This window comes from Gavia stellata, chromosome Z (assembly GCF_030936135.1).
Source record: "Gavia stellata isolate bGavSte3 chromosome Z, bGavSte3.hap2, whole genome shotgun sequence".
In the NCBI taxonomy this organism is placed as follows: Eukaryota; Metazoa; Chordata; class Aves; order Gaviiformes; family Gaviidae; genus Gavia; species Gavia stellata.
This window is the reverse complement of record NC_082637.1, coordinates 890423-960145: the sequence shown is the minus strand read 5'-3', so window position 1 is coordinate 960145 and position 69723 is coordinate 890423. Positions and strand designations below refer to the sequence as shown.

General features: G+C 54.3%; 3 protein-coding genes across 4 annotated transcripts in view; 2 read left to right on the top strand and 1 right to left on the bottom strand.

Annotated features, from left to right (window-relative positions):
• The first annotated feature begins 5269 nt into the window (after positions 1–5269).
• Positions 5270–10320, top strand: ST8SIA3 (ST8 alpha-N-acetyl-neuraminide alpha-2,8-sialyltransferase 3). The gene is made up of 4 exons (XM_059834193.1): positions 5270–5448; positions 6425–6547; positions 8736–9293; positions 10038–10320. The coding sequence occupies exons 1-4, from the start codon at positions 5270–5272 to the stop codon at positions 10318–10320; spliced, it is 1143 nt and encodes a 380-aa protein (XP_059690176.1).
• A 16316-nt stretch (positions 10321–26636) lies between these two features.
• ONECUT2 (one cut homeobox 2) lies at positions 26637–46350 on the top strand. Of its 2 annotated transcripts, XM_059834178.1 has the most exons (3): positions 26694–26851; positions 26903–27795; positions 46064–46350. In XM_059834178.1, the coding sequence occupies exons 1-3, from the start codon at positions 26694–26696 to the stop codon at positions 46348–46350; spliced, it is 1338 nt and encodes a 445-aa protein (XP_059690161.1). The 2 variants fall into 2 exon arrangements, with proteins under 2 accessions (XP_059690160.1, XP_059690161.1); XM_059834177.1 differs by having other exon boundaries at positions 26637–27795.
• Positions 46351–67401: 21051 nt separating this feature from the next.
• FECH (ferrochelatase) overlaps positions 67402–69723 on the bottom strand; it is a 22745-nt gene continuing 20423 nt past the window's right edge. The window contains exon 11 of the mRNA XM_059833939.1: positions 67402–69723. This exon is cut by the window's right edge and continues 2343 nt beyond it. The gene's annotated coding sequence lies outside the window, so the exon portion shown is untranslated.

Genomic DNA, 69723 nt, shown 5'->3' with positions numbered 1-69723 from the left:
TGGCGCCGGGGATGGAGAGATGGAGCCCACCACGCTGGTGCAGATGCCTGCAGCCTTTCTGATCCTGTCCCCTGCGTGCATGAGCTTGCCCCCATTGCAGGGCTGGCACTTCTGCCTAACTCTCACCTGCCAGGCTTGTAAAGCCCCGCTTAACTAACTCATCTCTTGCTTTTATAGCAGCAGTGAGTGGAGGAGGTAATTGGACACACACCGCTCCCTCCCCGTTGGCACACCAGGATTATTCCCGGGCTTTCGCGTTGGTTCCCGCTGAGACGTGGGGCTGAATTCCTGCACATTCCCAGTGGGATGCAAGCAGCACGTGGGCCAGCCCGTGCCTGGGGCCTGGGGGGACAGGCAGCAGGCTCCTGGGGCTGCCAGAAAAGTGAGGGCTCAAAGGCTGGAAGAAAATCCTGTACATCGTAAAGTTAGAAAGAGATGCGTGCCCTTTATGTCCAGCAAGCGTTTTTGCAAATATAATTAAAATAAATACATATCTGGGACTGGTCTGACCACAGGTATAAGGATGCAGTGCCAGATTTTTAAAACAAGATAACTTAAGCACTTAGGAAAGGACTCGAGCAGACTTTGGGTACTTATGTTCAAAATAATTGTCCCAGGAAACCCAATTCAGCAGCCACCCAGGCTGAAAGCACTTAGGCACACTCGGGCAGGCATTCAACAAAGCATTTAGCTACCCCGGCGCTGCATCAGCAGAAACCTCCGGGCCTTCGTTCAGGAGAGTGACTCAGGGAAACCGCAGGGGCTTGGTGCTGAGACGGCCGGGGTCCCGCCTGGGTCTGTCCTGGGTCCCGCCTGGGTCCCCCCTGGGTCCCGCCAGGGTCCCACATGAGTCTGGCCTTGGACAAGCCTGGGTCCCACCTGGGACCAGCCTGGGTCCCACCCGGGTCCCACCTGGGCCCCACGCACCCGCTGCGGTGCCATCCCCTGTGCCACTCTGTTTGCAGCTGGCTCCTGCCGTCTGCCGGCTGCTGCAACTGCTTTAAGACTTGGGGAGAGGGTGGTTCGTTAGCATGGCAGCGTGACGGGAGCCGCAGGTGGCTCGCTGCTCACTGCCTTCCCCGGGGAACGCATTTTCAGTACAAGCGGAGACGTTGGAAACCGGCAGCCTTGGCTGCTAAACACGGCTGAGGAGGGAAAATGCTTCTGGTAATAAATTCATAGAACTTCACACACCAGCAGGCTGACAGGCTCCTGGTTTTAAAGAGACTTTAAAACTATTTTGGGTGCAGTCCGTCAGAGCGAGACCCCCTTATGCTTGGATACCCTAAACACCAGCCTCAAAGAAGGGAGGGAAACCACAAAGATAGCCCAGAAAAGGTTGATTTCAGTGGGAGCAAATCTTCAAAGCACAACTTTCCTGTAGAGTTAGAAAGACCATGTCCCATTTCCATGAATAAGTCCAAAAGTGGGAACCTTTCCTATGCGCACAGCCAGCCCAGTGGGTGTTTCCCCAGTCGGGCTTGAAAACAAATCGATGCTCCTGGTTTCTTTTACGCGGTGTAGCTGCGCTTCTCCTTGCTGAAACGCCATCCCTCCTCTGCTCCGGCTGGTTGAATCCTTGTCCCTGTTTCAAACACATTCCTTTCCTAGGATCGGTAAAAATCCCATCAGATGCGTCTGCTGCCGGTTGTTTTCTTATTGGCAACCAGGCAAAACGCTGCTCGTGGCTGATGGCTGGTGAGGATCTGCAGGCTGGTCCTCCTGCCCTGCCCTGCCCTGCCTAGCACCCACCACTCCCTGGCAGCTGCCCTGGACACGATGCTAACGCTGCTCACAGTCACAGCCAGAGCCTCTCCCAAACCCCTGCTCTCCGCAGCGCAGGGTGGAAGCTGCAGCAAGGCACTGACTGCGGGCTCCATCTCTCATTGCAACAAGCAGCCCCGGCAGCCCCGGGGCTGTGCCAGCGGTGCCAGCCCTGCCTTCCCCGGATGGCCGCAGGAGGTCTGTGCACTGCCAGCCCCGCGGGCCGCTCTTCTCCTTCGGGAGCCAGGAGGGAAGTCATGGCTGGGTTGTGTTTTGCTGCAGCAGATTTTATTTTTTCATGGCTTGAAATAGGTCTGGAGGAATACTCCACCCAGTGCTTGCCAGGCACACACCTGCTGCAGGGAAATCCAGCACCTCCTCGTCGGGGCCAAGCACGCAGAGCGCATCAGAGCCACTGGAAAGAGCGCTCACCCCTTACTGCAAGTCGCTCTAGGCTGGCAGTGACATCTCCTTTCAGAAATCCTCTGCCCGAGTGCCGGCCGGCAAGGCAGGGTGTCCATTGAGCACCCAGGGAGCAGGGTCTGTCATCTACGCTGGGACACTGCAGCGGCAGGCAGAGAGGTTTCATACGGAAGGCACATTCCTCTTTGGAGAGCCTCAAATCTAATCTAAACAGTAATTCCTACAGATTTCCTACTGCGTGCCACTGTTGTATTTTCTAGCAAACACGCTCACTTGAGGACAGGTATTTATCACCAGCCAAGGACTTGGCGTACCCTGCACGCTGGGGCTCTCGCTGCTACTGCAGGGGTGGTGGGAAGCCGCTGGCAGCATGAAAGCACGGGACACGTCTTTCTCTGCCCCTTGTCTTCAATGCAGCTTGCAAAACACCCTGTGAATAGTGAAAACGCTGGCTTACCAACCCACCGCCTCTTTCACAGCTTCACACAAAAAATAAGCCACCTAATTGAGGAGAAATGTTCCCAGGATCCGGGGCAGGGAGCTCTGTACCTGGGCCTCCCCACTCCTCTCGCCCGCAGCCTCCGGCGAGCCGAGCTTCTGTGTCAATTACAGGAAAATCAATGAAGATACTGTTCAGGACTCCTTTTCACCATTCAGCACGGATGATATCCTTCACTTTCTAGCACTGATTCATTTACTTTCAGCCTCTCCAGGGGCTCCTGACATATTGCTATCTCTGAAGAATCTGAAGCAAGAACTGCCTTTGTTTCCACTGCAACTTGTTGGCGTGCGCAGGCTCCGGGGACAGCACTGCCGGGGCTGGGGCTCACAACGGGGTCAAAAGGAGAGCGGCTGCGGCACACAGCAGGCTTTTTAAACATTTCTTGCCAAAGCACCTTTCCAATGTCCTCTCGGATCTCATTTGCACAGAGAGATTGGGCAGGATCAGCTGGCAAAATGGGTCCAAACCCAGGGTTGGCGTGCCGTCGATCTTCCTCCAGCTCCACGCTGTTCTGGCTGAGCTGTCCCCAACAGCAGTGACACAGGAGCGCTGCTGCTCCTCCGGCTGTCCTGCCATTGCCAACACATCCGTCTCCGAGCACCAAAGCTCTGCCTAGGCAGTGTGTCCTGACAGGGTTCATCTGCCTCTGCTGCCAGGGGCTTTGCCTGGGCCACCAGGACTGTGCGTAGCCTTCCCATGCTGCTCACCCACTCGTGATAAAAAGCCTTTGATCCACTCACAGCTTCTGCCCGACTGCCGGGTGACACAGTTAGTGTGCCCCAGGACATTGCAGGGCCAGCTGCAGAAGGGGGAAAGCCCCACTTGCCCAGCAGCCTGTTGGCAATAAATACTCTGCTCTCCCTCATTGACTTCCATGGAGGCAGTTGTACAAAACCCGACAGCTGGGAGTTCTTCTGCCTGAGGAGTTCCAGAAAAGAGGAAAGGTGTTATGACACAAGGGCTGTACAGTCTTACTCTGGGGTTCATACCCAGCCCCAGGACGCACGGTCAGAAACCACGCAAGACAATGTTAAGTATTACAGAATTGATTTCCAAAGTATCTAAAGGCAAAAAGTTGTGGATGGTATATCCTGGGACGCCTGGGTGGACGTGTTGAAGCTAGGGACACCATGCACTGGGTGGACGACAACAGAAACCATGTAAAGAGTCATGTAAAAAAACTGTCTCCTATATCAAAACAGTGTTATTTCCTACATTTCCATCCTTTTCTCTCTCCACCAAAGCCACAAGTATCCCACAGGAATGGGATATAGACCTCCGGGCTGTACTCAGGCCAAACTCCCACCAAAGGCTGAAGAACCACGCTGTGACGTAAAACCCAACCCTGCAAGCTCCTCATGTTCCTCCTCTTCAAAGAGAGCTTCATGCATGGAGAGCTTGTAGGATATAGCCCAGAGCAAGGATGGTGCTACAAAGACAGTATTTATTATTTATAAGGCACTTCTATGAACTCAGGGCTCAGAGGCAGAGCTGTCTATGGGGGCGAGTTTTATAAGGAAAAAAACTGTAGCTTGAAGAAACACTGAAAGTATTGCAGCGTGCAGAAGTCATGTTCATAAGAGACAGTCCTCAGATTACAGAAGTCAGGGTCTCCTGGAGTTCACGTGAAATTTGCTGTGTGATTTATGGGGCAGTTTAATTACCGGTAGGGTTCTTTTAGGTGGTAGCGTGCCCTAACACCAGGCTTTTAAAGAACAAGGGGTCTTCTGAGCCAGCATCAGGTTTTGCATTGCCCAGGTGCAGGCTGTGGTGTATGTGCCATACGGTGATCTACAGGGTCATAGGGAAATGCCGCAGCCCCGCGGCCCTGCGCTGGGGAGCAGGGGGACGTTGTGCACCCACCCAGACACTGGTCCCCCAGCAAAGGCACAGGGCCCTGAGCAGCAAGGGATCCCCGCGGCTCAGCCAGCGCCACGGCTTGCAGCCATGCTCAGCCCCTGCATGCACCCACAGGGCTGGGGGGGGGCACTGCAGCGCTGGGGCTCTTGGGGGGGTCACCGTGGCTGCCAGGCTGGGCCACCCCCGGGCTTTTGGGGGGTTACTGGAGTAACCCACCCCAAGTCTGGCAGGAAGGGCACTCCGGGCACCCCAGGGTTGTCAGGGGGACCCCAGGGGATGTCGGGGTGGGCACACTCGGGGTGCCAGGCTGCGTACCTGGCGCTGCTGGGGACGACACCCCAGGGCTGTCGGGGGGGCACGCCGCGGCTGTCGGGGGGGTACCGGGGCAGCTGGGGTGGCACCGGGGCTGTCCGGGGTGCGCCGGGGCTGCCGGGGGGCACCGGGGCTGCCGGTGCCTGCGCCGCGGCGGGCAGGCCGGGGCGGGCGGGGGGGCACGGCGGCGCTGCCGGGGTTGCCGGGGCCGGGGCGGCGGGGCGGCCGCTCCCGGCTGCCATTTCATCGCGCCGCCGCTCGGTCCCTCCATTTTCTCTCCGGCTGCCGGCGGTGCCGGCCCCGTCCCCGCCGCCGTCCCGCGCCCGCCGCCCCCGCGCCCGCCGCCCCCCCCATGTAGCCCCGCGGCAGCCCCCCCGCACACGCCCAGCCGCGGGGCCGCCTCCCGGCATGAGGAGCTGCAAGATGGTGCGGGTGGCCAGCGTGCTGGGGCTGGTGATGCTGAGCATCGCGCTGCTCATCCTCTCCCTCATCAGCTACGTCTCGCTCAAGAAGGACAACATCTTCGGCGCGCCCCGCGCCGCCGGCCCGGGGGGGCCCCGCATGTACATGTTCCACGCGGGATTCAGGTGAGGGCCCGGCGCGGCGCGGCGCGGCTCGGAACGGCCGGCCCGGCTGGGCACGGCAGGGCGCTGCTCGGGGACGGGGGTCCGCCCTTCCCATCCCTTCCCTTCCCTTCCCTTCCCACCCACGCCGGGCCCGCTGCCTCCCGTGCTGTGCCCGGGGAGAGCCCCGGCTCGGCGGGCGGGCCCGGGAAGGCCCCGCGGCCGCGGCCCGACCGCCCGGCGCGGCCCCTCGCCCGCGGCGGGGATGCGGCTCCCCCCCCGCGCCCCGCACCCTGCGCCCGCGCCCAGCCCCGGCCGTGCTCCGCGCCCTGCGGAGATGCCCCGGGGCCTGCGGGGAGCGGGAGAGGCCCCCCGGGGACGGCGGTACCGGCGGGGGAGCCGGGCCGGGCGTGGGGGCCGCAGTGCCCTGGGGGTGCTGAAAGGTGGGGAGCAGCCCGACACCACCCTGCCCGGCACGGCATGGCCCGGCGCAGCCCGGGCTGGCACGGCATAGCCCGGTGCAGCCCAACGCCACCCTGCCCGGTACGGCATGGCCCGGTGCAGCCCTGGCTGGCACGGCATGGTCCGGTGCAGCCCGACAGCACCCTGCCCGGCACGGCATGGCCCGGCGCGGCACAGCCCGACAGCACCCTGCCCTGCACGGCATGGCCCGGTGCAGCCCGACAGCACCCTGCCCGGCCCGGCCCGGCCCGGCCCGGTGCAGACCGACAGCACCCTGCCCGGCACGGCATGGCCCGGCGCGGCACAGCCCGACAGCACCCTGCCCGGCACGGCATGGCCCGGTGCAGCCCGACAGCACCCTGCCCGGCCCGGCCCGGCCCGGCGTGGAGCCGCGCGGCGCGGCCGGCGCTGTCCGCGGTGCTGATGCCGGCCGACACGGGGGGCGGGTCGGGCACGGCCAGTAACGGGCTGCGGGTCTGTGTGTGTCTGCCTGGGTCTGTGCGTGTGTGTCTGCGTGGGTCTGTGCGCTCATTTCCAGGTCCCAGTTCGCGCTGAAGTTCCTGGACCCCTCGTTCGTCCCCATTACGAACTCCCTGACCCACGAGCTGCAGGAGAAGCCCTCCAAGTGGGCCTTCAACCGGACGGCGTTCGCACATCAGAGGTGAGCGTGTGGCCAGGCGCTGCGCCCGCGCCCACCCTTCCCACCCGCCCTGAGGTTGTCCCCTTCCCCCCAGGATTTAAGAAAATACAATCAGGGACTGCTAAATACTCTGAGCTCTGAGTAATTTGCCAGTGGTGAGAGAAAAAGGCTGAATCAGAGCATTTCCCCAGATGGTTACAGCTATCTTGGAAGAATTGATTATTTCAGAGCAGGGCACCAGGCTGCAACACGCATTATTTTACCAAACAGAACGTGACCCAGTTTCCCAGAGTGCAAGTGAAATTGTCGTTACTTCAAGATAAATGGCTGGGTTTTTAAAACTTGAAACAAATCGGACTGTAACAGCCATGAAATGCCGTGTTTATGGAGGCAAACGCGCACCCAGCTAAACTTCCCAGCTAATGGCAGTTCTGAGCAAGTGCAGTGCTGTTCTGCCTTCCAGCAGTGCTCCAGCTGAGGGGGCAGGCAGAGCGAGAGGTTCGGGTGGAGGCCATCGAGCCCTCATCCACTGGAGACACCCTCTTTGTGCATTGCCTTCTGCCTCCTGTCCACCGGTTGCACTGACTTCCCTGCTCTGTGGCAATGGAAAGGGTTCCTTCAGCTTCCTCAGAGCTGCTCCCTACTTATCGGGAAGTGAAATGTGCTTTCATTTTACTCGCTGTGATGTGAACTTGGTGATGTCTGGCCAGCCTCTTCTATTTATTGGCTTTACTGAGATAGATATAGATATATATCGGTAAATATATACTTTATACACTTTATATATATATATTTTTTTTTTACTGATATGTATATATAAAGTTTCTATAAAAGAAAAGCAAAACATTCAGCCATTTAAGATAGCTACCAGCATCTTGGATTGACAATGCCTGCTGGTTTTAGGACCACCTTGTAACTCTGCTCACATATCCCACCTGGGAAGCAGGAACCCAGGCCCCTCGGCTCCGTGGTCAGGCAGCTGGCAGTCAGGACGGGGCTGCTGCACCCCCCAGTGCTGGCAGGCAGGGCTTGGGCTTCCGTCCTCCCTTCTGGTCACTCTCCAGTCACAGGTCAGCGCTGCTGCCAGCACAGCAGGTCGAGTAGTGGTCTTCTAGTGCCAACAAACGCTGCCCACTGACCCAGGAAACCATGGGCCACAGAGAGGAGATGGCAGTTTGCCTGCCCCGTCCTTTCCGCAGGACCTCCCAGGCTGGTGTGACAGTGGCCACCCCTCAGTATTTCTTCACCCCTGGCACCACCAGCTCATCCTCCATAAGTCTATCTCTGTGCCACCCCTCTGGTGATTTTAGCTAATGCCTCAGGATCTGCCTTTGCACTTGTCCGTTAGCCATAACCCATAATTAGGGCACCCAGTGGGACTCCATTAATGCTTAGACATTGGAGGATGCGAGCTGGAAGAAAGGCTGTTTGTTTTCCATAAACATAAGCAAATAAAGTGGTATCGGTTTTTTAATTTTATGCCCTGCAAGGGAAATTCCTGAGCAGGGTTGGTTTTGTTTGGTTTTTAAGTATCCCTAATAATTCTTGTAAAATGGCCAGCATGCTTGCCCAAGTAAGATATTAAGGAATTATATTTATATAAAGGAGACAGCGACTGTCACTTGTTTTTGTGATTCAAAGCTTCTTAATGAGAACACAAAATATTTATGTATTTAAAAATCAGCTACTGTTAATTCAACTGAATATCCTGGACTGCTTGGTTTTGCTTCACATACCTCATGGCAAAACCCATCATTGCCAAAGATCCGCGGTCCCGTACCAAGAGCGAAGTGCATGCGGAGAGCACCAGCAGCAGACTTGCCCACCAGGCCTGTATCACAGCACAAGCAGAACCGTGTTGCAAGGTGACTGTGGGAGGGGTGTACGGTTAGCTGCACGCCTCGGGCTTACACAGTGAATCCAATATTTTAATCCTGACATTGTTCCAAGAGACACAGACACATCCTTAGCTGGCATCAGTCAGGACCACCCAGTAAAACCAAGCGCAGCTCTAGGTGAGGAGCCAGCTCCATAATTCCTATCTATTTATACTAATTTAAAAGCCGTTGCACCACATTGCTCAGGAAACTACGTTACTACATTTTAAAAAAAAGAAAAACGTAAGTCTAGCTGGAAAGAAACTCTCTCCACCACAGAAAGAGGGGAAATATAACTCCATCTTTTCTTTCCTTTTTCTGTTTTATTTTAGGCAAGAAATCCTTCAGCATGTCGATGTAATAAAAAATTTTTCTTTGACCAAGAATAGTGTTCGGATTGGACAGCTGATGCATTACGATTATTCCAGCCATAAGTATGTTTTTTCTATCAGCAATAACTTCAGATCGCTGCTTCCCGACGTGTCGCCGATCCTGAACAAGCATTACAACATTTGCGCTGTGGTTGGAAATAGTGGGATCCTGACCGGGAGTCAGTGCGGGCAAGAAATAGATAAATCTGATTTTGTTTTTCGTTGCAATTTTGCTCCAACTGAGGCTTTCCAAAAAGATGTTGGAAGGAAAACCAATCTCACAACCTTCAACCCCAGCATTCTGGAAAAGTATTACAACAATCTTTTGACCATTCAGGATCGCAACAACTTCTTTTTGAGTTTGAAAAAGCTTGATGGGGCCATTCTTTGGATCCCAGCTTTTTTCTTCCACACGTCAGCAACAGTCACGAGAACACTGGTTGACTTCTTTGTTGAGCATAGAGGGCAACTAAAGGTCCAGTTGGCTTGGCCAGGAAATATAATGCAGCATGTTAACAGGTGGGTATTTTTTCCTTGCATTTAACTTGTCAAAACACATCTCTCTCTCTGTACAAATACATCTCTCTCTGTTTTTCTATTCATGCCTTACCTGGTAGGCACTGTCTAGCAAGTCAGGACTCGATGCTGCTTGCTTTTAGAGCAGATGCAGGTTTGTTATTGCTTCAGTAGGTACTTCGGTTATTTCCGTACAGATGTAGACCCAGTGCAGCAGAGGTGGGCTGGTTGTTCGCACCGGGGCACGGTCCATCTCTGGGCTCTGCTCCTGCCGCTGCTTCCACAGACGGGAGGAGTACGGGGGAGCTGAGTGAGATGCTGCATAAGCAAAGGACCACTGATGGAAGAGCTTGCTCTTTCAGCTAGCAAACAGGGATGTCGACAGGCAGCTGCAGGGTGGTCCAAGGAAAACTGTAATAAATCAAAGGAGGATAACGGTGCCACCTCTTTAGCAAATGCATGTGTGAGCAGGAGCCAGTGAATCGTACTTTTCTGGATAAGGCACTACCTCTCCTGGTTAAAAACCAAAAACATTCAGAAGGGGACCACAAGAGACTGTCGATCGGAGTGCTGCTAAGGTTGTTTTGCACTCCCGGTCGTTACAGACTGACCTGAAGAGCAGTCTTTGCCTTGTTCCGGCTATCAGCTGTCAGCACTGATGGTCTCCAGGCAGTAACTTTTTTTTCTTAAAGCAAACCTGTGGCATTACTCGCACCCCAGACTAACATGCCTTTATTTTTTTCACAGATACTGGAAGAACAAACACTTGTCACCCAAGCGGCTGAGCACAGGTATTCTCATGTATACCCTTGCTTCTGCCATATGTGAAGAGATCCACTTGTACGGATTCTGGCCCTTTGGGTTCGACCCCAACACGAGGGAGGACCTCCCGTACCACTACTATGATAAGAAGGGAACAAAGTTCACGACCAAGTGGCAGGAGTCCCACCAGCTGCCTGCAGAGTTCCAGCTGCTCTACAGGATGCACGGTGAAGGACTGGCCAAACTCACCTTGTCGCATTGTGCCTAAGAACCTAAATCTTGAAGTGCCAAATGATTGTCTAAAAAGTGCCCAAAACCGAATTAAACATTCTTCAGATATAATTCTAAAAAAAAAACCACCCCACCCTAAAATATTTTCCATAATATAAAGATGCTTTTTAGTCACCCTTGCCACTGCTCATCAAAGGGTTTAAGCATATTTAGCAGTGCAGAAGCATTTGTGAAATTCTGTGGATGCTATTCATGCAGCAGCAAAGTTGAAATATTTTGCGTTTATAGATATGCTACTAAGTATGTTTTAAGATATTTTCATATTTTAGCATTCCACTAAATGCCCTAAATCTCTTAATTTTATTGTCCCTTCCCAATTAGAATTAGAAATGCTAATTTTAAGAGGTTTTGCTTCTCTTATATGTGTTGCTATGAATAGCTGAGCATACATATATTGCCGTGGCTGGTTGAGAAAGCCACTTGGAATTCCACTTCATTGTCACTTGCAAGTTCTTCAGTGTGGATCCCGATTTCCACCGCTGGCATATTTTGGTATTTACTGAATTTTACATTTTTTTAAGAATAACATGAAGGAGAAGGTCACAATATGGCTCATACCTTAGCTAGGTGTTTATATTGCTCTCAGAATACTTCAGCATTTTAATTCAGTTTGGGCCAGATCCTAGTCCAGATTAGCCAGGCTGAAGCACGGACATTCCCATCCGTGTGGTACTATTTGGTTGTTTGATTTTAAAGGTAAACCACCGTGATAAACGGTATTGGGTTTCTCTGGAGACGTGTTGGGGGAGAAGAGCCCCAAACCCCGGCACAGGTGCACCTCCCTCTGTGCCTGCTCTCCGCACCCTCCGACAAGGAGGGGTCCTTTGGGAGGACGATCCCTCTGAGAGGGGAGCACGGGGGCTCCCGCCCGTCCCTTTGCACCCTCAGAGCCCATTAGTGCTCCCTGTTCCCCCCTCCCTGTGCATGCCGCCCCACCGCGGGCAGCACCCCACAGCGCCGCAGGGCAAGGAGCTGGCGGTAGCCGATGTTTCCCCTTGCGGAGCTGCAAGCATCAGCACTCTGTGTTTCGGTATGTCCCAAAGTGCTGTCCGTCCCGTGGTGGTGATGGGTTGCATTGCCCAGCGATGCAGGGTCTGTAGGGAGCGGTCATAGCCTTCATTAGCCCAATTAACGGCGATGGGGCAGATGGGACGGCCAGCCCCCCGGCCAGTGAGGCTCCGGTGGTCCCCCCGCCGTGGCCCGGGGTGGTCCCGCTGAGGGGCAGGGGTGCCCAGCCTGCCCTGCGCCCGGCCCCTGGCTCCGCAAGCGGGGCTGCCTGGGCAGGGACCGACCGGCCGGGCAGCAACCGCAGCCAGGCACCGGGATTTTTAAAAATGGTTTTTAAAGGAAAGTGAGCGCAGCGGGAGTGCAGGGAAGAGGAAATACAGTTACCAGATTTCCCCATTTACATCTCTAAACCCACAGTCAGACAACTAAATTAGTGGCAAGGCAGTCAAAGGAAGACACGGCTTCCTAAGTACTGCTGAAAACCAGGCTGTTTGTAGAGAGGACAAACCTTAGGGTCACTTATGGTTTGAAAACGTTGGCCATTACGTCTCAGGATAAAGGAGCCTGTAAAATAACCGGGTTTCTTATTACAACAAGTATACTTACAAGTATTTTAACATTTTTCTACTATTCTGTATGATGCTGAGAACTGACTATACACTGAAAGAAGATGCAAAATCCAATTTAAAATCATACTTTAAAATGGCACATTTTAATTTTTCTCAGCCTCTTTACCTCCAAGCAGACGTAGGAGGTGAGGAAGGAGATCTCAAGTACTACGCCAAACCTGAGCAGCCTGGAGCATCTCCCGGTGCTTGCCACCACCCCGCCACAGCACCGCAGCTCTGCCGGCCCCCGAAGCCGTGCCCCCTCTCTCCCCCACGCCCCGGGTGGAGAAGAGCTGGCGGTTTTCTTCCCCGTTTTAATTATCCCACATTTTCTGGCTTTTGCTTTTTCAAAGGCTGTTTAGGGCTGGGGTGCACTGTGGAGGGGCTTGGGTCCCCCCGTGCCACGGCATGCACATGCGCTCCTGCAGGGAACCGCCGCGCTCCCCTCCCCAGCTGCCAAGCCCGGCTCAGCGTTCCCGGGGGCTCCGGCTTTCCATGCTGTCGTGTCGGTCCTGCGCTCATCGCCACTCCTACAGCAGAGTACGACCTTCAGCAACTGTTATTATGAAGACATAGTCGTGCAGTGATGGTGGTGTCTTATGCCATGTGGTGCCATATGAGTTGTTCTTAATATTATCACGTACTATTTGTGTTGTAGTCACATGCGAGGGCCTGGGCCAAGGAGCAGAGTTCGGCTGTGCTGGGCGCGGACACCCGCAGAGCGCAAGGACAGGCTGTCCCCAGCACTCGCAGCTGCCCGCGTCCCCGGGGGAAGGACTGAGTCCCCCCGACCCCTGCGGGCCCTGTCGCCGAGGGTTGCGGGATTGCACCCGCTGGACACCTGGACCACGTGTCCGAGCGGGCAGCGGGGAGCTGTGGGGCTGGGAGCAGCCGAGCAGCCGACCGAGCCCTGTGGGAAACCTTCTCTAAGTGCTGGAGCACATGGATTGGTTTTGCCCAAAAGCAGAAAAAGAGAAATTGCACAGGGAAGGAAGACTTCTGCACTAGTTGTTAATGAAGTACAGTAATTAATCATTTCCGATATCTTTTCCTATTGAGCTGTACAGCAGATGCATGTTCGCTAAGGCCGGCGGATCGCTTTGCACACCACCGAGGTGCATGGTGAAGGTGTGCCCAGCGGCCAGGAGCCAGCTCGGCAAAGAGCCCAGCGGGGTTGGGGTTCGGGGGAGAAGGGCCACCCCGAACCCCAAGTGACACCCATTGGCTCGTGCTTAATGCCAAATATTGTAATTAAGAGGCATTTTATCAATTTCATGTAGGGAGCGATCATTTTTAATCAGCAAATTAAAGAAATGTGAATTATTACCATTATATTGGCATGAAAGTGGAGGCCAACGTGCTCTATACAATTTTTGGCAGCTGGCTCCCAATGGGAAATTGCACTGGCAGCTCCTGCTTGGCTGCTGCACGGCATTTACATGACATAACTACTTTAAATTAGATGCAGTCGCAAGTAAACACTCATTAGCCTAAACAAATGTATTTCCGTCATGCACCTCGTGTGTCTCCAGGAAGCCTTTCTTGCAATGGGGATGCTCAACCTGGGGCGAGATGGTTCACTGCACATCTCCCCCGGCAGCTCCACGCGCCTCCTCCCCTCACAGCAGTGGGACCGCTGGCGGGGCACGGACACTGGCAAGGGCACTGGATGGTAGCACATCCAACATGGAAACAGATCAACCTGCCACGTACCTGCATAGCGAAACTCAGACGTGAAGGTCTCTGGAGTCAATCCGGCTGCAGGTGCGCTGTGAGACGCTGGGAAGCCGTATGGGACAGGCTGCCCACCGCAACCCAACCCCGTCCCCAGCGTCACCCAGCGTCCCCAGGGAGGGCTGGCAGCAGAAGCAGGTTTCCCCACACTGAAGGTGCTGCAAGGGTTTGCGTGGCTGCTGCACCTGAGTGGCAAAGCTTGTGTGGAGCTGGTTCGGACAGAGCGGCAGCATCCTGCCTCTCCCCGAGAGCCCATGCGGGAGAAGGCGTCAGTTCTGGCATGCCCGAGGGCCTCGGTCGGTCTTTCCTCAGCAGCATCTTCTCTTCTCTCAAACTACTGCTTCAGAGCACCTGGGAGAGAAGAGAAAACGTAAAAATTAGAAGTTGAAACCAAAAACCTAAATTGCCCCAGGGTAGCTTTTTAATTTTTTCTTTTTTTTTTTTTTTTTAATTTGATTTCCCTTCCTAATCACAATAAACTTGGGAACATTGCCCACAGTTGAAATTTCTGTTCTCCCCACAACTCGCACCCCCAGCCTGTTTCCCACGGCTGTGCTCGGGAGGTCGGCGAGCCCCACTCACCCCAGCCCGGAGAGCAGCAGGGGCGCAGCGCCAGGCGTGCCCCCAGGTTGTGGCGAGGGTGGCGACGGAAAGGTGTTTTAACATGTGGTACCTTCATTTGGTCTTGCTTAATTTAAGCACATGGAGTGTCTCTCTCACGTTCATCCCGCTTGTGGCAAGGTCCCGTTATGATGGAAGGCAACAGACCCCGCTGGGGGGTCTCTGGGGGGAGCCCCGGTGCTCTGCAGCCCCCTCCCACCCCTGGAGAGGGACGGGACCCCCCGCCGGCCCCGGGGGACGGCCCTGGCAGCACAGCTGGAACTTTCCAGAGGCACAAAGAAGCACCGAGTGCAGAGAAGGAAGCACGAAAATGACTGCAAATATTCGGAAATGGGAATGCAGAAAAATTATTGACAGAGCGCCATATTATATCATTGATTTTTAAGCAAAACTCCCCATCGATTTTTCAGAACCACATTGAACATTTCAGAATCATTGATTTTAATGGGGAGTTCTGCCCCAAAATCAATGGCGCAATACAGCCCAAAGTAAATTGCTTCTTAGTATCAATATTTTTTGTCTGAGCTGTTGCGATGTGGAAAACCATCTTAAAATGTGCATCTTTTGTTTTTGCCTGTTTTCTTAGATGCTCTTTGAATTCTGCTTGTATAGGGAGACCAGAGGGGAAGGGCAGCTTGTGCCAACTGGTGGGACCAGCAGCGGCCCAGGGTGGGTTCTGCTCCCCCCAGGCAGGGAAAGACCCTCCTGATGCCTCGTGGTCAGACTGGGCTCTTTCCCAAACCCCCATTTTTGGGCTGGTTTTCTTGTAGGACCTCTCATGAGGGGCACTGTGCATCCCAGAGCAGCAAAGTGGGGTGACTCCCCCTCCGGCATTTGCTCTGCCAGGTCTGGACTTGGCACCCTTTTCTCGCTGCACTGTAATTCTGGTTTTGTAGAAAATCAGGTCTCCCTTTGAGCTGGGGGAATTCAGTGCTGGGTGGCGGGGAGGAGCCCTGGAAGAGCCCCGGCGCTGGCTGGCGTCCCTCAGCTCAGCTCAGAGGTGCCCTCAGAGAAGGTCCGGGCTTGGCTGCTTGCGGTGGGCTGCTGTGCTTTGGGAGGAAGGTGGTAGGTTGTAGGGGGGTCTGATGGAGAGGTGAGGACCGAAGGGTGCAGCCAAGACAGCAGCCGGGGAGGAGAGGCTCTCTCCAGCAGAAAATGCCTTTCCATTAAATAAGCAAGGTGCTCCCCTCTAGCGAACACGGCTCCCTGGGGCAGGGAGGTGCCGGCTGCCGCCCTCCCTGCTCAGGACAGGAAATGGCACCTGCATTCGGTACCACCTTGGCTAGACTATTCCTTCTCTTCTGTTTGGCCCAAAATCTTCCTGCCTCGGTCTACCTAAATGAATTCCTGATGGTTCAGGGAAAATACTCACCATCATCACTGAATGTCTAGACAAGCGAATATAGCTAAACGAAAGTATGCGTAATGCAAGGTGATCAATATTTATAAGTACAAAACATTTCAGTTTACAAAATCAAGAGAAGTCCTTCTGACTAGCTCCAAGGGAAGGGTCTGGTGGGACGCAGAGCCCACTCAGCCCAGGGCTGCCAGGACAGTATCCTGTGGGCTGCGGGCAGCCGGAGGCGAGCGGTGGCCGCATCCCGCTCCAGCCCCTCTGCCGATGGGATCTGTGCTGAGGACCCGCACCGGCAGCAGGGACCGTCAGTGGGAGCCTGAGGCAGGCGCTGTGTGGGGCTGGGTGCTGGGGGGGGCGGATCAGGCCACCGGGCAGGGGATGTGAAGAGGGGGTGTACATAAGAGTGGAAATACGTGTGTTACTTTCTCTTCTTTTATACATCTTGGGTTTGTATTTTCATTGCTTGCATCTTTTCGGTGAATGGTAGCAAGATACATGAAAACAAAGTCATTTTGGCTACTGGTTTTAATTGTGGAGTATACCAAAAAGCAAGCGTTTGTGAAATACGACTAACTGTGAATGGAGGTTGCAAAAACAGATCGTTTAGAAAAAAGCAGGTTTTCTGTAAATGAATGTGTCTTTATTCTAATGGCTATACAGTTCAATGGCTGATGGAGCTGTTTTCAATAAAAGAAGAGATAAATATTTTAAAAAAAGAAAAAAAAATGCCATAATTGTAATAAAGGATTCATTATTTAACAGCCATACTAATAGCATTATTTATTTTTAAATGGCTAATGTTCATAAAGGGCCAGGGCACAGTCTCCAGTGAAGGGCAAAGCCACGCATGGTGTGAAACACGTTGCAGGCAAAGCTGGTGTTCAGCCTTGCTCCCACGGAGAGCCTCTGTGGTCGGGGGTGGCAGGATCGGGCCCGCAGGCTGACGTGTCTCGTACCAGATGTGGTCCCAGCCCCGAGGCCCGAGCGTGGCCTGCGCAGCGCATCGTGCCTGTACGTACATGGGCACGCTGGCAAGCAAGGCCCTGGCTCTTCTCGTGACGGACTACCGCATCCTCGTCGTGAGCATCGTTTGTGGAGAACAATGCGACGATTCATTTGGGATCTCTCAGCAATGTGATTCTTCGGTGTGAATGTGCCTGCAACATTGACTCATGTGCCAAAACACAATATTGAATGCATTGTTTTTAAATAAAATGTTTTATTGTGCATTGAAAGTCTGTAAAACTCAGCTGTGTCCGCTTCTTCCTTCTTACTATTTCCTGACCTGCTTACTCCCAACAGTAATGACGGGCCTGCACTGGGAGGGTTTCTGCACCGCAGGCACACTCCGCTGAGCACCAGCTCATCACTTGAATCAAAAAGCCTTCCATATTTTAAAGGATACACTGTGGGCTTGGAAATGTGCTCAAACTGTATGAAAGCGTGACACATATACCCCACCCTAGCAAAACATGAGCACGGCCTCATGCAGCCCGAGTTGTATTTCGGGTGCTGGACTACCAGGGGTCAGTCGTGAGAGAAGTCGGGGTTTGGTGCCAGGCCCCCGCTCTGGGTTCTTCTCAGGACACCGGTGACAGATGCTCTGTGGTTGACACGGCACGTGCTTTGCTCAGCCCCGTGCCTGGTGTACGGACCTCCACGGAGGGCCCCGGCGCTGCCCGGCCGGGCTCACTGCCTCACTCCCCGTGGTCCCAGCCCCACATCTCCACAGCTGCCCTGGGGCAGGCAGACCCGCTGCCGTTATCCCGGCCCCCACACCGCCGGCCAAGAGGCAGAGTTCCCCCCGCCTCCTTCGGCACCGCGCTGATGAGCACAAATTACCCTTCATGCTAACGAGCCCAAACAGCTAATGCTCTCTCCCACTGTAACTGATTTTTTTTCCTCCTGAGTGGGTAAGTACAGAGACTACTCGCAGACTCAAGCACACTTACCAGCTTGACAGTAATCAGACTGAAATAATTATCCACAATCCCGCACATGTCAAAAACGAGCAAAGTCCTCTTTTCAGAAAAGTTCCCAAATTCGGGGTCTCTGCGGGTGGGAGTTTCCATAGGGGATGGAGATCCCCGTTGCAGAGAGACTTCACACCCCCAGATGAGAAGGAAACCCCGGCTCATGCAGGGCAACTAAAACTTGCCGGCTGTTAGGGGTCCCGGGGCCGCTGCCTGCGGCTGAACCCCTCCCCTGGGGTCTGCCGGTGCACTGGGAGGGCACAGGCACCCAGGTGCCCTTCGTGCGCCCCGCTCCCGACACCCGTTTTGGGACGAGCTGCCCAGGGAGCCCAGCCCTGTGCGCCTTCGGCCAGGTACTAATATTAATACAGAGTGAAGTTTGGCTTACACATTTTTCACTTCAAGCTGGTATATGGCTTTCCAGTTATCCTGTTTCCGTGGCTCCTGTGCAAGCTCCAGGCCTATTTTATGCCAGTGAAACCAATTTTAAATAACACCAAAAAAACCCCATCAAAAATCCCCACGCAAGCGTAACTGACCCACGGAAATACTTGCATGGGTTAGTGCTGGCTGAGCGACAGCCATCAGCATGAAACAAGCAGCAGTGGTGTGATTGTCTGCAAAGGACGATGGCCCATGATAACGTTTAACGAGTGCCCACGCTGCAGACACATTGGCATAGTTCACAAAGAGTGAAAAACACCATCCCAGCCAAGCAAGCAGGCAAAAACCTGCATGTCCCTGCCAGCCCTATGGCCGGGAAGGAGCCGGTCCAGGGAGCAGCGGCGCTGCCCTGGGGCATCTCCCACTCCCCGCCTGCTCCTGAGCACCTCTCCCAGCTGGCCCATGCTGGGCTTGTGGCCAGCCACCCTCTCTTCTGCAGACCCAGGCAGTGATCCCCATCCCTGGCTGTGACAGTAATTATTCCTGACCGCACACCTTCTTGCTCCTCCGTATCGCATCACAGGATCGTTCCTAACTCTCATCCTGTCCTCCGGCGTGCTCGCAGCTCCTCCCAGCTGAGTGCTGCCTGCCAGTTTAATAAGAATACTCTCTACCCCGCCACGACGGCTGCTAATGAAAGTATCGCATAGTTGCTGGCAAGGGCAGACCCCCACAGAACCCTTCCCAACACCTCCTCCCGTCATGACGGCGCAGCACTGGTAACAGCCTCCGCTCCCCACTGACAGCTTTCCCTCCCCATAGAGCAGCAGAACAACTCTCCTCGGTCGCCTTCTCCCCGTTAACAACTCACAGAAAGTTTTGCTGGTGCTTTTTAACTCCCTCGCTAGCTGGCTTTCACTTGTGCCTCGGGCTTTCTGATAGCATTCCTCCTTTTTTTGGTGCTATTCTTTTATACTCATCCTTAGCCATCGACTACACGCCGCTTGCTTGCGCTGAGGTCTTGTGGAGAGTTTGTGACTACGTTGCTCTCCCAGCACCCTTCCCATCCTCTCCCTGCACCCGGTCAGGGTGAGCTTGTGCCCTTGCCCCCCTGTCTGGAGGTGGCTGCCAGACATGCTGAGCAACTTCTGCTCTTCTGCTTTTCGTGGGCTCCCACCCCACCGGTCTCCGCATGCGGGTGCGTGCGGGTGCTGCGGGCAGCAGTGAGCGTGGGCAGTGGGCACCCTGGGCAGCACGCAGCAGACAGGCAGGGATTTTGAGGGCCAAACTGTGGACTCCAGGGCCTCTGTTCTGCACATCAGCATGTCAGCTTTTCTGTGGATCTGGCCTTAAACAAAAGGTTTTACTGGAAAACTTCATCAGAAGAGTTGCCAAAGGTCTTGTTTATTGCTCCCTCTATTTCATTACACAGTGCAATAAGCTTAGTGTGATGGATCAAATTCTGCACTCCAGTGAAATATGTGGCGTTACAAAGCATGTAAATCAGTACACTGCTTGGCTCAGGGTATTTGTTCATTAAAGTGAATTACACTCCCAAGAACATCTCATAACCCACTTCCATTACCTACAATACACTAGCAAGAAGGACAGATCGCCCCGCGTTAGCCTCTGAGTTTTACCTTCTGTTCCAGTGGTCGCTACAGGGCAGCAGCCCTTGACCTTGAGGACGGCACATCTGTCCTGACGCCTTCTCATCAAACCCCGCAGCAGGCAGCAGCCCCCGGTCAGCTCTCCAGCGGGGGGATGTCCATGGAAGGGGCCGGCCGGCCGGCCGGCGTGCACCGTGGCGGAGAGCAGCCAACAGCCCCAGCGGTGGGACGTGCCGAGGAGCCCTGCCAGGGACGGCGCCTGCACCCGGCCAAGAGCCGGTGCACTGGAGACTGCCCCGAGCCCCGGGGATCAGCTGTCACATAATCTGGTTCCCTCCCAATTAACGCAGTGTCGGTATTCTACAACACATTTTATACTACTTTGTTCAATCTGATTTTAAATATAATGGCTGACTGCTGAGGCAGGAGTAACGTCGGGGTAGAACTCATGTGGACGGGGCTGACTGAGACCTCCTGCCCGCCCTGGCCAAAGACCTGTTTCTCGGAGCACTTCTTCTGCTCTCTGAATGTGGCTGGTATTCAAACCCATCTCAAGACATCTCTGTCTGGGACAGCTTGTTCTTGATCTGTTCTGATGCGCGAATTGCTCTGGAGGGGTTTGCCTGACCTGCACAGCGCAAATGCAAGTCAGCTCCCGAAAAACATTTGTCACTCTTGCACACATCAGGGATTCTCACCACTGAAATACATTTAAACCCCACACTTTTGCATAAACTGGAGGGCTCGCTGTCCCGGTACATCTGTGTGGATGTTTCCAGAGTAGGGCTAATAGTCTGGGCAACCAGTTATTAATCTTTTAAAATGTTTTAGGTATAAATGAAAAAGCATTATCTGTCTATGTTGCTTGCATGCTTCGCATCACTAATATCTAATATAATTATCCTTTAAATGATCACGGGAGAGAGGCAGGTGCCACTGTCTCCATTTGAGAGGCAGGACACTGCAAAGCACGGGAGGGGAGCAGCCACGTCCTAACAACTGTGGGGTGCACCCACTGATGCGGGACCCCCCCTCGGGTTTTCTCCCCATCCTGCCCACGTTGCCAGTGCTGCCGCACCCCCTGCTCACCGTGCAGGGACCGCCGGGACCCCGTGCCCCCGCGGGGGCCGGCCCTGCCGAGTCTCTCCACACCAGCGTCACCGTTTCCCAACACTTCCCGCAAACCAAACAAGCTGGGGCCCTCCTGCTCCCAAGATAAATATTGCAAACTGGATCCAGTTTTAATCTTTAACCATGGCCCTCGCCAGCCAAGTGTGCCATCAGCCGCGCCGGGACAGCCCCGCTGCCCCTCTTGCAGCAGGGGCCAGGGTACACCAAGCCGGGGCTGCCCCATGAGAGGTGCGGAGCAGAAACCCTCGAGCAAGCAACCACCCCCCGCTGCCCTGGCCCCTGCCTCCCCCGGCACACTGTGCCGCGGGGACTGCACTCCCCACCCCTGGAAGAGCTGCTGCTTCTGCCCGGCGAGGACGCCCGGGGACAGGGGGCACTGGGGCTGGTGGCTGCTCGGGGAACCCCTAGCAAGAGCAGCCCTGCAAGTACCACTCCAGCTGGGATTCATTGCCCCATAACCCAATTTCTTGTGTAATGATGGGAGAGGAAAAATCCTTTCCTTCATCTTCCCACTGATGAATGCGAGGAAGGCTCCCCAGAGCCTCTGCCCCTCGGTGCCGGGGCCAGAGGGTGCTGGCGGTGTCTCACTTCCCCCAGGTAGCCCCTGAGCCATTTTTCCTGTTATCAGTTTGCACTAATAAACCTGGATTCAGCTTTCTCAGGCCTGTTTTACCGTCTAAACTGCCCCCTGAAAAACTCGGGCAAAAAAATCCCATATTGTCTGAATTGCCTTTTACTTCTAAATAACGGAAATGCTGCCTGAGAGGAGAAAAATCACAAGGAAGGTTGGTTCTGCTTCTCATGAGCAAAGCTTAGTCCCTGGGCAGCAGATACACCTGGGGCCAATACAGGTTTAAGTTCCCCTGGACCCGTGTCCAGCCGCGCTGCCATCACTGGGAAGACGTCACGGGGGGCTGGAGCTGGCCCCTCTGCGGAGAAGAAAGGAGTTGCAAGAGCAATTTCAAAATACCAAAAGAAAACACTTGCAATATTTGTTTAAAAGCAGGTGAAAATTATGTGTGCTGTCCCTGGTCAGCTCGTGCTAGCTATTTTAAGGGAAAGCTCTCCCGTGCCTGTGCCACGTCTGGCATTAACGTGAGTGGGGCGTGCAGGGCTGTGAGCGCAGGTGATGAATCCCCGCACTCCCCCGTTTATGGGCGGTTTGGGTCAGCCAGCCAGTTTTGCAGTGCTGAAGGGCCAGGCCCTTCTCTTCCCCGCGCACAGAGACGGGTGTGGGTGCAGGAGGAAACTGCAGAGTCGAACCCCTGGTGAACAAAAGAGGAGAGGAATTAAAATTCAAATACCCAGGGGAGCCGCAGCCCAGAAAAGAAGGATGCTGAGCAAGAAAGCCTGGGGCGAATGCGGCCAGGCCAGGTCAGCCCCCAGGTCCATCCCATCCCGCCGGCCCCTCGGGCACCCCACCGCTGCCTGTTTCGGGGGAAGCGAGGGCACCTGGCAGCATCTCGGGGAGTCCTGGCCGCAGGCAGGAAGAAGGAGGAAAGCTAACAAAGAAACCTCCCTCCCCACAAGAGCAGAGGGAAAGCCTCTGGCAAAGGCAGCCATGCAGGCAGGGAATGCCGCTTCCCACTGGGCAGCCGAAGCTCGTTAGGCTGGAAGCAGCGACCAGCCGCCCCGGCTCTCCGACACTGCTCCTGCCAGCCATGCCTGAGCCTGCTGCCAGCGACACAGCTGACGGCAAGGGTTTGTTCCACCTGGGTGCCAAAGGACACCCGAGCATCCTCCACCTCACAGGGGGAAAGGTCTAACAGGCACGGGGTCCTTGGGGAGCCCCACGGCAGATGCCAAAGCAGACAGCACCCACGGGACAGAAGGGCAGAGCTCTCCCCTTGCGCAGTCTCCAGCGGGGCTGACGGCAGCCCTGGGCTTCGCAGCCCCCACCCAGCCGCAGCCCCCGGCAGCACCCGTGCTGCCCTCCAGCTCCGACACGGCAGGCGGAGTACAGGCAACGCGGCACGTGAGCAGAGCCACACCACGATGTACCCACCGTGTAGGTTACAACTGCGCTGTGCGCTGATATTTATACGTTTGTGGGTTGATTACTGGGCAGATTTTGACATCAATTTGGCAAGACGCCAGAATTAGACACAACCATGTGTAATACAACATCATTACGGAACACAATAATCAGGCACAGGTTTAAAAAGAAAAGGTCAAAATCAGGACTTACCTCCTGAATTTTGAAAATATCGTTTTGTCAGGGAAAAAAAAATCCATTTCTCATCTTTCCTCTGTTAACTTAACGAGAGCATAATTGCTTGAAATGACGGGCGCCTCTGAAGGCAAATGCCCCTTCCAGCTGCACAGCCCCGTGCCAGCCTGCAGCCCCGCCGCGGCGGGCACACGGCAGCTCTGCTCCGTGCGGCTGGGACACCGCGCCGCTGTCGCTCCACCGAGGCGGGGAACTTTGTCTCATGCCCACCGGCACAGACCCCACTAAAGCCAAGTACCACCCCAGCTAACAAAAGGGGGGCTAGGTGCCTGCCAAGAGAGCTGAACACAGCTGCCTTTTCTGAAAGAAAAGGGGATCAATAGGCAATCAAGTGGAACAGTGCAGTTCATTTTTTGTTCAACAAAAAGTTGTGTTTCATTTAAGTTATGAAACATGTTAGAAGATACTTGCGATCCTATGGAGCTAAAATTCAAAGTATGATTAATCTTAAATTTTAGGTAACGGTTGCCACTCTGTAAGACAGCACCAGTCGTTCCCAGGAACAGCAGGAGGGGATGGAGCTGAGTGTCTGAAAATGCATGCCCTGCCACCAGCTCGCACTTGTGTGACACGGTTTGAGCTGGGGTTGGAGTGCCTGGTCTCCAGAGGTACCTTCCAACCTCAGCTCTTCTGGGAAAGGGGAAGGGGAAGGGGAAGGGAAAAGGGAAAAGGGAAAGAAGGAAAGGAAAGGAAAAGGATGCCAGCACATCCACGGCACCTGGCTCCCACAGGGGTCTGCCCACCCACTCCCCTCCCCGCCTGCCCGCCGTGGCACCTCCGCCTCCGGAGGGCTGCACTTGCCTCTCTTTTCCCCAAATCAACTGCAACTTTTGCCTTCCTTTGGGAAGGACAAAAAGATTTCACGCATAACTTGCCCTGAACAAAGGCACCTCACGCCAGGGCTCTCTTTTTCTTCTTCCTTTCTTTTTTCTTTTCCACCACAGGCTGACAGCGGCAGGGGTAGCTGGGGTGGGGGGAGCTTCATTTCATACCCACTTGGTTACTGCCGAGGAGCAGCTTGGAAAATACCATGAGCTCCAGAGACACACGGCGACGGCAGTGTGGAGAGAAACGTATCGTTAGCCTTTGGGATCCATAGTGGAAATCTGTAGGGAAACTGGGTGCTATCATACACAACCTGTTTGTAAAGAGACTCCGGGTGCCCTGGAGAGTGGCCTGGTAATGCATGGTGTCTTACCACGGAAGATTATTAAATACGGCCATTTTTGGACTGGACTCAGCCATTCTCACTCACCAGCTGCATTTCTTTACAAGCCTCATGGTATCTCTGCATGTCCCAAAGCAGAGAGATGCGCAGCACCCATCCCTGCCTGCACCCAGGCCCAGGCGGGCTGTCTCAGCACGCTGCCCGCACCACGCCGCCACACCGCACTGCCCAGCCTGCCCACGGCTCCCCGCAGCCCCCCACCATACCGCCCCTGCACACCTCTCCCCCTTGGCCCTTTTCAGAATTTTTCTCCCCAGTGTCCAACCCAGGCTGAACTCTCGCTGATCCTATCAAAAAGGTGACATTTCCCCCCATTTCCCCCCATTTTGTTACCGGAAAGACACAGTGGGGGTGGGACCTTTACAAATGTAGAGATGGTTATCAGGGCCCGAGATAAGGATGACATAAAGCGCAAGGACACGGCTGCTCAGAGCTGCCGTCGCTGCGTTACTGATTAAAGAGGGGGGGTGGAGGCGGCGAAGGGAACCGCACGGCTGGGAGCAGCTGTGTGGCCTGGCACAGCACGGCACGACACAGCCTGGCAGCCAGGCACAGCGTGGCTTAGCATGGCACAGTATGGCAGACTCTAGCACAGCCTGGCATGGTGTCGCACAGTCTGGCACGGTGCGGCACAGTCTGGCACGGCGCGGCACAGTCCGGCACGGCCCAGCCTGGGATGGCATGGCACGGCCCAACACGTCTCGACACGGGTGCCCTGCAGTGGGGTGTGCGGAGGGCACAGGGCCTGGGCGGAACAGGCAGGTCCCTGCTTGCCAGCTCCGTGCCGGGGGCTCCTGTCCCCATGGGCCCTGCTCCAGTCACCGCAGTGCCAACACCGCCCCGTGTGCTGGGGCTACGGCCGTGCTCGAAGCCCCTCTGGGATCCCACAGGCCGTTTCCCACCGCTGCCTCCCCTTCCAGTGCAGCCCCCACTCCCCACCTCCTCCCGGGGTCCGGCTGGATGGCAGCGGTGTCCCTGGGGGACGGGGCCCTCGATGGCCTTCGGCGCAGTGAGGCGGGCGCAGCGAGGCGGGCGCAGCCCAGAGCGAAGCCGGCTGCCCGTAACGCACCGCACCGGCATGGGGGCTGCCAGCTCACGGCTCTGAATCGATGGCCCCGCAGTCGTGCGCCGGATGGCTTTGGCGGGGGCAAACACAAGATAGTTCAAACGCGCCTGCTGTGATTGCCCGGTTTGTGCCCCTCGGCTCGGCCTCGCCCGGGCGGAGGGGAGCTGCTGCGCATTCCCGCTGCGGGGGCTCGGAGAGGGCCTGGGGGGCCGCTGGTCCTCAGCCTGGGGGAAGACGGGTGCGCACGTACGGCGGGGCGTGTGCGAGCATTAGCGAGAGGGGTCACGCAGCTGTGTGAAAGCGGACGGACAGGGGAGAGGGATTTCCTTCGCGGCCCTCCAGTCCACCTCCTGCCCTGTGCTCACGGTGCATTTTCACCCAGCCCTGCCGCCTGCCCTGTGCCACGCCGCCAGTGACACAGATCAGCGCCGCGCCTTGCTGGAGGAGCGCGGAAGAGCTCGGCAGCCGTCCGCCCGGGCCGGCCGTGCCGAGCGGGACCCGCGGGGAGCGGCGCCCCCCGCCTCGCGGCCGGGCTGGAGCGCGGCTCCGCCGGGGAAGCGCCGAGCAGGGGCGCGGGGCGAGGCGTCCCCGCCGCCCGGGGGGCCGGGACCGGGCCCCGAGCTCCGCCGCGCTCCGGTGCAGCCCCCCCGCTCCGGGGGGCGGCCTCCCCGCGGGCGCGGCAGGGCCGTCCGGCCGGGCCCCCCGGCAGCCGAGCGGGGAAAGCGGGTCACGGCTCCCCGGCCCCCATCGCCGCCTCCCCACAACGGCGACATCTGCGCGGCCGGGCCGGGGAGCCGCACCGCGGGCGGCCGGCAGCGCGGGGCTGGCGGGGCGGCGGGCCGAGCGGGACCGCCGCCGGCCGAGCCTCGGCGCGGCCCCCTTGGGAGCGGCTGGGGCACCGGAGGGAACGCGAGGAGCCTGCGGGGCCGGGCCGCCTCCCGGGAGCGGCCGAGCCACCGCCGCGCTGCCCGGAGCCCCGGCGGCGAGACACCCCGCACGGCTACAAAGGGCCGCGGCGGCTTTAAGGGCCCGGCGGGGCCCCGCCCCGCGCCCCGCCCCGCGCCGCCATTGGCGGGCCCGCCCCGCGCCGGGGCCGGCGCGGCCGCGCCGCCTGTCAGTCGCGCAGGCCCGGCCCAGCGGGCGCGGCCAGGCTGTGCGCGCAGCGCGCCCTGGACAGCTCCCGCCGCCCGCAGACGGCGGCGGCGGCGGCGAGGCGAGGACATGGCGCGGGGCCGGCGCGGGCCCGGCTGAGCGGCCGCTGCCCGCTGCCCGCGGGGCCGGCGGAGCGGGCGGCCTCGGGCCGCGGCGCGCTGCCCCGGCGCGGCCGCCGCCCCCATGAGTGAATGAGGAGCGGCCGCAGCGCCCGTCGATGCCTCCCCGGGGAGCCGGGTGCCTGCGCCATGAACCCCGAGATGGCGATGGAGCCGCTGGGCAGCCTGCACGGGGCGGCCGGCCATGAGCCGGAGCTGATGGGCAGCCCCAGCCCGCACCACGGCGGCCGCGGCGCCGGGCCGCTCCGGGTGCCCCCCCCGCCGCCGCCGCCGCCGCCGCCGCCGCCGCCGCACCAGGAGCTGGCCCCCGCCGCCGCCCGGCCGGCCATGGTGTCCAGCATGGCCTCGCTGCTGGACGGCGCCGCCGAGTACCGCCCCGAGCTCTCCATCCCGCTGCACCACGCCATGAGCATGCCCTGCGAGTCCTCGCCGCCCGGCATGGGCATGAGCAGCACCTACACCACCCTGACGCCACTCCAGCCCCTGCCGCCCATCTCCACCGTCTCCGACAAGTTCCACCACCCGCACGCCCACCCGCACGCCCACCACCACCACCACCACCACCACCAGCGCCTCTCGGGCAACGTCAGCGGCAGCTTCGCCCTCATGCGGGACGAGCGCGGGCTGCCCGCCGTCAACAACCTCTACGGGCCCTACAAGGAGATGCCCGGCATGGGGCAGAGCCTCTCGCCGCTGGGCAACGGGCTGGGCCCCCTCCACAACGCCCAGCAGGGCCTCCACGGCTACGGGCCGCCCGGCCCCGAGAAGATGCTCGGCCCCAACTTCGACGCCCACGCGGCCATGCTGGCGCGGGGGGACCAGCACCTCTCCCGGGGGCTGGGGACGCCCCCCGCCATGATGCCCCACCTGAACGGCATGCACCACCCCGCGCACCCGGGCCCCCCGCCGCCCCACGGGCCCGCGCTGCCCGCCGGCCGGGAGCGGCCGCCCTCCTCCTCCTCCGGCTCGCAGGTCAGCAGCTCGGGGCAGCTGGAGGAGATCAACACCAAAGAAGTGGCACAAAGGATCACGGCGGAGCTGAAGCGCTACAGCATCCCGCAGGCCATCTTCGCCCAGCGGGTGCTGTGCCGCTCTCAGGGGACCCTCTCGGACTTGCTGCGGAACCCCAAGCCTTGGAGTAAACTCAAGTCCGGCCGGGAGACCTTCCGCAGGATGTGGAAGTGGCTGCAGGAGCCGGAGTTCCAGAGGATGTCGGCCCTGCGGCTGGCAGGTAGGTGCGGGCCGGCGCCCCGCGGGAGGCCGGCGGGGAGCGGGGAGCGGAGCGCGACCCTGCGGGAGCCGAGCGCCGCCCCGGCCGGCTGCGCGGGGCGCGTCCCGCCGGTACCGGCCCGGCCCGGCTCGGCGGCCTCCCCGCTCCGCCTCGCCCGCTCTCAGCGGCCGGGCGCGGGGACAAGGGCCCGGGGCCGGCCTGGCCCCCGCCTCCCCCAGCGCCGGCACCTGCGCAGCCCGGCCCGCAGCCGGCGGGGCTCGGCGGGGCTCGGGGCCGGCGGCGGGGAGCTCGCCGGCGCCGGCCTGGAGCCCCCCGCGGCCGCGGCCGGGGCAGCTCTCCCCGGCCGGCTGCCGGTGGGCGCCCTCCGCGCCGCTCCGCGCCTCCCGCGCCGCTCCGCGCTCTCGGCGAGCATCCCTCATGCCGCTCCCGGCGCGCCGGGAGAGACTGGCCGCTCCACGGGCGGGGGGACCGCGTCCCCGGGGCCGGGCGGAGCGGCGGGGGGGGGGGGGCCCGGCAGCCCCGCGCAGCCCCGCGCAGCCCCGCGGCCCGGCCGCATTGTCCCGCGGAGGGCGCGCGGGCGCCCCCTGGCGCGGTCGCGGGGCGCCGCAGCCCCCATTGTTCTGCGGGCGCGGGGGCGGGCGGGCCGCGGCGGCGGGGGGGGCGGCGGGGGGGGGCCGGCAGCGACCCCGGGCAGCGCCCGCCCCGCGCCGCGCCGCGGGGCCGGGGGTCGGGGGGGAGGCCCCGGCGAAATCCCCTCCCGTGCGGTGGGGCGCCGCAGCCGCCCGGCCCGGCGGTGGCTGCCCGAGGGCAGCGCGGGGTCGGCAGAAAGGCGGTCGCCACCGCTCGCTTCTCTGTGCAGTCCCGCGGTAAGGCGGGACTCCGGGCAGGGCCACCCGTGGAAGGTGACCTGTCACGCGTCTGCCTTCCCCTCCGTGGAAACCGCTCGTCCGGTGGGTACGGATGTACGGTGAAGGGGCGGGCTGTGACACGGACAGACACGCGTGGACCGCAGGCGCGGTGGTGCGTGCCCGTGTCCGGCTGGGCTCCCTGCTGCGACAGCGAAACCTCCACGAGCGCGGTTCAGAGACCCGGGGACGTCCGCTCCGGCCAGTCCGTCGTTCTTGTATCCGACGGACTCCAGCCCGGGCGGACGGACCCCCGCGCTGCAGGCACAGGCGGGCTTTCCCGACGGCTGCCCGGAGCCCCGGCGCCCCTCCGCCGGCACGCCCGGAGGGGTGGCCGAGGGGAGAGGCGGGGGCCTCTGCCCGAGCCCGACCCTCCCGGCGGCTCTTCCCCGCTCTCCGCGACGGTCCCGTGTCGTTCCTGCCGCGCTGGCGCCGCGGTAGTTCCGCACATCCTGCAGCCCGCAGAGTACCGGGGGCAGCGCTCCGCGTGGCTCTGCGGGCGGGGACGGGGGCCCGGGAGGCCCCGGTGGGCTCTCGCCCCTCCTTTGTCTCCGGCGGAGACAGGGGGGAACAATGCGCTTTGGAGAGAGCCCGGGCCCCCGCGCCCTGCGGCAGCTCGGGGCTCCGGGCCGCCCGGGGGGCTGCCTGCGGCGGGGCCGCCCGGGACCCGCACCCCAACCGCGCCGAGGCCTCGCCTTCTGCCACGGCACGTGCGTGCCGGGCTGCGGGCCGCCCGCTCTCCCTCCCCTCCTTGGAGGCGGTGGGGGGCCCTCCCCCGGCGGGGAGGCGCGCGCCGCGGGTCCCCGCTTGCGGGGCAGCCGCCGAGCGGGGGTGGGATGCGGCAGAGCGGGGGGACGGGGAGCCCTGGCCACCGCTGGCCGCAGTGCCGGCCCGACCCCCAACCCGAGGTGCTGCGGGCCAAACGGCCGCCGGCCCGGGGCCTCCAAAAGCCTCTCGGAGGGTGCTGGGGCTTTCTCAAGGTGAAGGCGGCTTTGCGGGGCCGCCGCGGGCGCGCTGCGGGGCTTGCCCGGCTCTGCAGCCCGCGTCAGAGCCCGGCTTGGCCGGGACGGGGGGAGGAGGGCTCGGGGCGGGGATGCTGATCCCCTCCTCGGCTCTAACGCCCCCCGTCCCTTCCAGCACCCCCCGGGTGTCCGGTTCGTCCGTATTTTCAGCCAGATGAAGGTCCCGAGGTTTGTCTGCAACGGGGGCATCGGAGGAACAGGAAGGCTTTGGGGGCTTTTTGCCGGAGCACGCGGTGATGTCGCCTTCTCAAACAAACGCGTATCTAGAGGGAAATCGATGCAGATAATGTTTAGAAGATTAAAAGAGCATTAATGTTGGCAACAGGAGCATAAACGCGTGGACCCAGTTTTCATTGATCTGGAACCTGAGCCTGCTCATTTCCAGTAATGCTGCTGATGCTTTTCCTTCCCAGCACCGGTCCCGGGTGGGGGGTTCCCCACGGAGCCCTACATACAGGGCAGAAAATCAGAAATCGCATCTGCGCACCCGCGGGGCGACGGCTTTGCTATGTAATTTGCATATAGAATTCTGGATCTCCACTTTCCCAGTTCCCCCTGAATGCCTTTGCGTCCAGGAGTAAAGTTGGGAGAGAGCTCGGTCGCCGAGTGGGTGCGGGTTCCCCGTGGAGTGGGAAAGACCTTTGCAAATTACCGTTCCCTTCGGGAAATCGATTTATTTTTTTTTTTTAATTACCACGTGTGAATATGCAGCCTCATTGCCTCGGAGCTTCCTTCTTCCTCTTTACTCGCCTGCTTAAATCCCTCTGAGCAAGGGGAAGAAGCCGAAAGTATCTCAGATTTCTGAAAACGGGCCAGTTTGCCCCGTGCTCCTGTAAGTTTTTCCCAAACGGGATGAAAATCTGCTGTCTTTTGAGGGAAATGCCTCCTCTCCCCGTGCGAGCTGTAGCAGTGGGGTGTGTTTATTATTTCTTCTTATTATAGAAGATATATAGTAATATTCTGTTCTATTCTATTCTATTCTATTCTATTCTATTCTATTCTATTCTATTCTTGCTGTGCTTATTTTCTCTTCTTAGGAGTCTTTAAAAGACTTTAAAAGGCTCCGAGGCCGGCGGCCGGTGCTCAGCCCTTCCTGTGCTGGAAGCACGGGCGGTGCTGCGCTGCTTGGGGCAGTGCGGGCAGGGAGGGGGGGCTGCGGGCAGGACCGGCAGCCCGGGCAGAGGTGTGGGCAGCTCACGGTGTGAACAGGCATTTTGGTGCGTGCTTTGGAGATCCGAGGGCAAAACATCGTTTTGGCGTGACCGTGCGAGTGTTGCTGCGGTTGCAGCCGGGGGAAGCGGCGAGTCCCCTCCCGGGGGACATCGGGCTCCCCCCGCGGCAGCTGGGGCAGGGACGGGGCTTCTGGGGAGCTGCCCCGGGCTTCGGACAAACGCAAAGCAAAGCGAAACGCGAGAAGCACCCCGCTCCCCGGGTTCTCGGTCTGCCTCGACGGCGGCATCGCCCCCGGGACCTCGTCCCCAAAACGGGCTGGCGTCCCCTCTGCTGCTCCCTCCTGCCGGGGAGCGGGGCGGCCCCAGGAACACGGAGCCACCCCCCGACGCCCGCTGCCCTCGGGGCGGTACCGCCAAACCCTGCTAGCGAAACACGGGGAGAACGCCGTTAAAGTAACTCCGTGCCGCGTTCTGCGGCAAGCCACCGGCCTCGGGCGGGTCCTGAGTGGGTCCGGGGGAGGGGGGGAGGACCCTCGGGTGCAGGGAGCGTGTTGCTGAGCGCGCGGGTGCTGCGCTGGTGTCCCCGACCCGCGGCGCTCCCCGGGCGGCAGCTCCCGCCGGGGCGGAGCGGAGCGGTCCTTCACCCACTCCCCTCGTGTAACCCCACGGAAATCAGCGGCTGTCGCGAGCAGCCGGCGGTGGCAGCTCGCCCGCCTGTTGGTGGCGAGGCCGGGCACGGCCGGGCGAGCCCGCAGACTGCAGGCGCCTCCGCTCTTTTTCCGGGCCGACAGGCAGAACGCTCGCACTCCTTGCTGACATTTCCCCGCTGCTGAATCACGTTACCGGTGATCACACGTTTTTGTACCGAACCGCCATCAGTGATTCATTCCTGCGAAACAGGCGCGCTGACCTCGCCGTGCCCGCACCCCTCGGACCGCAGCTGGTTCCAGGGCGGCGGCAGTGTCAGCCCTGCTTCTTTTTTGCCTGCCCTCGGCCGAGCGGCAGCGGCGGCTGCCGGGGGTCTCCCTCTCCCTCCCCGCGGGTCTCCCTCCGCGGAGCCCCGCGGCTCAGCGCCCTGCGGCATCCCCGTGCCGGCCACCGGGGCAGCCGGCGGCCGGGGACGTGCCCATCCACGGCCTCGGAGGAGCCGGTTTGGCGGGAGCTTTGCTCAAGGTCCCCTCACGGGTCCCCGCGGGAAAGCCCCGGCCGCGGCGGCCCTTGCTCCGCGAGTGCTCGGGGGCCCTCCGGTCCTCGGGCGCCCTCCCCGCGGCGCCTGGTCCCCGGAGTGCGTCCGGAGCGTGCGGCCCCCGCGGGGACAAGCTCTGCTTTTTCCCCCCCGTGACCTCCGCCTGCTGTGGGTGCAGGGCGGGTCTCGCCGTGCGGGGAGGCTGGGCCGGCTCCGACCCCCCCGGGGACGTGCGGCAGCGATCCACGCGGGAAGGGCGGGGGCGGTGCCCGGCGGGGGGGGCCCTCAAACGCCACGTGGCGGAGCCGCGGCCGGAGCCCCGGGTGCCATCCGTCAGCACCACGGACAGCGGCGGGGAGCGGAGCGGAGGGGCGGCGGGGTGGCGGGGAGAGGGAGGGGCGGGGAGAGGGAGGGACGGGGGGTGGAGGGGAACAGGGGAGGGGTGGAGGGGATGCAGGGGAGCGGGGGGGTGGAGGGGAACAGGAGAGGAATGGAGGGGAGCGGGGGGACACGGAAGGGAGCAGGGGGGATGGAGGGGAGCGGGGCGAGCGCTGCTGCAGCTGACCCTACCGCCCCCTTCACCACCCGGGAGAGCCCCTCTACTGTAGCTGATTGCGAGGGGTGGGCTGTGTACAGGCGGACTGTTGTTGTCCATCCGCCCTCTGCCTCTTTGCTTCTTTCTCTGGGTTTTGAGATGATTTTGTCGTCTGTAGGTACAGCTAAAAATTAAGGCATAGTAACATCTGTATCAAGTGCGTTATCTATATATAAAACTATTTCTTAGTGTTGAACTAAGTATACAGGTACATAAAGATTCTTTGAAAGGTGCTTAGTGGCTTGAAATATTAGTACTCTCTTCAGATATAGATTAGCGGTTATGTTTGAACAATCCATGCGGTAAATTGTGGTGCTGGGTGATAAATTATATTTCTCATGTACCAACTTTCTGAAATAATATCCTGCCCTATCTTTTCGTTCCACATTATTTCTGAAGACATTTCTGCCCTGCAGAAGTTTGAATAGCATTTTTGTTAAGCAACCAGACTTTATCAGTTTCTTGATTGGTTGATAAAGATAAGTCTGACCACATTTGTCACTAAATGCATTTCTATCTTTTTTTTTTCCCTCTAATTTTCTAAGGAAACAATTAGTCTATCAATATGTGTTACTCATTCTGAGCTTTTCCAATCTGTTCTTCACTATTTCCTTACCAGATTTTTTCCCAGCATCTCATTTTTTCCTAGTATTTCTTGGCCATCACCATTTGAACTCAAATATCCCAAACTCACCTATTCCTCGGCATTTGAAAACTGACAGGATTTATTTGTGGCGAGGAACACATAAAGGAGAGAACATTTCTGCCAAAAGGGTTATTTTCCAGTAACTGATGCAGTTTCTTCCCTTGCTCTTTATAGGGGCGTTTTGACTCAAACTTTGTGCTTCTTTCCTCTGCACCGTGGCCCCGGGTGCTCATCCTTAGCACTCCTCCCATATTAGGCACAAAATCTTGTCCTAGATGTTCCTGCCATCCATCAGTTGCAAGTGTCTTTTTCATTCCTTCCCATTAGACATTACTCAGAGATGACAAGCTTCTTGCCAGTAACCCAACACGTCTATTCTGAGTCTCCAAGCACTAAAAGTAGCAGGCTCCTCGCGTCAGAGGAGCTCCCTTGTGTCTGTTTTCAGAGTGGAAACAGGGCTCTGCAGGTGTACGGAGAATTAATCTAACAGGGACAGCAGGGCTGAAAAGGACTTGAGACATCACTTGTCCCGACAGCCTACCCCATTCTTCAAGAATCTCCAGTGATGGGGGTTTCTCAGGCTACCTAGGCAATCTCTTCCAGGGCTTACAGGTACAAAAAAAAAATCCTTAATGGCTAGCCTTAATCTCCCTTTTTGTCTTTTAAATCCTTTGCTTCTCATCTTATCCCCGCTAGACACAGCAAAAAAATTACTCCCTTTCTTCTGATAGCAATCTGTTTGTATTTAAGGCTACTGTCTTGTCTCCTGTCTTCTCTAGAAAAAGCCCCATCATACTTTGGAGATGAATATGCAGAGAAAGCATTATGTCCAATGGGACAGATAATACATCTCTTTTTCCAAGGTAAAAGATTTTGTATCCAGCTCTATCAATCTTGCAGACTTTTGCATAAAAGGCTCTCTGATTTACAGAGGATTTTTGTATGCAGAAATCGTACAAAATAGACTAATCTCAAATAGATTCAGTGATAAGATCAACGAGACAACTCACTGATGGCAGATAGAAATGCAATCAAAAAAGAAATTGGAGTGTTTTGGGGTTGTTTGGGGTTTTTAAGCTATAAAATCAAACTACTCCATTGTGAAAAAAAGGGACTCAAACCGCTGGTAAATGCTGCACCAAGGAATTATTAGACAAGCGATAGAGGCTGGCAGTTTCCCAAAACGCAAATTATATCTGAGACCAAAATATCTCTAAGTAAGCAGGGAACATATTTATGAGTAGTGGTGATTTTCCAGCAGATTTCATCTTGTCATAATGGGCATTTAAGAACGGGGGCCTGTGCTGAGGCATTAAGCTTTGGCAAGCAGCACACAGCTGAAGAAGATAAAGGAAGAGCATGAGGAAGTCTTCCTCGGAGAGCTTCCCACACACCTTCATTTTCGTTTTCCTTCTCCTCTGTGCCCGCTCATTCCCGTATCAGGTGAGGACACCGCTGCTTTCCTCGGCAGCCAGTGTCACAGCACAAGCATCTTTCCTCCAGCTATTGCTGGTAAGGACCAGTCGCACCACAGCACTGTGTCAGCCCTGACCACAGGCTCCCGACGTGAAGGGGCTCACACAGATTAGGTACAAGCTCCCAAAGCTCTTCCCCGTCCTTCTGGCATCCTTAGTGCCAAATCTCTGCTCCGTCATGCCCAGATCCTCCTGGGATGGTGTCTTGGTGTCCTCTCAGATCCAGCCCTGACTGTGCACCGCAGAGGAGGTGTCCTGTGGGGGATGGCCACACAGACCCAGCACCGGAGCCATGCTCCGTGTCAGCTGGACTCAGACCACTGGGGAGATAGGAGCACTACTTGATGCAGCTGCTATCACCCCCGTAGCCTGCTGAAGAGCCACCCCGTCTCCCAGCCACCAGCTGTGTGGTGGCACGTTCGCTGCGGAGGTTGGAGACCCACGGCCCCTCTGCCTGGAGGGAGCTCACTCCCTTCCTCACCCCCCCACACTACCTTGTCGGTGCTCAGGGAGGAAGGACACTTACCTCTCCTGCTGAAGCTTACTGTGAAGTAAGGCCCTGGGAAGAAGGAAATGGGAACCTGACTTTCTGGCAAAGAACATCACTCATCCCAGGGCTGCTCTTGCCTTCTCTATTCAGCAGTTGTCTGAAGTGCAAGGAGAGCTCGGAGAGCCAGGAGAGCAACACAGGTCCGGCTTTCCCAGATAAGTCAGCAGAGCTTTGCTCCTCTCCTCTCCTGTTCTTCATAATTGCGCCCTATCAATAACAGCCATTAAAAGGAAATAATCATTTCCTGCTTTCTCCCATGAGTCAGAATTTCTGAGAACAAGCTGGTTCTGGAGGCACACAGCGAGAACTCAGTAGATCCGTACATTCCCTTGCAGCAGGGCCCACAGGACTCAGCTCGCAACTCTGACTTGTAAGTGTAAGGTGCCAGGAGGGAACTGCAGCACAGGAGGGTGTCAAAGCAACACAGCGATGGGAAAGTGCTAGATGTAATCAGCAGAAAACAAGAAGGCAAGATATTTCGAATTCTACTCCACTCTAAGATTTCAGACTCCTAGTCAGTGCTTGCTCACCTACCTCAACTTTAAATTCCCAGTCCTTTCTTGGAAAGGATGCCTGAAGCACTTCCCTTTCTCCACGGGAAGGTCACAGCCGTATTCTGGTACTTGAGGGGATGTGCTGGCGCATCACTTGCAGATGCGGCTACACCAGGCAGAGCACTCGGTGTGGGGAGGGTCTGCTTTCAGCTCTGTGCTCTGACGAAGGGAATATAAATCCTTGTCACAGAAAAGTGTTATAAGTCAGCTGGAAACTATGTTGGGATTCAAAAGGGAGAATCTCCAGAACAAGAGGAAACATAAATCTCCCAGGCGTTAGGAGTGAAGGACTCGCAGAGTGCAGTTTGAAGGATCCAACATTTTGCTGTGGCTCGATGGAGAACCCGAGCAGTCTTGCTGCTGCAAGAGCTGGTGCTGTCGGGGAGTGGGAGCAGACGGGGTGACGCTGCTCATCGCAGTCGGGTGATGACATTTAAATGCTGCCGCTTCTACAGTTTCTGTCATCTTGTGCTTCTGAAAGCAGCTGAGACTCCGAACCAGCACAAGTGTGTTTCCGCACCTCGATGAGGTTGATGCAATTATGCAGGGTGTCTGTCTGTCTGTCCCTGCAGCCCCACCGCTCCTGTCTGCACAACCTCATTGGCACCCTGTGGGGCACCCCAGGGCTGTCATTGCACCCAGGACCAGAGGTCTCACTGGTAACTGAGGGCGGTTGTGCCCCTTGTTGTGAAAACAGGAGACTGTGGAGAGAAGGAGGATCCTGTAAGTGCCTGCCCTGCAACAAGGCTACAGCACGAGCTTGCACCACGCTAGATGGTGATCCTGGCAGGAGGGAGCGCTTGTACATCCCCCAGCTTTTGGAAAGGAGACCTTACGAGCTCATGATCAGCTCTAAAACAAATCTGTCAGAAATTGGCTCTATTCCTTTTTGAAGCTCACAGAAGAGCTTGTTTGTAAAGAGACCTGGATATTGCGTGTCAGGGGACACTCCCTGCCTCGGCCACGGAAGAGAAACTGGGGGGGCTGCCTTGCAGAAGCTGCTTCAGTGCCTGGTTAGAGCTTGCAACCGCTCAGTGACAAGGAGTACACTAAAACTGTACTGCGTGCTCACCAAGCCTCCACTCATTCTCGCCCTAGAGTGCAATAAATTGGCCCTATCCCATCTATTATTTATTATTCTGTATTAATGATGGAAGTATATTACAATAGTACTTAGAGGCCCTTGTCAGAGATCCCGCACCGAGACGGGTGTTGCAGCATTGCACGGGAGGAAGCAGCCCCTGCCCTGCAGAATTTACAGCCCAATTTCAGCCACCCAGCAGATTTACAGGAGGTTTGACACAAATAGCCTGAGACCTGCTACATGCCAGAACGAAATATAAAAGAACCAAGTCCCCAAACCCATTCATCTTCCCTTCTCAAATAGCTGAAGGATGCAAGACCTAGACAGGGGAAGGCGTGACGGAATTAAGAGAGGGAAAAATCAGGTTGAGTACCAAGAAAACCCATTCCTGGCAGGAAAGAGCGAGGCTGTGCGCTTCTTTCTCGGCGTGTTGTAGGAATCCCTATACCTCCAAACAGGAATCGCTGTGTAGGGAACATCTTGCAATTACAGGAGGATTGGTTTGGGTGAGCAAAGAGATCTTCTCCAGGAATGGCAGATCTTCTCTGGAAGAACGGAGTTAACACTTTGTGCTACACTTCTCATTTGTGGGCACATTCTGTTTTTCTAGATAAATGGCATCAGAGGGCATTGATAGGGATTACAAAAATCAGGAAGGGTTCGTGTGTGTGCAGCAGATGGAAGTGCGCAGGTGAAGGCGCACTGGCTGCACACCCCGGCAACGTGATTATTTGCATCTTCATTCAAATTGTTTTGTGTTACATAGTGATTTTGTACACAGTGGAGTACTTAACCTAATTTGTATTGATCTCAATTGCTTTCATTTGTGCATACTTAATTCAGAGAGGTAATCAAATTGATTTTTGAGGCCTAGTTTTTAAGAGATTGTAGTAACACAGATATACCAGAGGTTGCTTTAAGTGAATCATAGTGAAAGAAAAACATTTTAAACCTTTGGAAAACCTTTTGATGGTCATTTCATTGTGTTCAGTATTACTAGCATAATTAAATTTCCTTCACATTGAGTTCTCTCCGAAATCAAATTGAGGAACATTTTTTAGTTCCATCAGACAGATAACTGGGTTTAGTTGACTTTGTACTACACCCGCATGAAACCGCATACGGGAGATCAATATTCACGGCTTATCCTTACGAACGATAGAGGGAAATTACTTACTGCTGGACTAAGGGAATATTGTTCTCTACTTGGTCCCTGCTTAACATTTGCTATTTGTCTCATAGTTCCAAAGTCACTTTTGCCATTAGAGTAAAAACATCATAAAACGGGTGATTCTCTGAGGGTGTTAGTTAACTTGAGAAACTGCAGGGAACCAAATTTAGAGGAGGCGAGGACAAAGGGAGACTTTTGTCAGTGAAAGTAGGCCATGAAGTATGGCCCTGAGAAATTTCAGACTGCTAAATAGTCCTCCAGGATTCCTGGTTAAAAGCCCCTCGCCTGATTGGTCTAAAAGTAGGGATACCTGAGAGGGGAGATGGATTGACATCAGATTTATGTTGAGGTTTTGTTTGTATGAGTGTCAGGCTTGCACCGTGTTCGTGCTTTGCAGGACATGAAATCACACGAGCTCTTTCATTAACGTTTCCAGTATCCAAAGGAAACTGGTGTCAGGCTCTGGGAAGAGAAATGGGATGGGTCCGTAGTGTCTGCAGGTCTCTCTGTGCCTGTCTCTACAGTTTGTGATATTAAAGCCTCGTTGGCAAAGCCCCTCTGCTCCTCAGCATCGCCCCCCAGGGCCCCCTCACGGACAAGCATCTCCGGGACGTGGCTTCCCAGACTCCCTGCAGCTCTGGCCGTGTGGCATTAGCCAGCGGAAGATTTCACGTTAACACTTTCTCCTTTGCTTGAGCGATCATTTCTGTGTTGGCACGCTTGCCACAAGCCTAGCTCCAAGCAGCGCTGACACAGATGAGTGGCGTTCGCCCCATCCGCTGCCAGCGGCATGGACCCCGTTCTCTTTCTCGGGTGTGGGACATGGGCTTTCTCTGGATGTAGCAGCCACCAGCGGTGTTCACGTGAACACGCGCCCGCCCAAGCTCTGCAGATCTTACTTTCCGAAGTACCTGCTGGGGCGATTCACAGGCACACGGGCTCTGCAAGCGGCTCCTCTTCCTCGCTGAGGACTGCTCAGGCACCACCCCAGCCCCAGGACCCCTCCCTGTCCGCTCCTCCTCCTGATGCTGGTGACCCTCATGTCCTCCTTCCCCGGGCTCTCTCCCTCCCAGAGCACCAGTCTCTGGCAGGGAAGCGGAGGAGCGGAGGGAGGAGGGAGACTCCGGCTCACTCCAGGGAGCATCCCGGCCCCCAGCCTGAGGGTTCGGAGGGTGGGATTTGGCTGAACAGTACGGCAGCGCTGCCACTCACAGTGATGAGCTCCGCATCAATCAATTTTGGCCTACATGTGGCAAAAGCAGTTTCTATAAAAAGGACGGGTCTTTCTGTGCATGCATAAAGAGCTGATAGGAACTATTGCTGCCTATATGGACATGCAACGCTGCTTCTGGCTTTCATAAGGCCAGCGTTACGCCCTGCGGATTGATTGCTCTGAGCCGCACGCTGTTTCAGCCATTACCGACGGAGCCCGGTGGGTATCTTTCAGTGAAAAAAACTGTCGTGAGAAAACGCCAAATCGTCTGATCTGAACCATTGCATTTCATCGAGCTTTCACCAGCTCTGTGGAGGACCTGCCCCGGGCTGTGGGTCCCACTCCCGCTGCCGCAGCTCTCCCCAGTGAGCCGGGCCAGGGCTGGGGCACGGGGCCCCACAGCCTGGCGGGGTGGCCAGGGCTGGGCAGGGCTGCGCTGGGCGCTGGGGACCACCACGGCTCCTGGGGGATGAGCGTTCTCCTCGTAGAAGGGCGGAGGGGAGACCCCCCCGCAGCCTTAGTGAGTCCGCCCCTTTTGCTGGGAGTTGCCGTGCATTCGTCTTTAATGACTGAGAAAATTTCCCAGGGCTTCAGCCGGCCTAAACGGAAGTTATAAGGCAATACTTATCCACTGAAATGTTTCTATATATTTTTCAGGATTTGTAGCTATCTGTAGTGCAGGGGCTGGCTAGGTTCCTCCCTTCTGAGGAAGAAAATGGAAAATAAGAGTTCTTGTTGCAGAAAATTAGACAAATGAACTATTAGTAGAAATATTCTATTTTTTAATGATACTCAGTGACAAAAAAAATGGAGCTTAAATTAGAAGCGTGTGAAGTTCACAGGGAAACCAAAACTCAGATGGGCTTGCAGAAATAAAATCCAAAAAATCCCCACTTCCCTGCAGATCCCTTTCAAGCAGATGGGTTTGCAGATTCCAGAATTGCTGCAGTACACATCAGTCGCTACAGCTCCTGGTTACAGTGGGGTCATGATTTCTTCCAAAGCCGTGTGATATGTTTCTTTTTTCCATGTGAATTGTATTGAAAGCTATTAAGTGTGGGCAGTTTAGAGCAAATTTTTTGGAGAGGTGTGTCCCAAGACGCAGTGGAGTCCGTGGCAGACGCAAGCAGACGCCGCGTCCTTCCCCGCGGTCACCCACTTGCAGCGAGGCGTCTGCCTGCGGGAGGGGACGCATCCCGGCTGCATCCCACACTTGTGCCCTGGCTGCAGGGGAAGCCGCGACGTGGGATGCCCTGCTTTTCCCTGGCTAACGTTAGGTGAAGGGAGTGCCAGCCTTACTGATCGGGGGAGCTGGCTTACGGGTGCGGGGGATCTGGGGAGACAGCCCCTTAGCAAGGCTCTGCCGAGACAGAGGCGGACGAGCCCGCAGCGATGGGGTTTTACCCAGTTCCCAGAGCTGCAGCCGCGCAGGGCAGCCTGGACCGATGGCTGGATTTTGCTTCCCTGGCTGACGAACACGGCACGGTCCTTGGGTGGCACATTTCCCAACTGCCGAACACTCGCACAGAAAGGTGGGGTTGGGTGAAACTTTCGGAGAGCTGCTGTATCTGTGGGCTGGGAGGGAGGACTGCCTGACTGCCTGCCTCTGCTCTCCCCGTCTCTGGGATCTAGCGAAATATTTCAGCACATGCTTAACCTCAGGCTTGCAAACACACTAATAAAAAATCAATGGCGTGTCTTGCATATTTACAGTTGAACATCTGAATAGTTGTTGTCTTTGCGGAGAGGAACCTTATCAGCGCTGAGAACTGCAGAGATTCTGGGGCTCATTCCCATCATCTCCTGTGCCTCGCCCGACTCACCTCCCGCCCCTCCACACATACTCTGGGTGGTTTTCTTTATTTTTATTTTTTATTTCTAAGCAATCCCTAATTCTGTTTTAAAGCAACGTGTTTTAAACATTCCCTTAGTTTCAGCTGCAGGACAAAACCAGGCTTGCGGCAGACAGGCTGTCCTTCCCTGGGGACGCAGCCCCGCAGTGCCGCGTCAGGTCTCCGCACCGCTCTGAATGCCCTTTAAATCAGTGCGTTTCCACTTCAGTCAACATTAAGCGAGGCAGTACTGAATCTATTTCTGAGCTCTTTCTATATTGTTTCTATGTAAAGTGTCTTTAGTCCAGTGTGGAAGAAAAGGGAAGTTTTTTGGGTTTGGCTTTCAATTCTTGCCAGTTGTCCATTTTCTTCCATAGAATATGTTCAGTGTTAACTGCAGTCAATAAATCAAATTGTTCTTAGAATCAAGATGGCCGCTTCCCTTCCCTCTACTATTAAAACGTTTCTCTTTCGGTAGGCAGGTTTCCTGGATAATAACTTTATTTTATTAGAGTGCTCACTCCATTTTTCTCTTCTGATAAATGCATGTCAAGGAACAACATTTGCCTTCGCGGTGCCTTTTCAAGAGCAAACTTAACAGTTCAAGGAAAGTATTTACTGAATGCATTGAAAAGCATATACCTTTGCATTATTTATTATAAGATACCGATAACTGTAAAACGCAGAGTATCTCTGGACATAAATTAGTGATGTTAGAAAACAGTAGACTCTTCCCAGTGTCCCGGAACCTATTAGAAACTGCAGCAAAGATGCAGGTGCTCGTCCACATCCCCAGTGCTGGGGGTACCACCGCATGGATTCCAGACAAAAGGCGAAGTAAAGCGTCAAATGCAGAAATCCAGCCTAAAATCTGCTTTTTCATCGCAGGCAGGAAAACATTATCTGTGGAGCGCGTTATCCGGTAGGTTAGAGGTGCAGCCAGGGAACCCAGATTCTTCCCGTGTGATGCCTTCGGGCTAATCACCTCCAGGGAGCCGAGGCCGGCCGGCGGGGTGTGGTAACGGGCTCACCCTGCAGCCTCCGACGTGCCCACGCCGGAGCGTCCTCGCTGCCGCCCCACTCCCTGGGGTCCCAGCAGAAACCCTGTGCTGGGGCCGCTGCCTCCGGGGGGGCCGTGCTGTGAATGGCTCCCGGGGACCCTCACCCATAACCCCTAAGTCTGGGTTTGGACCCGACTCTCCAGAGCATCCTCCTCTTACACTTTGGCCCTCCTTGGACATTTGGTCCGACCTCGACCTTCCTCCCAGAGGCAGCCCTGCTGCAGCCACTGGAATTTGGCAGCTGAGGGGTCAGGATCAGCTGCTCCAACAAAATATTCCGGTTTCCTGCAGAAATCCTGTTAAATACTGTCCCATGCGTAAAACTAAGCCGATCAGCATAGTCCGTTAGGCACCCGGCTGAGCCAGGCTGCCTGTGGTGCCATGCTCAGGCACAGGTAGGTGGGTACGGTCCTGAGTTCAGGTTAATTACAGACATTTTCACGGTCTGAGTTTTACTTTTTCGAGCAGGTTCTCATTTCACATTCTAGACCTGCAGAATTATTTAATAGGGCTGCTTAAAAACCCGTCCACTTATCAATTCACTCTACTTATTTTGTCCCAGCACATTACCTAACCATGTCAACATATGGATTTTTTTTTTATCTTACTGCCCTGTGTAGACAGCCTTATCAGGCTATTTTTAACTCTGGGTATGCTACAGCAGCGGTATTGGTTTCAGCACTTGATGTTCTCTCTGTGCTAATAAATACAGATCAGCTATTAATACTGCTTTTTTTTAGGGTCCATTAGCATCCCTTGGCAGAGCGATGGTCAGGCGCTGCTGCCCCGCCTGACCCGAGCTCTGACGGGCATTCCTGACTGGCTTTGCCTTGCCCTTGGGAGATGCCCCAGGGAGAGGGATGCTGCTGACCCTGCAGAGCACTGCCGGCTCGGGCTCGCCCGAGGGCTCTGCAGCTGCCCTGGGGCTCTCTACCTTCCCACCCAGCCGCTGCCGGCTCCGGGCTGGGGCGAGCGGGGGAGCGGGGAGGCTGCCCTTGCTGAACCTCCGGCCCAGGGAAGCGGAGGGTCAGGTTTTAAGGCAATAAGGACGATCTGGGGAGGAAGGGGAGATTTCTTCTCAGGTGAAAGACATTTGCCGGTTTTAAAAGAGATTTGCAGCCCAGGGCATTTTAGACTACTTTGTCCTCCTGGAAGGAGCTTCAAAATGCGTGCCATAAACCCAACTGCAGACTGACTCAAATATAGAGGGCCCGCGTTTCCAGACAGCTCAGTTGGCTTTATGGTGGAGAGGCATCCCCGGCCGTGATGGGCTGCTGCCGCTGCTGAGCCCCGTCGGTCCCCGCGCGGGGCAGAGGGCGAAGACGCACAGAGCCCTGGGGCGCTGCCACCGCCGGGAGTCACGCCGGGGCACAAACCCCAGGGGAGGAGGGGGAGACGGACCGAGGCAAGGCAGTGCCTGACCCGCTGCTGTGGAAGCCCGAGTGTTGTCACCTCCACCGAGACAGGCTCCGGTAACCGCTGCCAGCAGGCGTGGGGAAAAAAGGCCAGCCAGTGTGTTCCAGCGAAGCTGCACGTTCGTAGATGATTTCCGCTGGGAAGCATTACCTCATCTCTGGACCAGCTTGTGAAGAGCATCCTGCAGGGTGAGCGTATCGTGCCGTGTAGTGCCATGCCTGGTTTCAGCGGTGCTTCCGAGTTCGCTTATGGAAAATGCAGTCACTGCAGTTTAAGAACCCGCTGTGAAGCGGTGATGAAGAGGATGGAGCTGCTGGCAAGCAGGGCTGCGCTGCAGCCGGTGGCTGTGCAGGGGGTGTGAGGTGCCCGGGGGAGGCTGCAGGCAGGGGAAGAAGCTTTGGTTGGCCTTAAACCATGTGCGTCGGGTGGCAGCTGCCGGATGACTTTGGAGCAAAGGCTGCATGGGACTGCTGGGATGTCCGCCTCACCTAGGGACGCGTGGCGAGATAATTGCTGACGAGGGACGTTGCCTAAACAGCAGGTACTGCTGCCGTGGCGTCTCAGAAAGATGTAATTTCACTCCTTTCTTTTTTTTCATGGCTTTTCAAGATTGTAGTCTGTGAGAGACCACATGAACGTGCAAACCTACAGAGGGTTGTAGAATTTGAGACACGCTAGGTGCTCTGGCTGTTTCTACGCGAGGCCGTAAGCAAACGGTCTCACAGCAGAAGTTAGGAGTTCATCTCACAACAGATGTTGGAAGTTTTGGCAGCTTTTTCAGACAGCAGCTGTTGCAGCAGTGGATAGAAACCACAAATACATTGGCAAATGGTTAAAAAGTGGCCACGGAGGTCTCTTTCAGGAGAAAACAAGCGAAGAGATGGTTCAGCTGGACGGTGGCAGTTTGTGCTGTCGAACATGATTTTTCCCCAGTGGTGGTCACACGAAGTTGCTGCCACAGGAGCTGTGAGCGGGGCTTGCTTTGGGGGGTTTAAAGTAGTAAAACTCCCGCACAGATGTTAGACCTGGCTGTTGGGGAGGTAGAACCAGGCCTCCTTTCGGGGATGGAGAAGAAGAATGGAGGGAGCAGCGCAGCCTGTCCTGGGTCAGACAGAGCGAAGCTGGGAGCGGAGTTCGACCATACATCCTCCCCTGCTGTGGGGTTTTACCCATCCCTCTGTGTCCGCGGGCGTATCGCCAGCACCCCTCTGTCCTGGGGGCGTCTTCTGGGAGAGGATCCGTGGGTGCAGGCGCTGCGAGCATCCCTCCTGCCGGCCAGGGCCGCCTGGCCAGCCCGTCCGCCGCTGGCTGGCAGCGAGCGGGAGAAGTGGGTGCCGAAGGATGCGTGGGCACCGTTCCCGGGGGAATGCCTGGCAGGAGTCACGTGCATTTGCTGGCAGGCAGGAAGGCAGCCCAGTGTGCTGCTCATTTCAACCGGTGCCCAGAAAACACACCACAGCCCCAGACGGAGGGTGGGTTTGTGTTGCAAACCGTGTAGGGAGCGCGGGGAGGGGGGGCAGTTTCTGCTTGCTCAGCTGTTCTTTCCCCTGTACTAACAAACTGGGTTTGGGGGGTTCCTGCCTTCACCATTGTGCCCACGGTAATTGTTTTAAGTGTGTGTTCGGAATGGCAGATCAAGGAAAAGGCTATCTGTCCCAAAATAGGGATAGATTTATTCTAAATGCACGAACAGCAATTTCCAGTTGTATTTTCTCTGTGCTGTGCATTACGCCGGGGGTGGGGTTTACATGGTGGAATAGCAGCCTGCACAGTTGTGTTAAAAACTAGTGATCTGCAGTTGTTATACGCTGTGGCACGTGAGAAGTTTCTGCAAAGAATGAATCGTTGTCTTAGCTACTGAGGGGAAAAAAAGGATGTGCTTCGCATTTTCTTCCCTAGACTGACATGAGATAAGCTAAATTGTTAAGTCTAATGCTGCTGTAATGGAAAAGCAACGCATTTCTCAGATGGTGGCTTTATAAAAATGTGGAAAATCTCAAAGTTGTGCACTGTCCAGACGTGGCAAGTGAATTCGAGGGCTCTGTTGGGGGGAGCGCTCCCATTGCCTAGCAGTTCAGTGCCCGAATGCTAACAATCAGGTGCCCGTCCAAAATAATTTCTGGAATTGCGAGTCTTTGGGGTGGGCGCGCAAACACCAGTGTAGCCCCCCTGGGATTCTTCCGTGAGCCCTCGGGGTCCCGCGTGCCGGTGCGGAGCTGGCTCAGCCGGCAGCTGTGCACTTCTGGCTCTGCGGTCCTGCAGGAGGGCGGCAGCCCGTGCCCACCGTGCGCCGGTCTCCGTGCCCGGAGCGGCTGGTGGGGTCTGCGGGCAGCCACGCGCGTCCTGACGCTCGCTTTCTCTCTGTCTCTGCCCACCCCTTCCCCAGCCTGCAAACGCAAAGAGCAAGAGCCGAACAAAGAGCGGAACAACTCCCAGAAGAAATCTCGCCTGGTTTTCACGGACCTCCAGCGCAGAACGCTTTTCGCCATCTTCAAGGAGAACAAGCGCCCCTCCAAAGAAATGCAGATCACTATCTCCCAGCAGCTGGGCCTGGAGCTCACCACCGTCAGCAACTTCTTCATGAACGCCCGGCGGCGCAGCCTGGAGAAGTGGCAGGACGACCTGAGCTCCGGGGGCTCCTCCTCGGCCCCCAGCACCTGCACCAAAGCGTGATGGGGAGCGGTCGGCGCGGCGCGGCACGGCGTGGCACGGCGAAGAGAGCGGCTTCGCAGCAGGGCCCTTCACTGGTGACTTAAAGCACAATCCTCCTGGAAACGAACCCCAGCCCAGCTGTAACAGAGGACACTTCTTACGGCTTTTAGTCAGTCTTAGCAGGCGCAAGTTGAAAATTAACCTCTTTCTATACAATACTATGCTCAGGACAGGCGAAGCAGGTCTGAAACGTAGGGGAGTCGTTCGTGAGGCAAGTTTCTCCTGAGCCCCAAAGAGCCCCGGCCGGCGGGGGTGCCGCTGCGAGCCTGGGCAGCCTGCCCGCGCCCAGCATTTGCCGGCAGGGCGCCGGTGCTGGCCACACCGCCCTGCACCAAAGCTCGCCGCCGTGGCGCAGCCGCGCGAGAATGGAGCACAAAGTCTGACACGTAGACGCTAAAGAATCCGAGAACCTGTTTTTAAAACTCAGGCGTGGTTTTGTTAAGTGTTTTAGGGAAAAGAAAAAGATCAAATTTAAGTTTTTGTTTGTTTTTTTTTTTAGTTCGTTTAATTTAATCAGCGAGTATAGCTTGATCGTGGATCAGAAAAATTCAGTTCACTTGAGCTCGAAGTATCAAGCACAAACCCAGTAGCTCTAGAAATAGGTACGATCCTGGACTCACTGCAGCGATTGTTTGGAGATGCAGTCTAACTTCCAAAGTCGGTAGGGAACACCTCTGTGACCGCACGAGCCTCAAGCACAGTTTGCAGTTTGTCACAAGTTCTGTGTTTGTGCCTAATGCAGATGCACACTCAGGAGGTCAATTTAACTGCTACCATACACGGAGCAAACACAATGTTTTGAAAGATCTAGATTTTTTTAGGTCATTAATACGTCCTTCTTAGTAACCAGGAATCGAGTTTCTCCTCGACAACGTCCTTGTTACTGAAACGTATTTAGCATTCAATGTATTTTTGTTTGTTTTTTCGGTATTTTACGGTACTTTCAAGCAGGAAAAAAACAGAAACAAGCCCTTCAGATGCCACTGACCATTTTAGATGTGCCGCATATGGCGTCAATACGCCATCTAGATCTATTGCATCCCTAAGTTCCTTTTACCCACCAGTTACCCAAGCTGGCGGGAACACAGCACACCAAAGAGACAGGACTACTGCAAGCCAAAGATGTTTAAAACTTGCCATTTTCTTTCCGTCATCGCTGGTGTGGGTGGTTGTTTGGCGATGGGGAAGCCTCACAAACTCCAAGCCCTCTCTCCACCTCCAGCGGCTGCCGTGCAGCGGAGCGGGCAGGCAGCGCTGGCAGCCAGTGTCAGCAGAGCCCTGGCCGCAGCCGCTGCGCTCGCAGCTGCACCAACGTCGCGGCCCCACCTGCGCCTCACAGCCCCGACCCGCGCCGCCGAAACGGCCGCGGCCGCTCGATGTGCGCACTTACCAGTGAACGGCCCTTCCTGGAGCGCCGGCTGAGTCCCCGGCAGCAAGCTAAGCGCGGTCGTGGTTCTTTAGAGACACTTGAGACTTTTTTTATGTACTACTTAATCGAAACCAAAGAAGCGTTTTCTGCACCTACTTCTTCTGCAACAAACTGTTCCATTTAAAAATAAGATAAAAATAAAAAAAAACCAAGGAAGCACGTCAGGAAGCAAACGAGTAACACACTGTGTTTTGACAGACATCTTGGACATTTTAGGAAGCAGATCTCAAAGAAAGGGTTGACAGAACGAGAACAAAGCAAAGCCAGTACGATTGCTGCTTCATTTGACAACTCAGTCATCTTAAAGTTGAAGATTGTCTTTAATTTGTGCCTATGCAGTTTTTTCAAAAGAACAAGGAACAGAGCAACCAAAACCTCAACAGCTACAATACCAAAGATGAGGATTCTCACTACTTTTGTTTCAGTTCATTGTCTCCTCTTGCACGACTAAATGCATATAGCACCATTGATCTGTGTACAGGTAATCATTTCTGTTTCTTTGAGCAACCAAAAGGGTGGGTTTATTTATGTTTTTCCTGTTTCTGCCCCACACGGGATCTCTCCAAGAGCTGCATGGACTCCAAGTGCAAGATGTTGGGATACTACGCTGGTACGTCTCCTCTCTCCAGAGCCACGTAGGAAAAATGTGTCCGTTGGGTATGACTTGTTTTGTCGGGTAGAGTTGCTCTCCTGTATGTCTAGAGCTTTGAACACCCATCCTTCTGTACGTGAAATCGGTTGACTAACCTACACCCTTCTTTCTCTTTCCCAGGGATAAAACTTGCAATATATGTACCAATTTATGTCATTGTAAGTGCTGACCGCTGCCACAGCTTGGCTCACTGAGATCAGATCCCGATCTGAACCATAATTGAGGTTTCAGCAGTTCGTGTGGCAGTTCAGTAGTTCGTTTTGACGTATTAGACACATTACGGTGGTTGATCAAAGTCATGATGATCCAAGTCATGACACACGGACCTAGGTCCAAATTTATCTTCAGAGGTGGAGCACCACGGTACCATTTTGCTCCATCTCTACACTTAAATGAAGGCTTCTTTTTAACTACTTTTCAAAACTGCTGCAGTCATCTTCCAGTTTTTACATTTAAAAAAAAAAGAAAATCAAAAAGCCCTGTCTGCTCAGGACAGGAAAGGTTTCTGAAAAGCAAATTCAGGATCCTCGCAGCAACTAAACTGACAGCACATACCAGCTCTGGGAATCAAAACACCCTTCAGCATAGATTTCCCAGACAGATTGTGCGTGATTCAAAAATGATCCAAAGAAGCCTTGCAATCAGACATGGAATAAAGCTGCCAAAAAATGGTTCAGGTCAGGGCTGATGCGTACCAATGCCTCTGGGTGTTTGAGGGAGAAGATCTGAGTCAGCTTGCTGTAGAGCAGGGCCCAGCTGAGGTGGTTTGGTCGTGTTGAAGTTTGACCCTCGTTCCCATCCAAGAGGGTCCACGCAAACCAGCCTCCCCATGTGCATTTTGAACGTGGCGTTGGCCTCATGGGAAACGTCTCATTCTGAAAGTGTCCTCCCGCAACCTGCAGCAGCGTCGGGTGATGCTGGGTTTCGGTCGCTTTTCTCATGCTCCATTCCATGCCGGCCCTGTAACCACTGCGGGAGGTGACACGCCACCGGTGAAACCTGGTCCGCCGTCCCTTACCCCCCCTTCCGCTACTGCAGCCGCAAGGCAGAGAAGTGCATCTCGGGCGAGGGGAGTCCCAGGCGTCCTCTAAGGCGTGCGCTTGGCAGTCGGTGTCCCCCCGCGGAGATGGGCACGTGGGACACTTCACATTAGGGACATCCACGGACTGACGGTTTTGCCTCCCGCCTACCACCGTCCTTAGAGGCAGCGGGGAGCCTGCCCTGCGCTTCTTGGGAAGTGCATGAGCAAAGACTTTGTGTGCTTTTTGTTTCTGTTCAGGGTTCATACCAATAGCTGTAACGACGTAAGTCCAGATCAACTGCTGAATTATAAAAAAAATGTATCTTCAAGGAAATTACTAATTTTCTCCAAATTGTGGGAGTTCCTCTTATGCAATATTATGGCTTAAATTCTCACCTTGGTCTTTCAAATGTTGATCCACAGTCTCATGCCGGGAACAATGTAATTACACTGAGTAGTGCTGAGGCTGACCTTACTGCCCGCACTGTGGCATTTGTTTAGCAAAATGCGTGAGGCTTCTCTGTGCTGGGGATTGCAAATATACTGACGGCCATGTTCCCTCCATATTTGTCAAAAATCATTTTCATCTGAACATCTAAAAATACTGCTGCATTTTTTATCCCTGCATCTTTCATGGCCCTATGTTATGTCTTCCATTTCACTGTCAACTCTTGTAGGCTTTTATGTAGCAGCTATCTCAGAAGAGGAGTGTCGATAGCATATGCTGTGGGTAGATATATTTGTACGTACACGTATGAGCAGAATGTGTGCTCTATTCTGCCCATACTAAAAAAAACTCAAATAGATATGTTACGTTTATATGCCATGTATTTATGAATCTATAGAGCCGCATAATGTAACTTGTTCCTTTTATTTATTCTGATACGAAAGACTAGTGTGTACAGATAGTAACCCAGCATCTTCCGTACCGTGTACTTGGAGTTACTACCATGGGCACATCCAAGATGAATTCAACTTTCAAGAAACCTTGGATATTGCTTGATCACCCGTGAAGGAACAAAGAATGTGTTTGATGACTTCGGTTGAATAGCTTTACTCTGGATCTCTCTTACCTAAAGCTGAATCCAAAGACCTGAGAAGGACTAAACCAGCAAACTACGCTCAAACCTGCATAAGGGAATAGGGATCTCCTCTTCCAAAGCGAGACACGGTAACGACATGGTATTGCAAAGAGTGTGCTAGCTGCGGACGAAACCCAATGTTTTTCTTGCTTGTCACAATACCTAAGTATTTTTAAGACATGGGGAAACTTTATACTTGGCCTCCTTTATATTTATTAAGGGGAATTTTTATTGTTTAAATTTTTTAAAAAGGCAAAGCTTAAAATGGTTTTATTTTTTTTCCAGACACTTGTGGGTTTTAACCCAATATATTATCTATCAATAATGTAATTTATTTAATTTAGTCTCAGAGTAGGTCCTGAAATCTCTGTTCAGTCTAAATCCCATTGAGTTTCATTTTAGCTTTAAAATTCAATGGGAGTTCTGCCTGAATACAGACTGAAGGATCAGGCTCCAATGTTAGTTATTTGTAACTATTTAATTCAATCATTTATTAATTAATTTGGGGTTAATTTTGCTTATTTATCCATTTTACTGTCGTAGCGCATCAGAGATGCGAAGGCTATCTTAGTGAAGACACTTAAAAGTTAGCATTGCTTCATAGAGCAGCCAGGTTCTGTTACAGACAGGAGAAAAATAATGAGTTACATAAAACAGGAGTCTAGTTTTAATTTCTTCTTTTAATTAATTTTAATTGTTTAAATATCAAAGTTTACATTATTTAAGTTAATCTCTTCCCATCTGATTAGAAAGTGCAACGTACCTTTATTACGGCACATAAAGGCACATATTCATAATATAACTTATTTATTTAACTTATTCGTCATCATCTGAGGATGCCCTTGTATAGTTTTTATATTTTATTTAGAATTACCTTTAAAGCACTACAGCTGATTTTCTGTAAGAACAACAGAGCGAATTTTGAGGACAAGCAATGAATATTCAACCTAAAACTGTGCATTCAGAAACAATAGGAGAAAAAAAAGACACTGGGATACTTTGCCTGAACTTTGTGGCTTCTTAAAACTTAAGCTGGGGGAAAAATAATACATGCCAAGCAAAAAGAGAGAAACCCTTAAACTAGCTGCTTCCAAGAATGAACTTCTGTGTGTGTAAAAAAAAGAAAAAAGAAAAAAAAAAGGAAAAAAGAAAAAAAGAAAAAACCTTTCTATTTCTAGTGAGAACCAAAGAGGCTACCTCACTGACTTTTTCCATTTGTAATTTTAATCGTGTTGATGATACCAAAGATACCAAAGATTTCTTTCTCTGTGCGGTCTGCATTTTGCTTGTGCTCTTTTATAGTTTCAACTCTTCTCTCCTACCTACAGTAATGTACAGCTGCCACCCAGATACCCAAAGAAATACTTCTTGTGGAAGCTGCCAATTCTGGTGATGACATTTTCTGTGTTTCCTTTACGCCTTCCTGCCAGCCAAAAGTGTTTGGAGACGTGAAACCATTTCACGCCCTTCCCCACGCCAAATTCCGGTGGCTGGAGCAGTTGTGTTGACCTGCAGACGAATCCAGGCTTTGCCCGTTGGCCGATTCCTTGGGGAAAGGGGTCTGCGTGCTGCCACCTGCAGAAGCCCTGCTTAAGGATTTATGGTCTGCATTTGCATCAGCAGCAGCAATTAGCATTAGGAATTACTATTTTCAAGCAAGGCCATGCTTGAACACAATCTAACGGGCGGCTCGGTGGGACCCCCGCTAGCAGAGCCCGCTGCTGACAGCTGGGCCGAAGGGAGGGGGATTCTTCTTAGTTTTGGCCATCTCTTCACCAAGCAGCAAGCCCTTTGCTCGGAGGCAGCCCGGTTCCGCCTGGCCCACGTGCGCACGCCGCGTCTCCACCGAAGCCGGCGGGCACAGCAGATGCAGCGGCTGCTCTCTCCTGCTTACGTTTTGTTGTTGTTGTTTGCAATTGCAGTTTTCCTACGAAAATCAATTAATTCTTTTTCTCAAGTTAGCAATGAAACAAAGCTACATTAAGCTCCATTAGTACCATGTTCCTAAGTGACTACTTAAAAGTTGGTTGGTTGTCCTTGGGGAATTAGGGGTGCCCTTTGGCATTTGTTTCTTTTAGCCTGTTTTTTCCTGTTTAGACGACTGAACCAAGTGCTCTGATGAGCTGAACCCGCTCCTGGGCACTGCTTGCTCTTCCCACCGCTCTGTACCTCCGCAGCTCCCCAGGGGCCCCTTCAGACACAAGTTCAGCTTTTCTCTGGGAGCCCCCCTAATCCTGCCATTAGCAGAGCCTGTTCCGCAGGAAAAGCGACGAGAAGGTGAGCGCTGGCGGGGAGGGAAGTTTAAGATAGAAACCCCACTCATTCAGACCGCAGGTACGCACTTTCGGCTGAGCTTGAAAGCTGGTTTATAAATCTCTGGGCCGGCCCCGCACGGGTACAAGCGCCTTGATTTAACGACGGCCAGGGCAGGTGCCGCTCGCCCCAGCCCAGCATCCCCCGCGCTGGCGAGACCCCGCGTCGGTGCTGAGCCCCGGTGAGCCGCATCCCAGGGAGGGACGGGGCCCTGAGCCGGCGCCGCCGTCTGCCGCAGGGCTTGAGCCTTTCCCTAAGAAATCTGCCTGAGCAATGCCCTTGGATTCACGTAGACAGATTACCAACAGCTCAACACAAAAGCTCCACCTTAATTAAGTGTTGCCTTTTATTTTGTATTTCTTTTTGCGTTGAAGTCTGTATTGGAAAAGATAGGGACTTGACAAGTGTGCTTTTTATATCTATATATATATATATATTCCTTCAATAAAAAGCTATAATAATTCTCAGGATGCCTTCTGGGCGTGGAGGAGACGATCTGTCCTTGTGGTAGGTGAAACCGTCCCGCCGTGCCCCTCGCCACCCCCTGCACCGCACAGGCGGGTGCAGGCTGGACACAGAAAATCCCCAGAGCTGGCAGGGTCCTCTGCAGCAATCGCGTCTCTTACCGGACTCACGCTTCACTTGCAAAGTGTAACATTACCACGGGACGAGTGCCTTGCTTGAACCAAAGCAACGATTTTGCCAGTCTAGACCTCTCTGTGCTTTTTTTTATCTTCCTGTGAATACCTCAGCTTCAACTGGGCCGCCGAATCGTACCCGGTGGGCTTTTTGTACTGTGGTGCTTTGCAATGCAGCCCTGCAAAGAACAAAACTCCTAATAATACCAAAGGCTCCTCTCCTTCTCCTTCTCCTTCTCCTTCTCCTTCTCCTTCTCCTTCTCCTTCTCCTTCTCCTTCTCCTTCTCCTTCTCCTTCTCCTTCTCCTTCTCCTTCTCCTTCTCCTTCTCCTTCTCCTTCTCCTTCTCCTTCTCCTTCTCCTTCTCCTTCTCCTTCTCCTTCTCCTTCTCCTTCTCCTTCTCCTTCTCCTTCTCCCTCTCTCTCTTCCTCTCCCTCTCCTTCTCCTTCCCCTTTTCCTTCTCTATTTCTTCATGGTTCCGAAGCTTTAATATAAAACTGGGCATGTTGGCAACGCAGACCGTGCAATCCCTTACCGAATTTTCTCAGATATACCTCATAGAGAATAGTTGTTTAGAGTAATGTTATTATAGCGTATGTAATAAATTATTCACTGTTTCTTTTTGGTAACTGTGATTTAAAAAAGAAAAAGCTTTATACGTTTTAGGTTGTGCTTTTGTAATAGACGGAAAAGGTGCGCTTAAAAATGTACGTCAGTCTTTCTTCCCGTTGGGTTTTTTTGTTTATTACGGATTGGGGAAAAGTTGCAGAATGAGCCCAAAGTTTACAGTTTCATATTTTGCTGAAGAAACAATCTGTGTTAATTTGCTCTGTTGAAAAAAAAAAGAAAAAAAAAGATTATTTTCTACATTTGTGCTACTTGGTCTGAACAGCTAATTGTTCTGTGTGACGGTGTAGTATTATCATTAGCAACTGCCAATCAGCGCTACCATTTTTATGCATGAGGCAAAACCTTAGCAGTGTGATGCATCGTGGTTCTTAATGGCAACTTCTTTTTTTGAATTTGAAAATAGGTCTTTTGGTTTGATGGTATTTATTTATGCATGGAGCCTGTTATCTGTTAGCGGTCGTGGCGCAGTTGTGTATACATTTAAGCTGTGAAAACATGCACAGTTTTGCCTCCTAGGATTAAGTACTGATAAGAACTGATATTTACATCAGTTCTCGTCTATCGATGTTTTAGACACAGACTCAAATTGAATTCCAGTTAAATCAAATTTGTATTAGAGGAAAAGTTTGGCCAACTAGCAGCTTCTTCCCGGCCAAGTCGATTCGTAAGTCAGTCACTTGAAAATACACGTCTGGCTGAAAACGGAGCCAACTGTGCGTTTTTTCCCAGGAACAGGAGTTACTTTGGCTTTATGGCAGACCCGCGGGCATGGCACGGGGGACCGGCCGGGGCGGCGGGCGTGCTAGGGAGCCTCGGCTGCCGCCCTTGCCCCGCCTGCGGCTCCTGCCCAGGACGGTCATCCCGCGTGTTGCGAGGCACTGGGCAGGACACAGGCGAGCTCGGGGTCGGCAGCGCTCTCCCAGCCACGTCGCCTGTCGCGACGGACAAGGCTGTCGCGGGGCGTCGAGCCCGGGCGGCGCAGCCAGACCCCTCGCGTGGCTCCTGCCCGCGCAGCCCAGCCGGTCCCCCCGCTGCCGCACCCCTACCGGGAGGGAGCACAAGCACCGGCTCCGGCAGCCCCATCACCCCGCTCCGCTCTGCGCTCAGATTTCTTCAAACGTTTTATACGCCCTTTGATTTATCCCTCGCGTCCTAAACCGGTTCCACGCTCAAGACCCCCGATTTTACAGTACCGCTAGCGGACCGGCAAATTGTCTTTTATCCCCGGGCCCAGCTTCAGACTCTCGACGCAACCCTGACTCACTGATCGTACTGGACATAAAGCCAAATCAACTACTAAATACACTTTACTCTGCGTAGAAGAGTGCCACTTGGGGAATCGGAAAGTCGCAGTCTTCTAACGAGGTATCTGAAGTAACGTCGGTAGAGTGTTTCTATTGTCTGTCATTAAGGATATATTAGAGATGTGCTTTCATTAGTGCAAAGAAACATATTTTTATTTGGCCTTATACAGTAGATTGTGATAATGAAAGCTTTGTAATATAGTCTGTTTATTTTTTTTTCTTATTTATCTGCCAAAGACAGTAATGAATACGAGAATTTTAAATAGGTTTTTTTTGTAAGACAGTTAATGATTGTAATAGTGTTTAATCTTCCAGAAAGCTTTATATGTTCTTCCGCAATAAGCACTCGATATTTGTTCCGGCAGACTCAACTCATGCTAGCAGATCCCAGACACTACTCAGACGACACGCAGTTGTTGTAATACCTACACGCTGAGCTCACCTGCATTTTTCAGTCCAAAGGCAACAAGGGGTATGTGAGACGATGACAATGTTCACTACTGTGGCCAACAGTAGATGGTCCAGCTTGCTAAAATTTGCCAAGGTACTTGTATTATGAAATTTAAGGTATATTTTATTATGTCATTTTATGTCATTTTTTAACTTTGTGGAAGGTGATATGTTAAACTGAGTGTAAGCTGAGTTTTTCAGACAAATAAAGTAGCTAAAGAGTGAATGTTATTTTATCATTAAAGGGTTTTTACTCAATGATTTGTGCCAATAGATGTCCTTTATCTTAATGACAAGTATTACATTGCTTTCAAATTTTTATTTATAGCTATTGATGTAAAACCCCCCCACACATATTATTTGCCAAAGTTCAATAAAGGAGGAAAACAACGCCTTTGCTTCCTTGTGCGATGAAAAGTTCCTGTATCTTTTTCCAGGTGCCTTCCCAGAGTCCAGCTGCTCACCGCAGCCTGATCCTGCACCACGGGAGAGAGCGGAGCTTTGCTGCTCGGGCCCCCAGCGCGGGCGCGGGCTCTTACCGCTGTCAGGGGTGCAGCAGGGGAAAGCAGAGCCGAGCACAGGCAGACTAACGTAGGACCACATCCCGAGAAGGCTGCGTTGCGTGTAGGATCTGGCCAAGTATGAGCAAAATGTACTTGAAAAAAGATCTGACACATTCTTCTGCGAGCACAGCTCATGCAGCTAGCGCCAGATACGGATTATAATGGAGTAGGGACAAAGCAGAGCATGGAGAGAAGCAACTTCATTATCCCACAGACGATTTCTCAAGTGGAGCGTTTTGCAAACCTTCTCTCCCAGGCCTCCTCTCGCACAGACTTTCCGGTGCATTAACCTTTCCTCCTCCTGCTTATCATGCGTGGTACAATGCATATGCATTGACTGCGGTGCCACTGCTCAGGGTCTTTGCACGACAGGGACTTGGGGCTCTGCCATGGGAGTATTCAAGGTCTTTTGTAAAGAAAAATCCTATAATTATGCAGGCTGACTGAAAATGAAACGGCGCTGCATTCGCGTCTGGTAATGCCATAGCTCCTGAGCAGGGGGTGATGATACGGCTTTGCTCTAGAGGCTGAGAGCGAGAGAAGAAAGTGGGATGAGCGCTGCTGCCTGCTGAGCATCCTTCTTCCCACCGAAAGGGTCTTGGCCCCCCGGGGCAGGGGGTGACAGCGGTGGCAGCACTTGGGAGGGGAAGCGACGGGAACATGGCCCATCCTTCCCCTGCTGCGCCGGTACCTGGGTGGGGGACCCACATGCTCCCACCGTTCTCTCCAGGCGTTTTAATCTCAGCACTAGTTTGGGGGAGGGCGTTGGGTGTGGGTCTCGCAGGTGAGACAGGCAGGAGCAACTGCATTTACAAGCAGAGCTTAATTACTTGGGTGCAAAACCCCGTCTCAGCCTGGCCAGGACATATCAGGTCCCGTTCGGAGAGGGTAACTCATCTGAGGAACCACCCATCCTTCAGCAACAGTCACTGACACGGCTCCCAGAGGGGCCCGCGCTGCTGCCCAGGTCAACCAGCTGAGGGAGGGACCAGCAAAGACAGGTCATCAGCCTCAGCTTCTTTATCCTTTTCCTTTCCCAATGGCCTCTGGTTTTCCCAAGAAAATTCCAAAAATTGGTTCAGTCGGTGGTAACTCGCGGTCTACATTACAGCGGTGAAGATGTTTGTAAAGAAGAAATAGCCTTATATTTATGTAAATCATGGAATTACATGATGCACTGCATCTTAATTTACCATGAAATTAAGTAAATGATCACACTTTCATTCCCTGAAGCAGCACTACTGGAGGAGGCAGGAGGTTCCTCGAGCTGAAATTTCAGGGCAAGGAGAATGTAGCAGGTTTGCTGTCATTCATTCATTTTACTCCAGCTATAGGCAAATCTTTTTGGTTTTTACTCCTTGAGTAATCTCATCAAAAGTAGACCAAATGCAAAACCAAATGAACAAGGAAAACCACTTTCCTGTGTTTATCTCTTAAAAAAAAAAAACCAACCCATAAATGGCCCTTTCCTTCCTTCACCTTTTGGCAGCGTTGGAAGAGTCACCCCAGACGCCGTTCCTCTCTCTGCCCACCCGAAGCCGCTGGCAGGGGCTGCCGGTCGGCCGCCTCGGGGCACCCAGGCACAGCCCTGGGGGGGACCCTGCAGCCCCCCGGGAAGAGCCGAGTCCCGTCCCCGGGTGAGCACCGCAGGCTGCACCCAGGGCAGCTGGGGGGGGCTGCAGCACCGCCGCCAGTAAAAAGGCACTGCGGGTTTTATTATCTTGAATCTAACCTTAGCACCGATTTTTAACCTTGGGGTTAATGAAATCACAGAAGAATTCGTTTTCATGCTCATTCTCTTCACATCCCTCTCTCGACACTGAGCCAGATTCTGCCATTAATTAAATTTACCCTGCTTCATTTAACTTTGCTGAGTGGCTACCGGTGCAAATAAAAGCAGACCTGCCTCTTCAGCATTTTGCGTCAAAGAGCCCAGAACGCCGCCGTTCAAGTCTCCTTTCCACCTTCACCCTCTGGCACGGGGTGCGATGGGGACTCCCGAGGAAGGGGAGGGAACCAAGCCCCCCCCGAGCCCCATGCTTCCGGCAGCTCGCGCACCCACCAGGCATAGGGCTGAGCATCTCCCCCGGCGCCCTGCCCCATGCTCCCCTCACACAGCTACGACCGGCTGCTCCGCATACAGGGGCAATGGAAGTGACAACGCAGCCTCACCCTAAACCCGCTGTCCCCGCGCACCCGGGGGAAGGAGCCCACCCGCTCGGATTTGGCTTTGATCCAAACCAGATCCCAGTGCTCAGGCTCTGCGGTGAGAGCAAGGAACAAGCTGGGTTGGGTGCGTTGTCCCGAGCCCCCTCCCCACGGAGCGCTCCGGGCTCCTGCCGTGGGTAGCAAACCGTCCCGGCAGAGGGGTCTCCTCTGGGAGAAGGTGGCGGTGGGGACCGTGGGAGCGAGTGCCGCTGGGACGGCTGCCGGTCCCAGGGAAGGGCCGGGAGGGTAGCTGACCATTGGAAGGGTAAAAACACTTTAACAGCAAAAGGATAAAAGCGATGACACTGAGACTAATGCAGCCCACAGTAGGTAATTTTCATTTCACTTGCGGGATCATTCCCCCGGGAATGCATTTTCCAGGCACTTAGCAGTGGGCACATCTGGAAGAAGGAAATGGGACCATTTCATTAAGCTGACAAAAAGCTGAAGGATGACCTGAGTGTGTGGCAGGATTTCAGCCGGGCTGTGTCGGTACAGCACGCTGTTCGGCTTCTCCTGCAAATGCTTTCACTGCAGAAAATCCCCTGGGCGAAGGGACGCCTTTGGCTCTGCTGCTGCCCAGCTGCGCTGACACTGAAGCCACTGGCCTTGGTGGGCACCGGGCTGTGCCGCAGCAGCGAGGGGTGCTGGGAACGCTGGGCATTACCCACCGACCCATCAAACGGGGCGGCTGGTCCAACCGGCGCCTGGCAGACCTGCCGGAGCATCCTCAGCACAGCCCATGAGCAGCCACGGCCAGGCCCCCTGCGCACACAGCAACGTGCGCTTCCAGGGGACGGAGAAGCGACCGCGCCCAGCCGAGGAATCTGAGGAGGATTCGATGCTCTGGATCCTCCCGTTGTCCCGGCAGAAGCTCCTGTCCACACTTGGCAGCCACGGCGGGGCACCCACGGTGCTGGCTGTACCCCGCGTGGCACCGGGGGACCCACACCACCTGCGTGAGACCCTTCTGCACCCACCTCAGTTTATTGGCTTGTGTTTGAGTCCCGTCTGGGACTGCAAAACACACCAGTATGAACCCAAAAGGGCGTTAAACAGCCGTGGTGCGTTTCTTTGCACGCCCTCCTCCGACTCTCCCCGACAACCCGAGGGCAGGGAGTGCAGGAGCTGCGGCGGTTGCAGTGGCATCCCGGGAGCAGAGCTGCTTCCATCTCCTGACTGCACCTCTCCCCTTCCCCTCGGCCACCGCTCCCGTTCCCCTCGGCCACCGCTCCCATTCCCCTCCGCCACCGCTCCCACTCCCCTCCACCGGCTGGCAGCAGCTGGAAACCTCCGGAGACAAGAATTGCTGCTCTCTCCTTTTGTGGCTTTCCCCAGTGCGGGGTCGTGACATCTGCACTTGGGTCCACGCCAGACTTCGCATCCGCATCCCGTGGCGAGGGGATCAACTTCCCTGTCCCTGTTGGAGCAGCTCATTCCTGTGACTTCTCCTCGACTTGATGCTTCTTCACCCTGCTGGGGCTCACACCATCATTCTCAGTTAAAACACCTTAAAAATCCTCAGTTCCATCACCAACATTAAAAAAACCACCACCAAAACACTGCACTGACATCACAGGGATGCAGGGGAGCCCTGGGGAGGGCCCGGCCGGCTGCTGCCCCTGCTCCCCGCCCGGGCTCCACGGCACATGGCCAGGAGCCCGGGGTGCTCCCTGAAACCTTCACCCCCCGCTGCCCCCCGCAGCGCAGCCCGGCCCGAAGGAGCGGGTGCCACACTCTCCTCAGGGATGGCGGCGCATCCATCAGGCTGAGCCCGACAGTAACGATCCGCTGTGTCGGACCCGGCGGTGATCGCGGCTCGGGCCCCTCCCGACTGCAGATGAAGCGCTGGCAGCGGGGTTTTTAACTTACTGTATTGCCATCCTTTTTGATCCAAACGCTTGGCCCCGGTTTGAAGCCTCGTAGGGAGCCTCGGGGAAAAACCCGGGAGGCAGCGTGCAGGGGAAGCCGCACCATGTGACAAAGGGTCATTGTAAGGCAACCGCCTTTCTTTTGGGGGAAAACAGCAGAAGCTTTTGCAATGCCACTGACATATTTTCAGCACATGTGGTGCGGAGGTGCTTAAGCAAAACAATCAGGAGGAAAACCCACCTGTGATAGGCAGCGTGGGGGGACGCCGCAGCAGGACTGTCGATGCTCAGGTGGAAACAACCTGTGCCGATGCAGACACACACGTGCACGGAGGAGAAAAAACGAAGATCAGCTCTGCCTGCCACAAGATGTACCCACTGGAAAAATGCCTTTCAGCTTCTGAACGCATAAAACCTCTGCAAGTGACTCCAGGGTCCATCGCAGAGAGGCGTAATGGCAGGAAGCCATCATATATTAAAACAGTAGATTAAAACAAACAAGAACACTTTGGATCATATTACACATCACTTTCCTCACGCCTGACAACAGAAGAAATCAAAGGCAGTAAAAGACAATCGTAGACCATAATGGCCTAATAACTCTGCGATAACAGTGCTTGTGGGAGTTGGCTGCGAGGAGCCCGGCGCAGCCCGCGGGATGCCCAGCCACCCCCGGCACCGCAGCGCTGCACTCCGGAGCATCGCAGCTTAAGTGCTCGTTTCAGACTTCCTTGGAAACGCAGCGAGCTCGCTTGGAAACGTAATTAGGCCTCGATTGCGGGTGATGTTCACACGTTATGGATCATCCTTAGAAGTGACAGGAAAGGAGTGACTGAGGGCTCTGGATTCTGCGTTATAGCTCCCTCCCCATCATCCCGGGAGGAAACCCAACCCTGTGCAGCGCACCCACCCTGTGCCCCACGGGGTGGCCCAGGCTGCTGGCACCGGCAGCGCCGCAGCTCCACGGGCCGCAGGGACGGGCCAGCCCTGCCAGGGCTCCTGGGCGGCCGCGCTGAAGGCAACGGGGCCGGTTCGTATAGCACGGGTCGCTCCGTATGGCTTTGCTTCCTGGCACTTCTAGGAGTAGGAGCTGCGTGGCCAGGCTCTCTGACTCGCGCGCACACGCGCAGCCAAGCGAAGCTTAAGTTTGTCCCCAGACACCTTCACACATACGCAGACATTTTAAAAAGATTTAAAGTGCCAACTGCCACCAAGGTACTTCTTGCACCCTCCAGCACCTCACGCACAAACGTCAACTTACACCAAAGCCAGAGCTCAAACCTCCGAGTCATCCCGTGGTAGCTGGCTGTTTTCTCAGTGCAGAATTCAAGGAGAAACTCCTTTCTCCGGGGTCCTTCCTACTGTTTCTCTCTCTGTAGCACTGGGACTTTTGGGCTCTGTGCCGGGACATTGGGCAGAAGCTGCAGCTCTCCCACAGCTCTGCCAGGCACCCTCTGAAGGAGCACGGCCTTTTTGCACTTACTTGGCTGAGAAGCTGCAATCCCCCTTTCAAGCCATTTTGGGCTACTGGGTCCCCAGTGAGCAGTAAATTATTCCAAGACTCTCTTCTGCTAACCAAAGGACCAACCGTCCTCTCCGTGAGAGCAGACGGTCGTAGCAACTTAACCGTGAATCACAAATCCTGCAGTGCCGACTCGGCTATTCGGTTTTGGACTCGGGGTGGTTTGCAATGGCCCCTAACGCCATTCTGGCGCCCACCCACCACTCCTGTACAGGCTCCCAAAGCCTCCTCAGGGACACCTCTCATTCAGCTCTGCATACAGCGGTCTTCTCCATCCCTCAGCCCCACATGTGTGTTGTCTTCTCACCTCCACAGCATATTGCACGTCCTCGAGCTGAACTGGGCTGCCTGCAGCACTGCTCTCGCGTCAGCTGGCGTCCGGGATATCTGTTACACACCGATGGTCTTCCCAGAGGTTACAATTCACATCACCTTCCTGCCGTCTGCTCCTGGTTCCCACCCTTGGTCCCCATTTGGTCTCAGGGCGGGGACGGTGCTCACACCGCGCTGTCAGCAAAGCATCTATCTCCCGGGCGAGTGGCAGTGGATTAATGCCGACTTCATCCATCAGAGAAGATCGCTGCACCGCGAAGCAGGCTCGCATTGGGATCCCTCTCAATTTCCGATAATCCGCTGACAGACCTCAACGTTCTGCAGGCAAGCTTTTCAGTCTCCACCAGTTCCCAGGCAGGGAGGCGGCAGTGCTGGGAGCACTGGGAAGGAGCTAGCCTGGAGCAGCGCATTTGCACAACACACTGCCTCCGTGCCAAACGTGGGGCATTTTCCTGAAGAAACATGGAATATGGAAGACATGTTCCTATGCACAGCTGCCTCAGGCATCTTTTGAAGGGACCTGGACACAACACAGATTGTGATGAAGTCAACAGAGTTTGCCAGAGAAGACAGACAGCAAAAGCCCGGGGATGCACTGTCAGGCAGCAGCATCCTCCTTTTTTTCCTTTTTTTGAAAGTAGCATTTTCCTTCCACGTGAGCATCCACGTCAGAGGGAGGGCACACAAATACGCCGACTCTAAACAAAGACTGCTTGAAACTACAGAGCTTGTCATTCATTTACTGCAGTCCGGACTCCACCCTGACTGTAATGCCAAGGGAAGGGAAGAGCTCAACACCCGCAACACCCCTTTGCCACTGTCCGAAACCGTGCTCCTTGTCACCTCAGGGTCCGGCCGTACCCGCTGGAAGGGGAAGACCCCATTGATTCAGCAGGCGTCAACCCGGGTCTTGATTAAATTCCTGGTAGCTGCAATTAGCAAACACATTTGCAGGGGACATCAGGACATTATTTACTGCACGTGAAAGTCCCATCTGTCCCCACTGAATATTCTGAGTCCACTTTACATAGTGTCCGAGCATTTCCAGTGGTTTTACAGAAACACGCTTTTTGCCATATTTTCCTGAGTTTGAGCGCTTTACGCCCATCGTTGCAGTTGCAGTTCGGACCAATGCAACGAGGCAGTGCCGCGCTGCTGGGAAATGCTACTTTGGCAGGATAGCATGAGATACTGATAGTCTAAACCATACGCACAGGCTCAATAATCCCAAAATCTCACTTAATATCTTCAGTTTATCTCCAGCTCTGTTACGGAAGCAGAGTGCTGCAGTTCAATTTAACAGGCTGCCTTCTGATCGAAGTTATGCTGACATAATTATTCAAATAGGTATATTGACTTCAAGTTATTTATGCCAGCCAAAATTAATAGCAGCAAACTATCTCAAACACCAACATAAATTCTGAACACCTAGAGCAGAATCCTGCGCTCGCATGAAGCTCCGCCATCACGCCATCTCGGGCAGGCTCCCTTTGCCAGAGATGTGCTTGCCCGCTCGTGGTGCCAGCCCGGCGACGCCTGCACTCTCCAGCCGGCCGCAGCGGCCCCAGCAGCCCGGCCCCAGCCGCTGGTGCTCTCGGAGGACGATGTTTCACCCGCCCCTCTCCCTCCCAGCTGCATCCATCTGCTCTGCGGTTCAGGATCTTTCAGAGCCTTTCTGGCACTGCATTAGGTGTCCCAGCATCTCGGCCTGGGAGCGCTGTTTGGGGAGAGGTTGCTGCCTATAATGGCTTTTTCCAGGCGCTGCGGCATACGTGCAGTGGTTATGCTTTCAGCTCCGCCGCTGTGTCAGGTTTTCCTCGCCACTAGGGAGTGTAAATGTGTCTTCACATGCATTTCTGAGAGACCCCGGAAACCTTGCCATAAATCAGCAGGAGGTAATGTCGCTCTTTAGTACTCTGCGGATAATGTATTTTGACATCAAGGTAATGAGACAGAGGTTTGACTTCCAACGCCGCATCCTTTGCGGTGGGTCTGGTCCTGGGGGGGATGAGCCCTCGCAGCTGTCCTTGGAGCCGGTGAGGAACACCCGCCACCGCCAGGCACCAGCTCCGCCCTGCATTACGAAATGCAGTGGGGCGTCCCCGTCCCCCTCCCCGTCATACTTGGCCCTTTTTCCTGCCCCGTGAGCGATGTGATCGCAGGCACGGTCGCCTCCTCCGAGGACAACGGCAGCGACACCTTCCGTGCTTTCTCCCCACGTTACGGCCTCGTGATCTCTTGGCCTTTGGGGTTCAGATGTCAGCAGGCAGCCGCTCCCGGCGCAACCTCTGAGCCCGGGGGGATAAAAGGCCACGCATCTCAGAGACCATCCGTCTCCAGACAATCCATCTCTGTGCAGTCACGTAACGGATGCCGTTCAGCCAGGCCAACGGATGCAAATTAAATAACCTTTTCCTGGCACTGATGAGCACAAATTTAGCAGGAAAACAGAAAGCAGATTTTAGACCTGGTCCAAATTTACAAATCCCTGTGCTCCATGTGCAAGAGCAGAACTTGCCCGTGAGGACTTGAAAGTTATGAATTATAAATAAATCACTTGCCCAGCACACCACGGGTGGTATCGCTAAAAGATGAGTACTTTCCACAGAGGATGAAAGGCACAGCAGAGCCCACGCGTGCTGGGATGGCCCCGACAGTGGTCTGACCCAGCCAGGAGGTACGAATCAGTTTAAGCCTTCGACCAGCCCGTGCCGAGCACAAAGGTGTGAGGACCCGGCTGTCGGCCACGGCTTCAGGGTCTGGCCGCCCTCCACAAGGAAAGCGGCAAAACAGGAAAGCAGGTGGACATGTTACCTCTGCAGTTACTGGCAAATACACAGGCCGTTCCCTCGGACTCTGAAAACGCACTTCAGCGGGGGTACGCTGGTTTTCGTTTCTAAGGGGTTGCTGTAGGGTAGCAGGGAGTTCAGCTTACCTGCTGTTAACAGGACATGAATATTCACCCTCCTGCAACCTGAACCCCTGTCTATCCACTACAAAGTGACCTTCTTGCCAAGACAATCCCATAACTTAGGGTTAGCTTAGGGAAAATACACGTCCTGCAGCCCCATGAGGAGCTGTGCAGCGGCTGCGAGCCTGAGCAGCCGCCGCCTGCAACATCAGCCATCGCTCAGCGATATCCCACGGATGCCCTCGCCGCTGATCCCAGCGCAGCACCGAGGTGCACAGAGCCGACCTGCAGCCGCGGAGGGGCGAGCGGCTTCCCCCCGAGGTCACGATTCCCCACACAAATCTCAGCAGAAACCAGCAACAAGCTCATTTACCACAGGGCGAGACATGGCTAAAATCAGCCTCTCTGCCACGGCAGCAGCAGCAGGACTGTCACCCCCGCTGAATATGGGGGAGCTTCTCCCTTCGCTACCGCATTTGGGAAATGAGAAGGTAAAAGAAAGCAGGTAGGCGATTGCCACAGACTAACTGATGCTTGGCAGCTTTTTACCCTACTATAACTTTCTAAAGGGAGAGTGAGCCAATGCTTCCACAATGTTAGAGAGATTCTTTTGAATCCAAATAAATGTGATATTGCATAAGTTCTGCCATGCTTACTCAGCCAAATCTCCATTCAAATGCAAAATGGCAAAGGTACCGACTGAAATACCAGAGGAAAGAAAGGAAGTAAAATCACTGCTCTCCTTCATTCTTCCCATCTTCCATCCATTCAGCTCTCTCCCCCATCACAATCTAGTAATGAGAGCTCGCTAATGGATCAGCTTAAGTATACAACTCTCATCACTGTTCTAGAAAATAATCAATCAAGCACTTAATTTTTAACATAAGAAATAAGCTGCCTAGAGACTGTTAATAGATAACTGAATAAATTAACAACCACAGGTGGGATTCAAAACTAGTGCAAATCTTTTATTCACCATCTCATTGAGCCCGTTTTTACAGAAAGCACACAAACCCCGTTTTCAGAGAAAGCAGACTGACACACACCTCCTCCAAGCGTCTAGCTGGACCTCGGCATGAGGAAACTGCACCATGCACATCTGTGTATTTTATATCCCCTTCCACATCCTGAAGCATCACTTGGCATTGTCCTGAGCCGAAGAGGCTGGCTGAGGTGTAACTCACCCCAGCCTGAACATGATCCCATCTACATGGGAATAGACAGCGCCTTCAAAACAAAGGCTCAGGATGAATTTGACCCCATACAGAAAACTACAAATGAAGGCACTGCTCTCCGAGCCAGAGGTAGGCAGGTTCCTGTGCGAAGGCCTCGCTGTGCAACTGTCACCTCCACCAAGGGACCAGTTCAACAGATACCGGAGTTTATTACCCCAGGTGGGAAGTCATGGAGGTGAGGGCAGTGTGAAATTATCACTTCCAACGTTGTACTAACTGCTGAAAGGTGACGTACACAGACACTTCTGCGTGAGCAGAATAAGCAGCTTTGACTACTGGGGACATCCGTGTCAAAAACACGCATAAATACCCAGATAAAGGCTGCTGCTCACAGAACTTCATTAGTGAATTCTGCCCTCGCACGCGCCTGACTTGACCCCGAAGGACCGTGAGCCCAGAGGGCTGAAGTGCTGTTATTTCCCCTGAAAACCTAAGGGATTGACCCACCACAGCTTGGCTCCTCCAGCAAGTAATCTGGCACATCAGGACCAGACCAGTACATCTCAGTGGGTGCCGAGGCCTCACTCCAGGTAACATTAGTCCAGCTCCTTGGACTGAGCATTCAAATAGGATTTGGCCGAGACCCGCGCACAGTGGGAGTGCTCAGTGCACATCTGGAGTGCTTCCTTCCGGTGCATCCAGCGTTTGAACCTCTCGTGCACAAAGTGAATCAACTCTGTGTCAAGCGGGAATCACCGCTTCACAGTTCACTACCGACCCGAATCAAAATGCTGCCCAGTACGTGCCCAAATGCTTTTGCTTTCTGGTGCAGAGAAAAGGAAAGGAACAGATAGGACATCAAATACCATCATAAAGGGCTCTTACTAAAGACACACAGCTCAGTTACTTCTTCCAAAAAAATTTAATTGAAATTCCATCTTTATGGCAAATGATACACAGTAGGATTATATAAATTTTCTGTGTTACATTAAATGGAAGTCCTTGTTCAATCTGAAATACATACGTTGGACTAAAAGCAAGTATTTGTACACATCTGGCATTAAAAAACAAAAGGAACTTCTCTCTCTCTTGCATCTTACACTTCATATTGATTTCCAGCTCTCTGGGTGTGGTAGAAAGGGAAAATAAAGTGAGCTTTTAGATATTCCTAGGAAAATCCCGGCCCCACTGAACTCATCTGTAACATCCTCTTCTCCAGGGGGAGCAGGAGGTTAGCTCACAGACACTATCCACACACCTTTTAATATTACAGCACCACTTTTGGAAGCTATCACATTTTCTAAAATGCAGCCAGTAGTAAGGGAAATTTTATAAACTCCAAAAGAGAAAAACTTCAACTAAACAAAAGCAAAATTGCAGAGAGTTAAATCAGGAGAACAGCCTAATCATGAGCAAATTCTTCAAAACATTCTATGTGCGAACACCTTTACTTCCCACTTCTTTCCTTGGGACACCAAGGGCCCTGGTCCTGAACTCCTCTGTTTTTCAATCAATATCCTCAGGTCCTCGGCACTGGGAGCACTGGTGCGAAGATTTCACTCCCCAGCACTCATTCCCCCGCTCAGGTGCAGTCTCAGCAGTGCAGCTGTCTGTCAGCCTGCAGGGCCGGAGTAAGACTGAGCAGCCTGGGCAAGGGGACAGCGACACCGCACTGTCCCGAAGCCCCCTCACTGCTCAAGGACTCAAGGACTGCCCGAGGACTCTGGCTCTTACCAACGAAATCTTGGGATACAACCCTGCCTCAGCACGTCGCTTAAGCTCACTTCCAACTGGTTGCTTTTTGTCAGGGCATATGTAAATGCTAAACACTTGCAAATGAAATAAAGTACTGCAAAAGGACTGTAATTGATAGTGAAAAAATCAAACTAGATTATTGTCCGAGGACTAGAGTCTCCCAGATGCTGACACTTCCGTATGCTCAAGTCAATTCAACCAGAGCAGAAAGTGCTCAGGATCTGACGAGACTGGGTCCTGCGTTAGTAGCACCAAATGTTTAAAATCTGCCAGAGGGACAAACTGAATGCATAACTGTAGGATTAAGACTGCAATTTCCCAAATGCAGCGGCTACACATCACTGGCAGAGTGCTGAAGAAGGCACATAAATGGATGGGATTCATCTCTCCTCATGTTAGAGATGTGCAACACAGCGAACTGCCTCTGAGTTAGCGCACCACGCTCCCTTCATGGTCAGAGGCAGCAACAGAGTGAAACTCATCCAACCCGTTGTGGACATCTGCTTTGAGAGATGAATAATTTCTCAGAAACACGTATTAGAACAATCTTTTGACCATAAATAGTACCTAGGAGACCAGCTCGGATGTCACCATGTAGATCGGAAGCATCTAAAGTAAGGTCAAATGAATTCCACTGTTAGTTAGCATAGTCAGAAACACTCCCAAACAGACAACCCAGGATTAGAAGATTTCAATGGCAGCAGAATTCCCACTGTTATTAGTCTCACTCTTATTTTGATTTCTATGAAGTATTAAGCAGAGCTGCTAGCTGACTTGCTCAGGTAGTTTTTCAACAGACTTTTGATGCTGCGCTAAGACAAAACAATGTGTGTTAAATAGCAGGACAGAGCGATATTACATGATCTGTTCAGCAAAACAAAGAACTCCACCAACTCTATGAGACGAGATCCATCTGCTAAAAGCTAGAAAATTAAGTCATTTCTACATTATGGTCTAATAGCAGCAATAGGCTTAGTAATTATCTCACTTGTGGTTAGCATACTAAAAAGTGAATTTTAAATACCTTTTATTACTGGGGACAAACATAATGCCTCATAATTAGTGCCGGCTAATATTTTCAGTACTCTCTCCAGTATAGAAATAAAAAGCCAATCTATATTTATAGTATTGCAATGTTCACATGAAGTTAACCTTTGCTTTCCAGCTTCAGCCACACTTCTAAACGTGCTGGCCACAACCTGGATTTGAAGGTCAATATAGCATTCAGCTGGTAGGAAAGAGGTGTAAGTAGGAAGATTTTACAAAACAGATTGTTTTCCATTGACCCATAAGTGTCAAGCAGAGAAATGGGAACGGAGAAAGTTCTTTGTCCAACAAGAGACGTAACAGCGTTCCCTTATCAGACATATTGCAGACATTTTTATTCTTTTGACATTGATTCAAAGCTTCTCCATGAAAATCTCACCCTTCCATACCCACGTGATGACCCTACCTACTCCACCTGAGCAAGGGCAGGAA

Excerpts from the sequence above, each read along its gene's own strand:
- ST8SIA3 (XM_059834193.1), top strand. The coding sequence starts at position 5,270 with ATGAGGAGCTGCAAGATGGTGCGGGTGGCCAGCGTGCTGGGGCTGGTG. Across the intron at positions 5,449-6,424 it reads ATGTTCCACGCGGGATTCAG|GTCCCAGTTCGCGCTGAAGT; the intron begins GTGAGGGCCCGG and ends GCTCATTTCCAG. Across the intron at positions 6,548-8,735 it reads ACGGCGTTCGCACATCAGAG|GCAAGAAATCCTTCAGCATG; the intron begins GTGAGCGTGTGG and ends GTTTTATTTTAG.
- ONECUT2 (XM_059834177.1), top strand. The coding sequence starts at position 26,637 with ATGAGGAGCGGCCGCAGCGCCCGTCGATGCCTCCCCGGGGAGCCGGGT. Across the intron at positions 27,796-46,063 it reads GTCGGCCCTGCGGCTGGCAG|CCTGCAAACGCAAAGAGCAA; the intron begins GTAGGTGCGGGC and ends CCCCTTCCCCAG.